This window comes from Papaver somniferum, chromosome 2 (assembly GCF_003573695.1).
Source record: "Papaver somniferum cultivar HN1 chromosome 2, ASM357369v1, whole genome shotgun sequence".
Classification (NCBI taxonomy): Eukaryota; Viridiplantae; Streptophyta; class Magnoliopsida; order Ranunculales; family Papaveraceae; genus Papaver; species Papaver somniferum.
In genome coordinates this window covers 142607432-142679520 of record NC_039359.1, presented here as the reverse complement: position 1 = coordinate 142679520, position 72089 = coordinate 142607432, and the positions used below count along the sequence as shown (strand labels likewise).

The following is a 72089-nucleotide window of genomic DNA, read 5'->3' as shown; positions in this document are numbered from 1 at the left end:
CGTTTACAAGATCAACCTTTGCGCCACAACTTCGATCATTGCTGTTTTAGGAAACACAGACCAATTTCCAAAACCAAATACAATTCTAAGTTAATAGATCGTAGTGGTAAATCAAAAACTATATAAACAGCATTGAGATTCACATTCATTGCAGACAACACACAAATTTTTGCTTTCTAAGCTCGGAAAACACAATAACTAAATTTCAACGGATGACAAAGTAAAGCGAATGCATGCCGGTGGTAAGGGTACGTCAGTTTAGTAAAACTTTTTGACAATCAGATATTCGATTTGTAGGAACTATATAACGATGCAAGAACATGTAAGAAGAACGAACCAGTACCATATGCACACCACGCACAGAATGGCTGTGAGTACATTCAGCCACTATGTACCTACACTATCTTTTTTTTCCTTTTCTAAATTGTCAACGACACAAATTACGTTATGAACATATACATGTAGAGACATTTACTGATAAAAAAAATTCGAGGTTTTCTCTAGGGAATCAACTTCCCAGTGCAGCTCATATCTCTCTCTAGCTCTGTCTCTCCACAACTCTTCTAATATCAATCCTTTTCATCTCTGGCGAATCAATGAACTGATCTCCGTGTATGAATACATTAATCGACAACAATAGTTATCACTTAATTAAATTATCAAAACCCTCATCACCAATTGCGTTTTTTACTCTGTGTGCTTTCAGATGGTGACGATGAATTAAACACGTACGGCTAATCTCAAAAAGACTTAAATTCCATAATCCAACATAATTTCCTAATGTGAAAACTACTACCACACCCATTTTCTAGATTTTGGCCAGTGTGAAACCCACGGGCGTGAAACTTCACGCGCGCACCCATTATCGTCGACTAAATTCTTCACAAACCCATATTTTCTAATATTCTATTTTTCTCTTATTTCTCTCATTTTCTACCGTTCTTCTTCTTGTCTCTCTGTGGACCTTAATTCAAGGGAATTGAGCTTGATTTTCTGTGAATAATCTCTAGGAAGTTTAGTAGCTTGATGAATCGAGGGTGAAGGTGATGGTGCTGAAGTCTATTGAGATCTTGAAGAAGAAGAAAAAGGTAAGCTAATTTAGGGTTTCGTAAATGATTGATATTTTGTGTAGAATCGATTCTAATCGATCAATTGTCGATGTGTTTGTTGTTTATTGAAGTAGAAATGGGTGTGAGAGGTTTAATTTTGTGGTGTGAATTTGAAATGGATTTGAGTCTGTTATGATGCTCGATGTGATGAATTGAAGACTTTTAAAAGCTCATATTATAGTGGAAGAACAAGGAATAATAGGTTGATGTTGCGGTTTGATTGATTGGTTTCGAGATATCAAAACAGGGATTTCTGAGCTCGAATTCTGGTGGATATGAAGTTGAGTTTGAAGAACTAGATGCTAAGAAGGATGGGTTTGCTGATTCCGAGAAGAACAAGAATTTGCTGCTACTAGTTGCTGTGATTGTAGAGAAGATGCAAGTTACAGGAAATGAGCTTTGGTGGTGAATGAATGGCATGTGGTGTTGATGCTTTTCAATGATGGAGACTCAGGTGATGTGTGCTATGTGGTATCAATTGAACTCAGTGGCGGTTTATCAAAAGTGATTGTAGTAGTGGTAAAAACTGGGTCTTTTCAGACTTGTGAAGAAAACAATTTTTATAGATTTAAATTAAACATGCAACTAAATAAAATAATTCAAAGTTTTGGAGAAAAATACCAAGACTAGGATTCCACCATTGACCAAATAAATAGTAAACTCTAATGCAATTCTATCTTTAAAAATAATTCTAATATTTGCCTCAAATATATTCTTGAAGTAATAGTTGTAATCAAAGAGTATAAAACATCAAAAGTATTTAAAACCCAGCATGCTTCATCAAATTAATTCACAACTATTCAATAAGAACTAATATTTCAATTCAATCCCATGCAAATAATCAAATAATAATATTGCAAATAAATAGTAAAATTAGAATTATACCAATTAATGTGGAACAATGGCTTCCTCCGTCGCCTTGGCTAATGAGTTTAGCTCCTCATCCCAAAAACATAATCATAAGATGTATCCATGGCTTAATAATGTGTTTTTATTGATGAAAATGGTGTAAAAAGAAGTTTGCAACGCTGTATAAATGTTACAGCGTCACTTTTACAAAGTGGAAAAGGCTGAAAATAAACGATACAAGCCTCTGTTGTTGTAAAACAATGACAGTTGGGTGTTGAAATTAAGACTGCTGAAGAACGACGGACTCTGCGAGTCTGTTCTTCGTGTTCTTCAGGTTCTTCAATGGCAGCAGCAGCAGCACCAATTCTCTGTAACTTCTTTGTTTCGGCTCTCCTGGACTCCAAACTCTCTCCTAAGGGTTTCTAACCCTTCTATGACTTGAACCAACTCTTATATAGTCTTTTAATCCCCAAAAATCTCTACTGAATACGACTTTTTCTTTTCTCTTTCTTCTCTGCGCTGTTGAGAGAATATCTCTCTCTGATCTCCCTGTACGCGTTTATGAGCTATTATATTGCCCCAAAACTCTCCCAAGACTTGAACATGACCAAGTAGAGTTTTCTTTAGCGTAAAACTCTCCCAGAATCTCCTCAAAAAATCTTTGAAACGTAAACAGAACCATACGTGTCCTATTTGGACTCTGATTTCTTCTCTCGGCTATTCCAGCCCAATGTGATCGATCAAAACACATGTACCAGCTCTGTTTAGTCCATTCACATCCATCCCAACTGATTTTGGGGGTTGAATCTCTTTAGAAACCGTCCATTAATCGAATCCAACTCTGCCAGTAAACATGCATGAAGTTTCCCTCCAAAACATTAATTTGAAAACGTGAAGAAATGTGATCTCCCCCTATCCAGTTCTGGTGTCCCTTTAGCATATGCCTGGAAATGGGCCACCCCTTAGGTTACCCCTTATCCAAAGTGAGAGTCCGTATAATAATTTTCTCCCACGAGCGCAAAAACCACTTTTTTTAGCCAATTTCGCCGTAAAAGCTTATTTCTCCAGAAATACCTACAGGGACATAAAAAACCATAATAAGTACAAAAAATGGGTACTAACACAATATACAATTGGGCTATATTAGACACATAAATGCGTCTATCAAATACCCCCAAACTTATTATTTGCTAGTCCCGAGCAAATCAAAACTACAAAATAAAATCCTAACTCACTGTCGCAGGCATCGTCGATTGCATTTAGCGTATGCAATAAGCCTTTAAACCCCTAGGTGGCCCTAGTGGCCGAGTTATAGTCTCGGGAGGGCTTACCAGAGATATACCCACAAAACCTGTACTCCAGACCTTAGCTATCTACGCAGAACCTTGGAAGGCACTAAAGAATCTCCTTGGTTGGCATACTTATTGACTACAGGAAGAAGTACCCTGATCCGAAATTCCAATTGCTGTACACGAGTTTGCACTCAAGCATACTAAAATTCATATAAAGTGACAGAGCTCTACTCAGATAGTTGCACTATGGACATCATATTCAGAGTCAAAACTAATCACATGGATAGATCAAGAAGATGGATATAGAAAAACATGTATGGTTTTGATGTTTACTAAGTGAACGGCGTTTCCCATATCTGTCTGAAGGCTTCCGCCAAAATGAACCTATCCTAATGGATTGAGATACTAGTCTGACTAATATCAACACACTGGCATATACAAGGGTACCAATGGTCGATAACCTAACTCTAGGTCAACACAACTGGCATATACAAGGGTACCAGTGGTCGACTTTATTGAATTTATTCCTTTTGGTCAAATGATCTGGTCTCAATTTTTATTTTTTATTTTTTTTAATACCATTTTTTTTCATCTTTTTTTCATCTCTTTTTCTTTTTCAACTTTTTTTTTTCTCAATCACTCTAATTCACCCTAGCATTGGTAACAACTTGAATCGTGGGCCCCACCTATCACTTAGAGAAACATAGTTTAAAAACAAAATAAAATAAAAATAGAAGTGAAAAGGACTCAACGAGATATGGTGAAACTATCATGTTATTTCTAACACCTGAGCTCTGTGCTTTTATGAATAGACTCTTTAGATGTTTCCATCTAATCAGATTGGTACCCTTGTATATGCTTCCTTCCTCAATAGGCATAAATTTCTAGGCTCTGGAGTTTATTTATTGCAACTAAAAGCTAACAAAAAGTTTCTTCCCCACCCCCAAACTTAAATCTAACATTGTCCTCAATGTTTCTCATGAAAGAACAGTACCAAGAATATAAGTAACATGAGGAAATAGTAAAGAGAGAGTTCGGAAAGATAGTACCTGAGTGAAGTGAAACCAAAAACTGAATACAAAAATTATACAACATACAAATCGCCTCGATGGTCAATCAAGGGTAAACAGCGTCCTCCAGAGGGACCTCCTCAACATCACCTGTAGGAAAAGGCTCTAAAAAGGGCTTCAATCGCTGACCGTTAACCTTTGAAGAACTACTACCATCCAGTGTCTCGATCTCAACAGCTCCATGAGGAAAAACAGTACGGACCACAAAAGGACCGGTCCACCGAGAGCGCAGTTTCCCGGGGAATAGGTTCAAACGAGTGTCATACAGAAGAACTTTTTGACCTGCAGAAAATGACTTCCGTAATATGTTTCTATCATGCACAAGTTTCATTTTGTTCTTATACTCCTTCGCACTATCGTAAGCATCTATACGAATCTCGTCCAACTCATTGAGCTGGAGTTTCCTATGGGCTCCTGCCTTGTCAAGTGAAAAATTTAGCTGCTTAACAGCCCAATAAGCTCTGTGTTCTAACTCAACAGGTAAGTGACATGCCTTGCCATAAACAAGCCGATAAGGCGACATTCCAATGGGTGTCTTAAACGCAGTACGGTAAGCCCATAAGGCATCAGTAAGCCTAGACGACCAGTCTTTCCGATTAGGATTAACTGTTTTCTCTAATATACGTTTTATCTCCCTATTGGAAACCTCTACCTGACCACTAGTCTGTGGATGATACGGGGTAACTACCTTATGTGTAATACCATATTTCTTCATCAGAAGTCTAAAAGTCCCATTACAAAAGTGCGACCCTCCATCACTAATTATAGCTCGCGGTGTACCAAAACGTGTAAGTATATTATTTTTCAAGAACTCAATCACAACCCTATGGTCATTGGTTTTACACGCAACCGCCTCAATCCACTTAGAGACATAGTCTACGGCGACAAGGATGTATAGGTTACCAAAAGAATTAGGAAACGGACCCATAAAGTCAATACCCCACACATCAAAGACCTCAACAATTAAAATAGGGTTCAAGGGCATCATGTTCCTACGGGAAATGGTTCCTAATTTCTGTCATCGTTCACAAGTAACGCAGTAACTGTGGGAGTCTTTAAACAACGAAGGCCAATAGAATCCACACTGCAATATCTTAGCAGCAGTTTTCTTAGCACTAAAGTGACCCCCACAAGCATGATCATGACAAAAGGAAATAATACTGGACTGGTCACTCTCAGGTATACATCTCCTAATAATCTGGTCTGGGCAATACTTAAACAAATAAGGATCATCCCAAAAGAAGTGCTTAACCTCAGCTAAAAATCTAGAACGATCTTGTTTACCCCAATGTTGGGGCATTCGACCAGTAACAAGATAGTTCACTATATTCGCATACCAAGGTAATTGGGTAACAAAGAACAATTGTTCATCAGTAAAGCTATCTCTTATAGGAAGGGAATCATCTGGGGAACTAACAACTATCCTAGACAAGTGATCTGCTACAACATTTTCGGCACCCTTTTTGTCTATAATGTCTGGAGAAAACTCTTGCAACAACAGAATCCACCTAATCAATCTAGGTTTAGTATCCTTCTTAGACAAAAGATATTTTAAAGCAGCATGATCAGTATATATGATGATCTTAGAACCTAAGAGATAGGATGTAAACTTGTCTAAGGCAAACACAATGGCTAATAGTTCCTTCTCGGTAATGGTATAGTTCAACTGGGCATCATTCAGAGTTTTGCTAGCATAGTAAATCACATGAAGTAACTTATTTTCTCGCTGACCTAGCACAACACCAATAGCATAATCTGAAGCATCACGCATGATCTCAAAGGGTAGGTTCCAGTTGGGTGCCTGGACTATGGGGGCGGTAGTGAGTAATGACTTAAGCTTCTCAAAGGGTAGGTTCCAGTTGGGTGTCTAGACCTCTTTGCAAAAACAAACTTAACATCTTTTGCAAGCAAATTGCAAAGAGGTCTAGACATCAAGCTAAAATCCTTAATGAAACGACGATAAAAACCAGCATGTCCTAAGAATGACCTAATATCTCTTACGGTTTTTGGGACCGGTAAAGTTTTAATAAGGTCAACTTTTGCTCTATCCACCTCTATACCCTTTGAAGATACAATATGCCCTAGAACAATTCCTGAATGAACCATAAAGTGACATTTCTCCCAATTAAGCACTAAACTCTTTTCCTTACACCTAGTCAAAACTAATGAAAAATGATGCAAGAACTCATCGAAAGACGAACCAAACACTGAAAAATCATCCATAAAGACCTCTAAGAACCGTTCTACCATGTCAGAAAATATGCTCATCATGCAACGCTGAAAAGTCGAAGGGGCATTACATAGCCCGAAAGGCATGCGTCTATACGCAAAGGTACCAAAGGGACATGTAAAAGTGGTTTTCTCTTGGTCTTCTGGGGCAATAACAATCTGATTATATCCAGAGTAGCCATCTAAAAAGCAGTAGTGACTATGTCCAGCTAATCTCTCTAGCATCTGGTCGATGAAGGGAAGGGGAAAGTGGTCCTTCCTAGTGACCTTGTTCAATTTCCTATAGTCAATACAAACACGCCAACCCGTGGTCATTCGGGTCGGGATTAACTCATTGTTATTATTCTGGACTACAGTAATACCAGATTTCTTGGGAACAACCTGAACGGGGCTGACCCACTTACTGTCTGAAATAGGGTAGATGATGCCTGCATCTAATAGCTTAAGAACCTCAGTTCGAACTACTTCTTTCATATTAGGGTTTAGTCGACGTTGCATCTCCCTAGAAGGTTTGGTGTCTTCCTCTAAATAGATCTGATGCATACAAACAGTGGGACTTATACCCTTAATGTCTGCTATAGTCCACCCTAAAGCTTCCTTGTTGTTTTGAAGGACGGTTACTAGCCTACTTTCCTGATCTATATCCAAGTCGGAAGAAACAATCACAGGTAAAGTCTCAGACGGGCCTAAAAACATATACTTCAGGGTATTTGACAATTGTTTTAGGTCCAACTTAGGAGGCTCTTCTAAAGAAGGAACTAGGGTAGACTTAGAAACTGGTAGTGGTTCGAACATAGGTTTCCATCCATTACTAGTATCTAACAAAGGGGTTGAATCTAACAAAGCATTCACCTCATTAATTACATTATCATCATCAAAATCAATCCCAAAGTGAGCTAAGCATTTTTCTAATGGATCTTCTAACAAAGTGTTTGGTAATGACTCATCGACTAATGTTCCTATCATGTTCACCTCTTCTATATTCGAGTCATCTAGTTCAGAGGGTAGCTTACTAATATTAAAAATGTTCAGCTCAATAGTCATATTACCAAAAGACAAATTCATAATACCATTTCGACAGTTAATGATCGCATTGGATGTAGCTAAAAACGGGCGACCTAAAATCACTGGTATTTGGTTCTCTGGGTCAGGGACAGGTTAGGTATCTAGGATAACAAAATCCACTGGATAAATAACCTTGTCAACCTCTATGAGAACATCCTCGATCACACCACGAGGAATTTTAACGGACCTATCAGCTAACTGAAGTGTCATCTGGGTAGGTTTCATCTCACCAAGTCCTAGCTTAAGGTACACATGATATGGAAGTAAATTCACACTGGCTCCTAAGTCAAGCAAAGCTTTCTCAACACGGTACTTACCTATTGTACAAGCAATGGTAGGGGACCCTGGGTCTTTATACTTAGGAGTAGTGGTATTCTGAATAATAGAACTCACATGACTAACTATGAAGGCTTTCTTCTGGACACTGAGCTTACGCTTTCGCGTACACAAGTCCTTAAGGAACTTGGAATAAGAGGGAATCGGCCTAATTGCATCTAATAATGGAAGGTTGATATTAACCTGCTTAAAAACCTCCAATATATCATTAAATTTGGACTCCCTCTTAGTTGGAACTAGCAGCTGGGGAAACGGGGCTCTGGGAACAAATCCGTGCTTAACAGGACCCTCATTGGTCTCTTTGGAGACTCTATTAGTCTCCTCATTTTCTGGCTCAGCAGGGTGAATTACAGCATGTTCATTATCAGGCATGGCGATCTTGTTGTCAACTTTCTTTCCACTCCTTAGGGTTGTGACAGCATTCACATGATTGTACGATTTCTCTCCTTTGGGGTTAGGATCAGTATGACTAGGGAACCTTCCTTCTTCTCTCTCATTGATAAACTTAGCTATTTGTCCGACTTGAAGCTCTAATTTAGCAAAAGACTGGGCACTATTCTTAAAATTCTGTTTGGTTTCCTCTTGAAAATTACCCTGGCTTTTTACTAACATTTCCTGGCTTTGTGATAGCATCTCCTGGCTCTTCCTTAATATACTAAGGGTTTCCTCTAAGCTAGCTATTCTATTCTCATATGGGTTCTGGGTCTGACCTGAAGAGTTCTTAGTATAACCAAAACCTGGGGAGGATGAGAATTACTAGACTGGCCTTGATTCTGGCCCTTAGACCAAGAGAAATTAGGATGGTTTCTCCAACCAGGGTTGTAGGTTTCTGAGTATGGGTCAAACTTCTGACAGTTCTCAAACCTAGAGTTTTTATAGACAGCATGGGCTTGTTCTTCACTAACTTGACCTTCCCAAAATGAATTATCGGGTTGAGAGGCTCTATTAGGTTCAACAAGGGACCTATTTTTAGACTGACCCATTTCTAAAGCTTCTAACCTTCTGGACAAAGCAGCAAACTTAGCATCTGACGCAAAACTCGTATCTACCATATTGGTGCTACTTCTATTGACCAAGAGTCTTTTAGGGGGTTCAACACAAGATTCCCACTGTTGGGATTTTTCAGCGATATCTCCTAAGAAGGTAAAAGCATCATCAGCATTTTAACTAGTGAACTCACCAGCGCACATAGACTCAACCATGGCTTTGGTCGAATAGTCTAAACCATCATAAATAATCTATACAAGTTCCATATTATCAAATCCATGGTGAGGACACTGAGATAGGAGATCATTTAATCGCTCTAAAAACCTATAAAGAGACTCTCCCTCTTGTTGCACACTAGCACTAATTTTCTTCCTAACAGCTGCAGTTTTATGCTTAGGGTAGAATTTCATATAGAAGGCAGCGATAAGTTCCTGCCATGTTTCTATGGATTCATACGGTAGGTTGTTAAGCCAGGTCTTGGCTTTATCTCTCAAGGAAAAGGGAAACATTTTAAGTTTCAAGACTTCGTCAGTAAGGTCTTTTATTCTAATTGTCCCACAGATTTCCTCAAAGTCCCTAATATGGAAATAAGGGTTCTCATCATCTTTTCCTAAGAATATAGGGATCATGTGAAGAATACTAGGTTTTATCTCAAAATTAACCATAGTGGCTGGCAATTTAATGCATGAAGCTCGATTGGTCCTAGTTGGGAACATGTAATCTTTCAAAGTTGCCATCGCTGGCACAACAGAAGTACTAGGGGTACTTTTATCACTCAGAGATAAATTCTCAAAACTGAAGTTTCCAAAAACAGGGCTCTCAAAAGAAGAGTCTTCGAGCTCCCTGCTTAAATCAGAAGAACTACTAGGTTTTTCGCTAATCAATCGACCTAGAGTATCTCTTTTCCAAGCCCTAACAAAATCGGGCATACACTAAAAAGAATTCAAAAAAAAAAAAAAAAAATCCTAACAGGAAGGTTCTAGCAATCACACAGCAGGCTGACTCGACTTTACCACAGCAAACCTAAAGATTTCTAGCAAACAACAAGCATGATGGCTCCACTTAGATTGTTTCTAGACCAGCTTCTAATCCTTCGAAAGGGAATTCGTTACAATTTAAGCAAACCCCTCTGGAATCAATCCGAGTTAAAGCAAGTTGAATCGAGGCGAGGGAAGCTCAGTGGAGCTTTGATACCCAAAACCTCACCGATCCAATGCGGCGCAGTCACGCATTCAACTCGCAGAAACCGTCAAGAACTTCGAGGTGTGCTTAAAAGAGTAACCAATATTTTTCGAATGATTGTACTGTTAAGCTCGATACCCTATAGGTCTCTTTCTAGTCCAAATTTTAGGCTTAGGTTCGCTTTAGGTTTCGTTTTCCTAAGGCGGGCAAGAAGGGAGAGGTGATGAAATCCGAACCCTTATCTTATATGGTCCAGTCCTTGCCCTTTACTAGGAATTTAAAAACAGTCCATATTCAAGTCCTCAGCATATATTCACCTTAAGGAGTCCAGTAACCCGCTTGCAGGAGATTCGCGGGTGTTTAGAATTTTACCTCCCGTACCAGACGGGCGAAGAACCGCTGAAGTCGACTCGGGCCACGACTCCTATGTCGTGTGCGAACCCGAGGGGCCGAGACGATATCGTAATCGTCGTCCTTCCCTGCACACAGTTTATATTCAAGGATACCCTTCCGTAGGGTTTAAAAATAAAAATAAAAATGTCCAAAAATTAATGTCCAAAGTCCGAAAAAAAAAAAATTACAAAAATAAAAATGTCTCTCTTTTTTTTTCTCTCTTTTACAAAATAAAGAAAATCTTCTTCTTTCGCTCCTTTAGCTTTGCTTTTCGCTCCCAAACTTTAAGTAAATAACCACAAGCTTTGGCAAAATTGTCTTTCGCTCCAATCTTCAAAAATCTGCAAGGAAACAAAAAAAACCCAAAAACGTAAAGAAGAACAAAAATAAAAAAAATAAAAAAAATCTAAAAAAAATGCTAACTAAACACAGGTCCGCGTCGGCGGCGCCAAAAATTTGGTGGTTTATCAAAAGTGATTGTAGTAGTGGTAAAAACTGTGTCTTTTCAGACTTGTGAAGAAAACAATTTTTATAGATTTAAATTAAACAGGCAACTAAATAAAATAATTCAAAGTTTTGGAGAAAAATACCAAGACTAGGATTCCACCATTGACCAAATAAATAGTAAACTCTAATGCAATTCTGTCTTTAAAAATAATTCTAATATTTGCCTCAAATATATTCTTGAAGTAATAGTTGTAATCAAAGAGTATAAAACATCAAAAGTATTTAAAACCCAGCATGCTTCATCAAATTAATTCACAACTATTCAATAAGAACTAATATTTCAATTCAATCCCATGCAAATAATCAAATAATAATATTGCAAATAAATAGTAAAATTAGAATTATACCAATTAATGTGGAACAATGGCTTCCTCCGTCGCCTTGGCTAATGAGTTTAGCTCCTCATCCCAAAAACATAATCATAAGATGTATCCATGGCTTAATAATGTGTTTTTATTGATGAAAATGGTGTAAAAAGAAGTTTGCAACGCTGTATAAATGTTACAGCGTCACTTTTACAAAGTGGAAAAGGCTGAAAATAAACGATACAAGCCTCTGTTGTTGTAAAACAACGACAGTTGGGTGTTGAAATTAAGACTGCTGAAGAACGACGGACTCTGCGAGTCTGTTCTTCGTGTTCTTCAGGTTCTTCAATGGCAGCAGCAGCAGCAGCACCAATTCTCTGTAACTTCTTTGTTTCGGCTCTCCTGGACTCCAAACTCTCTCCTAAGGGTTTCTAACCCTTCTATGACTTGAACCAACTCTTATATAGTCTTTTAATCCCCAAAAATCTCTACTGAATACGACTTTTTCTTTTCTCTTTCTTCTCTGCGCTGTTGAGAGAATATCTCTCTCTGATCTCCCTGTACGCGTTTATGAGCTATTATATTGCCCCAAAACTCTCCCAAGACTTGAACAGGACCAAGTAGAGTTTTCTTTAGCGTAAAACTCTCCCAGAATCTCCTCAAAAAATCTTTGAAACGTAAACAGAACCATACGTGTCCTATTTGGACTCTGATTTCTTCTCCCGGCTATTCCAGCCCAATGTGATCGATCAAAACACATGTACCAGCTCTGTTTAGTCCATTCACATCCAGCCCAACTGATTTTGGGGGTTGAATCTCTTTAGAAACCGTCCGTTAATCGAATCCAACTCTACCAGTAAACATGCATGAAGTTTCCCGCCAAAACATTAATTTGAAAACGTGAAGAAATGTGATCTCCCCCTATACAGTTCTGGTGTCCCTTTAGCAGATGCCTGGAAATGGGTCACCCCTTAGGTTACCCCTTATCTAAAGTGAGAGTCCGTATAGTAATTTTCTCCCACGAGCGCAAAAACCACCTTTTTTAGCCAATTTCACTGCAAAAGCTTATTTCTCCAGAAAAACCTACAGGGACATAAAAAACCATAATAAGTACAAAAAATGGGTACTAACACAATATACAATTGGGCTATATTAGACACATAAATGCGTCTATCACTCAGTTGCAGGGAAGTGACTGGTGGAGCAAATGGAGACAAGTCTGGAGTTCTGGTGGCGCTTTTGTTGCAGTGGTGCTGCTATTGGTGATGTTGGTGGTTCAAAACAAAGGCCAGAGTTGCTGTTGGAGTCAGAAAATCTCCAGCAAGCTCAGCTGCAGGATCTTCTTCAGTTTCGCGAAATCCTGGAAGGGCGGAGACTCCGGTACTCCCTGGATCGCGCTGGAAGAAGGGAAAGCTACTAGACAGAGGCACATTTGGACATGTTTATGTTGGATTCAATAGGTACACCCAGTTTCTTGTTAGTTTTCCGTTAATTTTCTTATACAATGTTCTGTTGTTATTAGTACTGATATTTCTGTGTGATTATCCCTGAATTTAGCCTTGCAAGCTAGTCTAGTACATAAATTTATATTAACATGCATCATTTTAGCCTGCCCCATGTACTATATTATTATTCTCAGTCAATGTATAGGGTTCCCTGTGCAAGCAATTTGTAATTTTGTTCTCTTTTTAAATAGTCAGCCTCAAGTGATCACGTGCTGTTGTTGGAACTTATGTAAACTCCCCTCTTATTTTATGTTGTTTCTATTACAGAGAAAGTGGTGAAATGTGTGCAATGAAGGAGGTTACACTTTTTGCTGATGATGCGAAGTCAAGAGAAAGTGCGAAGCAGCTGGAGCAAGTAAGACTTCCAATAGATTGTAGGAGCCTGGTTGTCTTCGTTGTGTTCTAAAAAGAAGAAAATGCAAAAGAAAAAATTAGAGAAATAAGAGTGGGTGACTGTTTATGGGTATTCCCTAACTTTTAACCTAATTAATTTGCTCTGCTGTATTCCATGTTTTGTCAATCTGCTGTGATCTTTGATTTTAGATGCCAATAATTTGTGGATAAACACATATATAAGTTACTCATGGGTTCTTTTCTTTATTCCGTGGTGATTCGTTGATTCCGTTTGCAATACGATACTTGCTGAACCTGTGTCATAGCATTTCAGTTTTCACTAATGCACTACAACCACTAAGTATTTGTTTATTACCATACGTATATGGATATTCCTAGTCATCCAAAATCCACTAAGGATCTATACATGTTTGTCTACCTTTTCCAGGCTTGCAATTTATCGCAATTCTTATCTGGTGTACTGGGTGTTATGAGTGCAAGGCTGGTGATAAGATACTGTGTGATACATGGAAGGCTAGGTTGTAATGGGTATTGTAGGTGCAAGGATGGTGTTAAGATACTGTGTGATACAGGGAAGGCTATGGTGGTGTTGGAATTGGTCAAGAAGATACAGAAGAATGCATAACCTGTTATGCATCTACAAAAGTTGTTGCATAACATGTTATGCAACAACTTTTTTGTTACTATTGAAATCAACAAAAACAAAGACTGCATAATTTGTCATGCACCTAAAATAATATCTGCATAACATGTTATGCATCGTGAAAATGGATGCATAAAGCATCATGCAACCACTTTTTTTGTAAGGACTGAAATAAAAAAAATTTGATGCATAACTTGATATGCATCCAAAAATATGTCTGCATAACGCATTATGCATCAACTTTTTTTGTAAGCACTGAAATTAACCAAAACAATGGATGCATAACTTGTTATGTAGCTGAGAATTTTTTTTGCATAATTCGTTATGCGTCTTTTTTTTTTTGTGATGTTATTTTTTTAGGCGTATATATCGTTTTAGTGGTTGCATAACTAAATTAGTAAATGCATGAACCAAAATATGGTTGCATAACGTTTTATGCATCTTTTTTGGTGACTGCATAATGGTTATGTACCAAATTTTTGAAAATTTTGCCTAAAATGATGATCACTTCCGATTTTTCGTGAAAAATAATAATTTGATATTGTTGTTTGTACTCATTGCGTAGCTCTCTTAAAAATATTTCCAACGATATAAAATTTGTAAAATTCCAAGGCGTGGATTTTTAGATATGTTATATCCAACTTGCGTTCCCAATTATACCCCTAATGCATAACCAGTCATGCGGATGCATAATCCATCATGCAAACATTTTTAATAATTTCATATAATTATGGGTGTCACGGTACCTAAAATTAATTATGGGCCTGACAATGAAAATATTTTTTTTTGGGCTTGCGTCTAAGTTTCCCTTTCCTAATTAAAAGAAGACTAACATTCACCCAACCAATAAAACACCAGGCCTCAGGAAAAAAAACAAAAAAGCGCCAGGCCTCTGCGAACTTATACGCTTAAACCCCTGAAATTTCACAGTTAATATTAATGTGAGGACTACATTTGACCCAACATTTGGGAGGAATATAAGGGGCCACGGTGGGGTTGTAGGCTCCGACTAATTTGACCTGACCAATAAAAGATTAGGACATGGGGCTGTAGGTTCCGGCTAACTTATAGACTCAATGCCCTAGATTTCAACCTAATCAGACTAATTTTAATGTGCGGACATTGTTTGACACTAGATTTGCTAATCTATGGCCTCGGCTTATTTGACCCGACCGGAAAAATAATGGGGATAAAGGTCCGATCAGTCTATAAGCTCAACCCCCACCAACCTATAGGCTCGAATTGGTCAAATATAATTAGATTTCCTATTGTAATTACATTTCCTATTGACAGTTTTAATTAATTTTAATGACTAAAATTTCGTAGGAAAATACTGATCAGCCAACCAAACAACAAAATAAATCGAAAAATATTGAGCCCCGACCGTAGGCCGGGGTGATACCTAATATATATATCTATCTTACAAAAGCAAATGGTTTTTGTCTAATCTGACGGCTAGACATGGGCCTTTTTCAGAGATCAATGGTTGCAATTGCTTTTAAAACGGAGAAGATAAATCGTGGCTCTGAACTAACCCCCTTTTTAAGCCCCCATCCGACGTCTGTCCGGAAATCTACATTTCCTTCGCCTTCTCCTACTGTTATTCCGTTACAGAAAAATAAAACCCATTAACACCACCATTCAATCCCTTTGAATCATACGTTATGAAAACACCATTATGTTTCTTTACCGATCCCTACAAATATTCGATTACATAAACCCCCCAAAAAAGTTATCCTGCGCAGATTCTCAATGCTTACCAATCCCCTTTTTCCTTTCATGTGAGTTTCTCTCATTTTGGTACTCATCCAGGGAAAATTTATGACTTTGATATTGTTGTTTCATATTTTGTTGTTTTATTTGATACTCTTCCAGGAGCATTGCCTGATTTTGTTGTTGCAGATTTTGGAGCACCACGGATTTATAGCTCAGGTAAATGTCAATCGAATTCCATTCCGTTTTAATTGAATTATTAAACTTTCCAACTATTTAGTCACATCAACTGTTTGTTATAATGCATATTCATTTTTGTATGATGGGAACCCATTTTAATGAAAAATGAATGGTCACGTACCAAGGTAATAATGCTAACCAGTCCCGTTTTTCCTATCATCAGCTAAACTTATGATGATAAAGGAATCCATTTTCATAAGATCTTCAAACTCATTCTTTTTTAGCATTTACTGAATTTAAATTCCGAACCTTTCCCTGCGGTTTAAATGTTAATGTTTTGGGGTTTTGTTTTAAATGATGTCTATTGCAGACTTTCAGATCATCTCTTTATGATGGGAATTATGTAGAGGCTTTTAGTCAGCCAAAGATCCTAATGAGAAAAACTGTGTTGTAGAAGGCTTCTTTGTTTTTAATCTAAGCAAGCTGAAAACCGGTTTAAATCAGTAATTTGGGTACAAGCCATATCACAACATTATTAGGATAAAGCTGGCCCAGATCAAGCTCAGGTATTATATTTCTTACCAATCCCCAAAATTACCTTTTGGTGTAATAATTCTGTGATACCTTAGGCAACCGAGCCATCTGAAAACGCAATAACACAGATCAAAACCAACTTTAGCATCAAACACATGATTTTTATTTTTAGTAATATGAACATGGATTCCCTAGGTGATTTGCTTTTATTAAAAACAACTTTGCTGCCAAATGTGTCTTTTCCCAATCCGATGGCTCTAAATGGGACTTCAACCGTGATCGACTCTTATTCCTCTCAAAGTGCAGAAGATAAATCTTCCTGGCAATGCACCCCCGTTTTAAGCCTTAATCTGACGTCCCTAAATCCCCCATTGAATGGTATTAACATCACCATTATTTCTCATTGGTATTTCCGTTTTTGTTTTGATCAGACATTCATAGTCATATCTATTAAAGTATGCTAAGCCCTTACGTTTTCTTTCAGTCTTATTTTTATTAATTTCCATCCAGATTGATTAGTGTGCATTTTCTTCTAGAATATTAAGAAAACCAGAAAAGAGAATAACATTTTCATAGTGATCAAATATGGTTTTTAACAACTCCAATTTGAGGATGTACAGATTATCATTAACAACAAGGAAAAATACTGCCACTGCAGTTGATGGATTAGCAAGTTAAATTACATGCTGAATTGATTGGTTATCGTTTTTACTTCGTGTTGATTTTTTTTTCTTTTGTGATTTTGAGTACTCTATTGGTTTCGTATAGGGTATCAGGAAGAGAATGTAACATTCTTTCTGCCTGTTGAATTCTTCAATATTTAAGAGGTTGTAATCAGTGTAATGTATTTTTATTTTATTTTTAGCAGGACCGCTCCAACTGTTTTCGACCCGTTGGTGAATCCAAAATCCTTCCCCATCACATGTTGAGTTACCAGGAAATCTGAAGAGGTTAGATGTTACTATCGTGGATATGGTTATCCTGGATGAAGGAGTATGTAAGGAATTGGGTCCTCGCTAAAATCTTTCATTGTCTGCACAATTTTAGATCTTTTGTATCTCTAAATGCTTGGCTATGCATACAAGACACAAAATTGCATGACATCACTCCCAAAATTCAAAAAACTAACCCAAATCGTGTAATGAAGTTGTCTATAGAACCTGTTAATATGTATGTAATATGTGTTACAATACTTTGTTACTGTAAGACAGATATTATAAGCCAAGCGAAGCAGGGTCGAAGATAAGCTGAAGACTGATATTCAAACTGTTGGGACAACCAGTTCTTGCTTCGGCATTATACCAAGCATGGAATAAAGGCGCTGCTAGCCCTACAAGTGCCACTAGCTCTAGCTTGGTAGTTATTTGCACAACAGGAGTTAAGATAGTGGAGAATGCTTCTGAGTTGTTCTGGAAATTAAGCAGGTACGTCCCTTCGATTCGATTCCTGGGTATTCATCCCCCAAGTTTCGGTTTCCAGCTCTACTTAAATTGGAGGTTCACAAATGAGGTCGTTGTTCTGTAGTTAGCACTGTGTGTGATTTACGCCTCAATAGAAGCCTTAATGAGTTAGGAATTTATAGCTCATAATACCTCTCTTTGCTTTTGGATAATGCAATATTTAAAAGTGAAAGGGATCACCTGATTTGGTTGTCTGGGGCAGGTGCGGCTTTCTTTGCCTATACATGTTATTTATTTATTGTTAGTGGAAAGTGTTCTTATTGAGGACTCTTCTCCTTTCCCCAAAAAGTAGTTCTACTCCTATGATGAAGATTAGTGTGCTTAAGTCTTACTACCATGTTTAGGAATGAAGATGCGAGTGTTCATTGTATGCGGTTAGCACAATGTGGGATTTACCCTTCTGAGAAGACTTTAATGTGTGTAGAATTTATGAATTGTGTGACCTTTATGTTTCTTTTTGAGAATACAATGAACGTTTTATGAAAGTTGCAATTCATTTTGTCTGGTAGACACATTGTTTCCATAAAATTAGATTATTAAACCAGGTTACTTTTCGGTATTGCAGGTCCTAAATCACGGCGCTAACAAAATGAATTAGCCTGACATGATGATACGAAGTTAAAATTTTCTGAATATAGTTTGATGTATCAAACAACACTTATTATACATCCAATTAACATTGTATGGAGTGCGAGAAACTAATTCGTTGGAGTAGCAAGTTATATGGTCATTTTGATTTACTGCTTAACCATTAGTTTTGGTGGTTTAGAATTGGTCGCACTTAGTTGTACATTTCCCTCTCTTCTTCTTTTTTAATTTGAAATTAAATGGTAGGGATTGCATTACACCGTCACCTTTCTTTGCAAAATTCCAGCTTTGTTTGTTGTGCAACGTCAGAAGATGTTATCTTACTCAAATTTTCTAGAATTGCCAAAAGAGCATCAAAAGTTCAATTCACTCCACATTAGCATCTAATTTAAGCATTAATTTTAACTTATTAAAGGCAGTCACAGAAGCAAATCCTACTCTAAGTTTCATGTGTAACATAGGCTAATGCAGATGCAGAGGACAAAATCTCATACGCAAAACTTATCTGGTTTTCAATATAAAGTGTGGAAAAAAAAACACATCGGCTAATGTATGAATTGGATGAGAATTCTACTCTGACTTTCAACCATCTGAACATAGCTGAGATAGTTTATCCCATATGATAGACACATTTTTGTGTCTAAGTTGTCCTCAATTTTCTATATTGTTAGCACTCAATTTTGTGCTAATTTTGGTATTTTATGTGTTTGTAGACATTTTTGGGAAATAAACATTTTTGGAAAACTCGGCTCGAAAAGTTGATTTTGGCACCCGGAGGGCGCATGTTATTCGGACTCTCACTTTTGGATAAGGACAACTCAATTACTAAGGGGCACCTTAGTTGGGCACCTGCTAATCGCACCCCGTCACTGGTTAAGGGGACTCCATCTTCTTCCTTGATTTGAAAAGAAAACTGGCGGGAAAATCTGGCAGCAACTAACCAGAATTAGGGTTGAGTTTTTAGTCGTGATTTAAAGAGACTCAATCACTGGAATTTACTGTGGTTATTCTATTCGGACAAACAGGGTTGGTAAGAGTGATAGAAACGATTAAAATTGGCTGGATATTCAGATAAATATAAACAGAGGAGTACGAGATATAATGGTTCAAATTTCCGTGATTATCTGTGGAAGATTTCTTGGTGATTCCGTGAGATTTTCTCGAGGATTTTAATTGGAGATATCATGTTATGCTGAAACAGGATCGGTAAGTCAGTTGGATTCAAGGAAAGAAGAATATTTTCACGGTTGGAGAAAAACAGGACACGAGGATATCTCGAGTCTTCCATGAGTCAGTTGAGATATGTTTGGAGGATTTTGTGTGCTGAGACGACTTATACTGGATAAACATATGTGCAGAATCTTGTTTGGAGTGTGCTGAGCTGTAGAAGACGCGTGAAGATCAAAGAAAAAAAAACTTATTCCCATGCAGCAGCAGAAAAGGAAAGAAGATCAGATAGAGTTATTACGCGTGATCTCTCAGCCCTGATGAGTATAAATAAAGTGTTGAGGTTCAGAGGAGGGGATGGAGAGTTTGGGGAGTTGAGGGGACCGATTGCGAAGTTGCAGTGAAGAACATAAGGAGTTGCAGAGAAGAAAACCAGAGAACAGCAGGCAAAGACAGTCGCATAAAGTGTTACCTTATCTTTCAAAGTGATTACCTTTATAACAACTTTTGCAACAATTATTTCGAATTCGCAACAGCACTGCTAGGGTTTCTTTGTAACAGTTGATTTTGTAACAGTTATCCCTGTTACAAACTCGCTGCATTATATTATTTCCAATAAAAACACCTTTTGAGCCATGTTTCTATCTTTTGGGTGTGTTTGCGACATTAGGAGTTAAACCACAACACTGGGACGACGGAGGAAGCCATTCTTCATGCGTGTGGTAATTCTATTTAATTCCTTTATGACTATTTGCACTATTATAATTGATTTATGATTTTTCTTGATTATTTGTGATTTCGTTAGATGTCGCATGCTTAGTCTTAGATACTTTTGATGCGTCATGCTTGTGATTTACATATAATTCATTACAGAATCTACCTTTGCAAAGATTTAGAGTCGATGTTTATTATTTTATGAGCTTTAATTGTCCGGAATCAATAGTTGAACCGCATGAATGTGAGAATTGGTGGAATCCCGAGTCCCAGTCATCTCTTCATCCCGTCACGATTTTTGTATATAATTTTCTTATTTTCTTTATTAAGTCTTAAAACAAATTCTCAACAAGTTTGAGTGAACGACAACCTTTACCACTATATAAAATTCGATCACCATACCATCGTCACAATGAACTACAAAGAATGACACCTTCTGGTAAGTAATGTTAACTAGGGATGACTTCGTGCATTTAGGCATGAATATCCAAATTTTATAAAAGTAAAAGTGATGATGTTTCTAGTATACGTGGTTAGTGATTTATCTTCTAATTCAAGTGTTGGATTAGAATACCAGTGCTAGAATTGCTTACAATGCCATTCTATTTAGCCTTTTTGTAGACTTTGGTCATACTCAATACGCACTACCAATACTCTAAAAATAAAATAAGCACTGATGATCTATCTAAACTAGCCACCATATGATCAACACCAAGTAAATATGTGAACGCTACCGGTGTACCAGAAACAAAAGTTATACTATATCTACTTTCAATAACATATCAAAACCCCAGGCCGTTGCGGCACGGGTCATATTCTAGTATATATACATATAAAGAAGGTATCTTTAGGTATACCTCTAAATATCTCCAAAGATAATCTAATTATTCTTGTGTCAAAGGAACAAATAACCCATTTTGGATGTAATGTAACATAAAGAAAAAAAAGGTCAGCGAAGTATAAATAGTACATAAATTACCACAAGTGTGGTTCAAAATTACGCTTCCAAAAATGCCATTTGGAACGCCAATTAATGGAATTTCGAATCGAGTTTTTTACCAGGTTAAACGCGAACTCGCATTAACTCATCATAATGCCATTTGAACGAGACTAAATTGAAGGGTACTGAATAGGGGAATGAACGGAATGTTCAAAGCATCATTTTTATATTTGATAACCTCTAATTAGTAAATGATTTTAAGGGTGGCGAAAATCTTATCGTATATTCATTATATTGTAGAAACGTATTTTCTTTATTCACTATTTGAAGATGTAAATATTCGTGAAAATAGAATGGGGCAGCTAATGCACTGGCTAGGTTAGCTAAGAAATCTCATATAACTAGTGTTTGGGTTAATAACCCCCAGTGTGAATCTATTCTTGGAAGTACAAATTCTTTAGTTATCCTGGTAGAATACTTCTCGTCAAATATGCGTTACATGAGATGGTTTTCTCCAAGGTTTTTTGCTTTATTCTTCCTAAAAGAGCTATTGAAGAGCTTAATTCCTCGTTCAAAATATTTTTGTAAAGAGGCCCTGATTTTTGTAAGAAGTATAGTCACGTGAGATGGACTAAATTTTTCTAGTTTTATGATGAAGGTAAACTCAGTGTCAAAAAATAAAAGCTAAAAATGTGACTGCTAATTTGAGGCATATTTGGAATCTAGTGTCTAGGAAGAGTACTATATAGACTGAGTGAGTAAAAGATAAGTTAAAGCAGCTTGGAGTGGCCTCAGGTAATGGTTTTAAAACAAATTATCTTGTTGATAAACGCCATCTTAAAGGAAGGTTGATTGGTTGGATGGAACTTGAAGCTATATCTGATACTGGAGCTAATTAGGAGTCTTTAGTTGTTGATTTCATTAATGACGAGTGAATTTTTCCCAATATGGTAGAAGATAATGCTACTATTTTCATTAGTCAAATCTTTATTCGAGTTTAATACCGAGGATAAAGAGTTGATTGTTCAGGTCCCAGTCTATTTCTATTAACCAGGAGAGCATACTCGTTGTCTAGAGTATTCGTTAAGATGGCAACTAAAATTCACAAGGAGGCCCATAATCATAATGTGAGATGGTTGATGAGCATATGGAAGGCGAACTGTCAATTCCCTTTTGTTGACATCATTTACTGCACCTAGATGATCCTTTATATATGTGATATTATGTTACGTTCTTGATAGGTTTTTGAAAGAAAAGTCTTGGGCGTGATGCCATTTTGAGAAATTATAATGGTGATGTCTCGGGTGCTTCATTTGAAGGTTGTTTCTCTTACTTTTGTGATGGACTGAGTTGCAAGAATGTTAAATTAGGCCTGAAGATGGTTGTCCGGATATTTGTTTTTATTTTAGGTTCCGTGGTTGTTTTTAGATTGCTCACTAATCCAGATGTTGATCCCTTCTGGATTATTATTCATTGGAAAGAAACATCCAGTGCATTAAAGACCTAGGGAGAGATTCAAGTTCTGGAAAATTTCTCATTGTTCTAGAGAAACATTCTGTCGATTTGTGGGAGCAGACTAGAAGTGAATATGTTCCACTGAGTTTAAGGGGATACTTGTTGCTGACAAGAATCAAGTGGTTTTCATTATTTTTTTATTTTATTTTTGTTGCTTGTTTGTTTTGCTGGTTTTGGGTGACCTTAACCCAGCTTGTCATGAATAATAAAATAAGAAGTAGATGAAGATATTCCCAATTGGAGGTAGTGGTCGATGAGCCGACAAGATGAAATAGGGTGATTAAGAGAACGCATGAATGTGTGTCAGAAATCCAATGGAAAGAGAGTTCAAAGAATGTATGTATGTATGTCATTCATTTATCTTATCTTAAACTGATATAAATAATTACACATGTATTAGTATTTGGTGATTTTGCGTGAATTACCATGCAAAAGAACTAAAATTGCGACAATTTAGGCTACATATTGTGACTGAGCGCTTAAAATGGTGAACTGATTCGCTGGACTGTTATTGGCAAGCTATCGACATTGATGTATGATAGGGTTACACTAATTTTCAAAAAAAAAGATTCGGTGGGATACGTGCACTGTTTGGAAGTATTTTCAATAGAAACGGTTTAGGTATCAAATAATGTATTATGTATAATAATTATATTAAAGTGGATACAAACTTATCATTATTCATCCAAACCTAAAAAATCACTGATATAAAAATTATAAAATAAGATTTTGTCCATGAATATTACTTAGGAAAGTTTAAAGTCGTCTAATTAATTGTGGATCACACACTTGTTTTTGATTGATCATTGGGCCTAGTTATCTATTTGATAAATACAGAAATATATGATGAGCTTCAAAATATGATAAGATTATGTACACAAATACGTGTAGAAAACTATATACATATGCCATTTGGAATGCCAACTAATGGAATTTCGAATCGAGTTTTTTTTACCAGATTAAGCGTGAACTCTAATTACCTCATCTTAATGTCATTTGTATGAAACCAACATTCAAGGATACTGAATAGGGAAATGGAATGAATGTTCAGAGCATTATTTTTATAATTAGTCATTGGGTAGGTTATGGTCATCATGTTGATACATTTTTAACCCTGATGACCAACAACTACAAAAAAAAAACAATTTTCCCATGTCCATTTTTACTTTTAGTTGTCATTTTTTTAAAACTATAACTTGACGACATCCGGTAATAGTTAATCGGCACGGTTTGAATAAATACCACATGGAGACATTTGATTGACTATTAAAAGTCATCATTTTGTTATTGTACGATCATGATGACTATGCTTGGTTGACATGTTCTTTTGTAGTCGAGCATGACGACAAGTCTAAATCCTGAATCTTTGAATTCATTTTATCATTTGCAGATTTTGTAGTGTACTGATGTACAACTATAACGGATTTGATGAGATAGATGAGCAACAAGCTGCTTTATCTCTGCAAGCAGAACCTAACTTTCAGATTGAAAGAAAAAACAATTTTTTCATTGATGAACTCAAGGGTTACACGATTGGGTATTTAACCACCCAATAGAGAAAAGAAGGACATCAACGGTCCTCATTACATCAAGAAGAAAATACAGAACTTTAGGAAAATTTGACTAACTCCTACTGACTCAGATAACTCGGTGAGTGACGGAACTAACTCGGTGAGTGCTCGGTCTACAGTCATAGGTATATGACATTGCCTCCCCCTTTAAAAATCCTTTTCCTCAAGGATAAAATCTGGGAATTGAGTAGGGATGTGCGTTGTGTCTTCCCATGTGGCGTCTGCTGGAGTAGAGTTCGACCAGTGAACAAGAATTTGAGGGACGTGCCGGTTACCTCGGAGTGTAACACGAGTGTTTAACACAACAACTGGTTCAATGACAAAGTGACCATTATTGTCCACCACTGGCAGGATAGGCATAGTGGGAGCTTGGAAGCCAATTTTCTTCTTTAGTTGTGACACATGAAAGACAGTGTGGATTCTGGACCCAACTGGCGACTTTAACTTGTAAGCCACTTAGCCAATTCGTTTCAGTACTTCAAATGGGCCAAAGTATTTTGCAGAGAGCTTGAGATTCTTCCTGATAGCCACTGAAGATTGTCTGTATAGCTGAAGTTTGAGAAATACCATATTTCCAACTGCAAACTCCCTATCCAAGCGTTTCTAGTCAGCGTTTGAGAAATACCATATTCATGTGCCTTAGTGAGATCTTCTTTCAGAAGCTGCAACATGACATCTCTCTCCTTCAAGTAAATTTCGACAGAAGCAACTGTAGTTGTGGCAATAATGGGAAATATGAGATGAGGAGGTTGATAACCATATCAGGCTTGAAACGGTGACATCTTTAGACTAGTGGGATAGTTGGCGTTGAACCACCATTCATCAAGAGCCAACCATTGAGTCCATTGTTTAGGATTAGAGCTAGTCAAGCATCTGAGATATTGTTCCACACAGGCATTAGTTCTTTCAGTTTGTCCATTTTCCTGTGGATGATAGGCAGTATAAAGCTTGAGTATAGCGCCTTAGGACTTGAATAGGCCTGCCCAAATTGATTCACAAAGATTTTGTCCCTGTCACTGACTATAGAGCTAGGTAGGCCATGAAGCTTGAAGATGTAATTGATAAATTCCTTGGCTATTGTCGCAGCTGTGAAAGGATGACTCAAGGGAATAAATGGATGTACTTAGCAAGCCTGTCAACAACCACCAAAATAACACTCTTCTTGTTGGACATTGGTAGCCTTCAATGAAATACATGGATATGTCCTTCCATGCTCTCTCTGGAATTGGCAAAGGTTGTAAAAGTCCACTAGGAAAAGAAGTATTTCCTTTGTTGCACTGACATATTTCACAAGTAGCTACAAACTGCATAATATCAAGCTTCACTTTTTGCAGAAGAAATGTGCTTTGGCTCTGTGATATGTACCTTACATGCCAGAGTGTCCCCCAATTGCAGATGAATGTAGAATGTAAGGATTGAAGGATAGACTGTCCAACTGTATTATCTGAACCAATGTAGAGTCTTCCCTTGAATCTCAAAATGCCTTGAGAATAAGAAAATTTAGAAGGACCTAGAGAGATAAGCAAGGCTGCAATTTATTGTTGAGCTATAAAGTCACCTTCATAACTAGAGTTGATATCATGTGTCCATTGAGGAGTGCTAAGGGACATAGCATTGCAGTCTGCAGAGTGAGATGATAATTTGGACAAGGCATCGGCAGCTGCATTGTCCTGTCCCTTCTTGTACTTGATAATATAATCAAAGCCCAATAACTTGACTAGCCACTTATGTTGTAGATTAGTGGATATTCTCTGGTCCATCAAATATTGAATGCTCTGGTGGTCAGTATTGATAATAAATTGACTGTGAGAAAGATAGTATTTCCATTTCTGAATAGCCATGGCAATGACCAAAAATTATTTTTCATAAGTAGATAGTGCCAATGCTTTAGGGCCTAAAGTTGTACTGTAAAATGAGAGTGGCCTGCCATCTTGCATGAGAACTGCTCCTACTCCTCTGTCATAGGCATCAATTTCCAAGATGAAATGTTTTGAGAAATCAGGTAATGCCAACACTAGATCCTGTGTCATTGTAGTTTTGAGATCAGTGAAAGCTTGATGTGCTGAAGGAGTCCAATGGAAAGCATCTTTCTTCAGCATATCAGTGAGAGGTTTAGAAATGGTTCCATAGTTATTTATGAATCTTCTATAATACCTTGTGAGGCCCAAAAATCCCCTTAACTGTTTCAAGTTGGTGGGTAGTGGCCAAATTTGCGTAGCTGAAATTTTTTCAGGGTCAGTAGCCACTCCATTAGCAGAAATTAGGTTTCCCAAATACTCCAACTGAGGTTGAGCAATACACATTTAGACATCTTGGCATAAAATGAATATTGTCTAAGAAGTGAAAAAATCTGATGTAAGTGAATAACATGGTCCTCTAAGGAAGGACTGTAGATTAAGATATCATCAAAAAGATACTAAAACAAATTTTCTCAGAATTGGCTTAAAGATGTAATTCATAAGGGCCTGGAAGGTGGAAAGGGCATTGGCAACGCCAAAACGCATCACTCTAAACTCATAATAACCGTGATGAGTTCTAAAAACTGTTTTGAATATATCAAGGTCGTAAACTCTGATTTGGTGGTATCCATATCTTAAATCAATTTTAGTAAAGATAACAGCCCCTTTCAGCTCATCCAGTAACTCATCAAACAAAGTAATAAGGAACTTATCCTTAATGGTCAATTCATTTAGCTTCCCATAATCAACACAAAACCTCCATGAGCCATCCTTTTTTATGACCAGTAGAATGGGAGAGGCAAAAGGGATATTACTATTTTGAATGAGACCTGCAGATAACATCTCTTGAACCATTTTTTCCACAATTGTTTTATGAATGTAAGGGCATTTATAAGGTCTCTGAGAAGTGGGTGTTGAATTTGGTTTAAGTGGAATTTTATAGTCTAAGTTTTTGTATGGTGCGAGGGTAGTAGGTTCTGCAAAAACATCAGAGAATGAATTCAAAATTATGGAAATTTGAGGAGGTATAGGAGCTGATGGTGGAGTGGAGATAGCAAAAAATTGACCAATCAAGGTAGGAGTGTTACTTTTGATAAACTTTCTCAATGAAGAACCAGAAATAATAATAAGGGAGGGTGTAAAAGAACTTCCCTGAAGTGTGATGTATTAGCCAAGATGCATGAAGGATATCTTCAGTTGAGTAAAGTTGATGGTGACATCTTCCAATCAATCAGCTCCCAACACCATATCATGGCCTCCTAAAGGTAGAACTCTCAAGTCAGAAGAAAATTTATATCCTTGCATTTCCCATTGAAGCTGTGAGTACTACCAGTGCCAGTAAGAACCATGATAGGTTGTTATTGTAAATGCCCCGCAATACGAATTGTATCATGAACAACATGGCATGTTAATGTATGGAGAGATATTTCAACGGTGGAATCACTAAAGGAAGGAGAAGTAATATTAGTGTCTTCAGTGGAAGCAGGTTCTTGTTCTTCTACCTCTTCGTCATAGATCAACATGAATAGTTGTTGAGTTATGCATTTGTGACCATGCCTATAAAATTCATCACAATTATAACATAATCCCCTATCTTTTCTTACCTGAATCTGGGCATGAGTAAGTCGTTTAATTTGAGGAATTGAGTTTTCAGGTGAAGTTTTAGCTGGAGTGGTAGGATGTGTCACAATGAGGGGATTGGATGGATTTTGTGGTCTATTGTAAGATGAATTAGTAGAGAACATTGGTTTAATAGATGAAGGTGGATGAGAAACAGATAATGGTGTGGGAGTAAAAGGTCGAGAGAATGATTTTATAGGTTCTGGATGATAGTACATTGAAGCCTGTTGCATCCTTGCCAAGAAAAAAGCCTCAGAAGTAGTCTCAGGTTTGAACATGCGTATATCATCTTCCAAACCACTAATAAATCTGAGGGTATAAAATTTCTCTGGTAACATAGGATTTTTAGCCACCATAAAACCTTTGTAGTGTTCCCACTTATCATAGTAATCCTCTACAGTTGTAGTTTGGCTAGTTTATTAAAACTACCCACATAATCATCATGTACAATATCTTCAAATCGAATACATAAATCACGAAAAAAAAATCATCTCATTGAATGGATTCTTCACCTTGTTGGTAGTTTAAGAACTATGAATCTACCTGAGAGTCGAAGTGTATTGCAGCCATATCAACACGGTCTTCATCAGGAAATTTGTGAAACGCAAAATAACGTTCACATTTAAGAGCCCAACTGCGAGGGTGTGTTCCATTAAATTTTGGAAAATCAACTTTGGGTGTGCGAGAAAACTTACTAGGCTCTTTGCTAGACATGCGGTTGATTAGAGCATGAAATCCCGTCATAGTCTTATCTGAATTGGAAGATTCGGCAGCAGATCCTGGGTCTGGAGGTCGATTGATGCCAAGGAATTAGATGATAGTAATGAGATCTAATTTCATAGTAGAGAAATCAGAATCTAAACAGGTAACACATTGAGTGAGATTACCAACAGATTCTAATTATTGATTTATTGAAATATCTAATTGAGTAACATTAGTGGCTAGCTGATTGAGATTAGAGTTGACCCCTGCAACTATAATATTTTCAGCCATGATAACAGGTCCAGGAATGAAGTCTGATACCAATTGTAGCGTACTATGTACAACTACAAGGGGTTTGATGAGATAGATGAGCAGCAAGTTACTTTCTCTCTGCAAGCAGAGCCTAACTTTCATATTGAAAGCAAAAAAAATTTCTTCATTGATGAACTCAGGGTTTACATGATTGGGTATTTAACCACCAAATAGAGAAAAGAATGACATCAACGTTCCTCGTTACATCAAGAAGAAAAAAAATAACTCTAGGAAAATCATACTAACTACTACTGACTCAGCTAACCTGGTGAGTGACGGAACTAACTCGGTGAGTGACTCGGTGTACAGTCATAGGTGTATGACAGATTTAAACCAACAAAACCCTTTTCAATTCCATTATGAGAAGTGTTTTACTAGAGAAAAAAATTTCGGTTACAAAATTTTCCAAAAATTTTTCTAACAAGATTCACTAGTTAAATCTAACAAAAACAATGATCAAAAAATCACTTAATAAATTTAATCAATATTATTAACTTAACTAATTCAATAGATTTGTGCTAAGTAATTAGAGGACATATTAGGTATTATTAAAGATATATAGATAAGGGAACTGAATTTTACTTTCAAATGACCATATTTTGTCTTACTCACTATATCCCAATTAGTTTGGGTATACCATAACACAACGAGTTTATCTATGCTCATTCTAAAATTTATTGACAAAATCCTTTAGTATTCACTAACTACGATTTTTTAATTATGCGTTTTAAAAATAAATATAATTGTTGTTTTTAATTAACAGATGTTCTCTTTTTTTTAAGGCATTGTGGATGCAGCTTCTAGTTTTAAGGATGCTCTTGGTTCTTTAAGTTTATGCTCCGATCTTCAAATGAATAGGAAGGAGGTTGTTTTATTTCATTCTGATTTTGATGGTGTGACTCTTAATAGTATCCTTCAAGCTCTAAACTGCATAATCGGAGAGCTTCCAGTTAGATTTTTTGGGGTGCCTCTTTTCTCTACGATACAATCTTATAAAGATTGCATTCTTATGATAAACATGATTGATGATTGACCTCGGTGTCTGCGAATCGGCGATTGACTCGGTAGAAATTTTTTTCGTTCTTCATCAATTCCAAGGTAGTAAATCTTTTCTCATGGTTCTTACAGTTTTATCGATGATTGGGTTATCATAATGATCAATTATCATTAAATTCTCTTTTAAATTTGAACTTTATTTCTTCTTCAAAAGCAAATAAGGTTTTCTCTCGATGGAGGTTCCAGTTATAGATCTGGTTACCCTTGTTGAAGAATGTCCATTAATTGATCTTATAGATAATAACTCAGAAGCTAGATATGATGTATGGAAATTTTCTTTAATTGGTAGATTGGATTTTTTGAGGTTTTAATTTGCTTATGCTGTTACGAGTTTGAAAAGTCAATGAAAATTATCTGGTTCTTGTAAACTGATTCCTCTGGGGAAGGGTTTTTTCACAATCAACTTAGAGAATATGATGGATAAAAATACAATCAAGTCTGGTACATGGGAAGTTGCAGGTCAAGTTTTGAGGGTTAGAAATTGGATGTCTAATTTTTAACCAGAAAACCAAAGAACATCATCATCAATGGTATGGGTTCATTATCCAGGTCTGAGTCTAGAATACTGGGATGGTAAAACTCTTTTCGCCATCAGCAGTGCACTAGGAACTCCAGTAAAGGTTGATGAAGTCACACTAAATTATGAAAATGGTCTCTATGCAAGAGTTTTGGTGCAGATTGATTTAGCAAAGAAAATTCCTCACAAGCTACGGATTAAAACCAAGTATGGAGGTTTTATGCAAAATGTTCTTCGTACACAGCTACCCAAATTTTGTCCTAATTGCAAGATTATTGGACATACTTAGCCATAATGCAGAGAAAAGTCTAATTCAACTCAAGATACAGCAAAAGAGCAACAGACAGGTAGTCAGAATGTGAATAAGAAGTCAGCTCAGAATATAGAAAATTTTGATATAGCTCCACCCCAAATTAAAGAAGCAGTTAATGGCTCAACAAATGTGAACAAAAATCCAAGTCAGAACAAGGAAAATTTTGATATAGTTTCACCTCAAAATAAAGAAACAGTTGAAGGCTTAATGAGTATTCTTTAAAGAAGTTCAGGAAGATTTGAAGTGTTACAAGATATGGATACTAAGAAACAAAGTACCAGTGAAGAATTGTTAAGTCCAACAAAAATCTTACAAGTTGTGGAAGATAATTCTTTGGAGACAAGTGTGGTGAAATATGTAAATGGAAAAAATGGAGAGGTATCTGAAGAAAGGGTTCCATCCACTTCTTGGTCCAGAGTTATTCAAAAACCAAGTATAGCTACAAAAAATGAAGCACAAAAAAATGCAGAACCAAAGGTAATCACTCAGCCTGCACCAGTGAAGCATAATCTCAGAAGAAATAAAGGAAAAGGAGGCACAAGCCTCTATCCTAAACAATGAAAGTACTCTAATGGAATTTAAGGGGCCTTAAAATACCTAGGGCTCAAGAAAAACTGTGGTCTTTAGTAAATCAATTCAAGCCTTCTTTAGTTTGGGTTGTATAACCAAAAATTTATTGTACCTCATCATTTTGCAAGAAGTTAAATCTGCCAGGTATGCAAAGTATGGCAATCCATAATTCAATTTCAAATAAAAAGGGGAACATCTGACTTTTTTGGAATAAGACACTTACAACTCCAACTGTAGTGTCTATGTCTAGTCAAATATTCACTGTGAGTGTAGGGGATTCTTTAATATCAAGAGTTCATGCTCATGTGGGAATAGTACAGAGAAAGGTTTTTATGGTCAGAAATGGAAACAATAAGTCAATTGAAGAAGCCTTGGTTAATTCTGGGGTACTTCAATGCCATAACTTGTGTGGAAGAAAAAGTTGGAGGTAAAGCTCCAAATAGAAGATCAATGTTAGACTTTAATAACTGTATTGATGTGTGTGAACTACTGCAAGCTCCAAAATCAGGTCAGTAACACTCATGGTCTAACTGTCAACATGGTAATAAAAGGATTCTCTGCATCTTAGATAGAGCAATGTTTAATCATCTCTGGTTACAAAATTATGAAGATTGGGGAGTTTAAGTGGGAGTAAGAATTGCTTCAGATCATGCACCATTAATTGGAGGTAATCTGAGTATTCCTAAACCAAAAAATGCTCCATTTAAATTCCAAAAGATGTGGATATCTCATCCTAACTTTATGGAAACAGTGCAAAAAAGTTGGTCAGAAGAAGTAGTAGGTGATCCTGCTTTTGTATTTCAAACAAAATTGAAGCAATTGAAAATTATTCTTAAGGAATGGAACTGGCAAGTTTTTGAGAATGTTAATGTTCAAATGAAAGAAGCTGAAACTAAAGTTCAAGAAACTATGGAGATACCAGATGCAGATCCTTTTAATGAGGAAAAATTAACTAAATTGGTGGAAGCTCAAAATGTTCTTAACACTAAGGAAGTTCAATTTAATACAATGATGAAACAGAAAGCAAGGGTTAATTGGATAAAACATGGAGCTGCTAATACAAGCTTTTTACATACTTCTGTCAAGATAAGGCAAGCTCAAAATTATATAAGTGAATTAGAAGATGAAAATGGGAATGTCTGTACTGATCAGAAGAGGATAACAGAACTTCTTGTGCATCATTATGAAGAAAAATTCAAATGTAAAGAAGTGAAAGCAGTAGATTCATTATTGGATGTTATTCCAAAACAAATTACTAAAGATGACCAAAATATGTTGATTCTATTCCTAGTGCTGAAGAAATTAAAAATACTGTATTTAGCATGGATCCTGAGAGCTCTCCTGGACCAGATGGATTCTCAGGTTGCTTTAATAGAGCATGCTGGCAAATTATACATGAAGATGTGGTTCAAGCAATCCAATATTGTTGGAGGAGAAGGTTTATCCCCAAGGGGCTAAATTCAAGTTTCTTGGTTCTGTTACCAAAGGTGCAGGGTGCTAAAACCCCAAATCAATTTAGGCCAATAGGCCTAAGCAATTTGAGTTTCAAAATCATTACCAAAATTATGACTGTGAGGATGAGTAATTTGATGGAAAAGCTAGTAGCCCCTCAACAAGCAGCTTACATAAAAAGAAGATGTATCCAAGAACAAGTACTTCTAGCCTCTGAAATGGTCAATGAAATGAAGAAAAAAAGAAGAGGAGGTAATGTTGGACTCAAACTTGATATTTCTCAAGCATATGACTCAGTGAGTTGGGAATTTCTTTTTCAAGTACTTCAAAAATTTGGTTTCTCCACAAGCTGGTGTGATTGGTTACATACTATTTTTAAATCAACAAGAATATCACTTTTAATCAATGGAGGTCCATGTGGTTTTTTTCCAGTTAGTTGGGGTCTCAGGCAAGGAGATCCCCTATCTCCAATTCTGTTTGTGCTAATGGAGGAGGTCCTAAGTAATAAGATAACTCAATTTGTGAATGAAGGAAAAATCAATCCAATTGTTATAAGAAAAGGAATTGGTCCAACACATCTGTTTTTTACAGATGATGTTTTTATGTTTTGTAATGGAGGAAAAAAATGTCTTCAAAATTTCCAGCAATTACTAGAAACATATCAACAATGCTCTGGGCAAATCACTAATAAGAGCAAGAGTAAACTGTTCATTGATGGTACAACTTGCTTAAGGAAGAAAATGATACAAGATATAATGCAGATGGAGATAAGTGAATTTCCTGATAAGTACTTGGGTGTCATTTTAGCAGCAGGCAGAGTTAAAACCTCAACAGTGTGGCCAATGGTGGAGATGTTACAGGGTAAACTTGCTGCTTGGAAAGGTAAAATGATGTCTTTTCAAGAAAGGTTGGTGCTAATTAAGTCAGTCCTTTGCAGCATTCCCATGTACAATATGGCAGTGTACAAATGGCCTTCTACAGTTATCAAAATCTGTGAAAAGATTATAAGGAATTTCCTTTGATCAGGTGATGGTGAGGTTAGAAAGTCTAAAACTTTAGCATGGAAAAACGTTTGTACTCCTTTGGAAGAAGGTGGACTTGCAATCCCGAGACTTGAAGTCACAAACAGAGCATTGCTGATGAAGATGATGTGGAAAATCATGCACTCAAATGAAGAATGAGAAACTTTCTTTAAAGCTAAGTATCTGGATAAGGATGTCCAATGGAGTAATAAACGGCAATTATCTACTGTGTGGCCAGGTCTTAAATGGGCATGGGAAGTGTTAAAAGAAGATACAAGGTGGAATGTTGGAACTGATGAAAAAATATCAGTCTGATATGATGTTTGGATAGGTGAAACTCCACTGGTGAATAATATGAGTAATTCTCAACTTTTTCTAAACAACAAGAAGATGAAGCTAGATGATATTATATATGAAGGTGCATGGGCTATACCAAGTGAAATACAAGCAGTGATAATGAACCAATCATTACCAGAAATCATTGGAGATGAGGATGAATTGATATGGAATGGTGATATTAAAGGAGCATTTATAATGTCAGCAGCAACAAACAAGCTCAGACACAAAGAATCCAGAAAGCATTGGTCAAGGTATGTGTGGAATAACTTTTTACATCCTAGTATTACAAGCAATATTTGGAATCTAGTGCAAGGAATTTATATTGATGATGCAGTTATGGTGAGTAATGGGTATGAATTAGCATCTAGATGTTGTGTATGTGAAAAGGAACAATATAGCATGAACCACCTGCTCTGGAATTGTGATGTCAGTGTTGAAATATGGGAATGAATTTCAGCCATCTTTCAAGTTAAGTCCCCCAAATCATTTGATGATATTTGGAAATATACAAAGAATAAAAGTCCCCTGATACAGGAAATATGGATCACAGCTTCTTGTGTTGCTCTAAAAGAAATATGGTTTCAAAAAAACAAGAAATATTTTGAAGAAGTAAAGCCAAATGTGCAGAATATACAAAGAAGAGTAATGAAATTAGTGAAAGAGGGTGGTCTGAGAATGAAAGGGCATAAATGGAACCAAATTTATGATGAACAGATAATAAAGTTCTTCAGTCTGGGGCACAGAAGCACAAAATATCAGTGTATCAGAACTTGTTTCTGGACTCCTCCAACAAATGGCTATATTCTGTTTTGTTGTGATGGATCATCATTTGGTAATCCAGGTGCAGCAGACTTTGGAGTGGTAGTCAGAGATGAATATTGCCAAGTAATAGGTACTTTAAGTGGTGGTTTGGGTATGGCAACAAATTATATAGCCGAAAACTATGTTTTATTATGTGCAACAGAATTAGCTTTTGAATGGGGTTTAACAAAGATTATCATCAGGTCATATTCCAAAACTGTGTTGCAGGAGTTTGAAGCAGATAAGGTACCATGGTTTCTCAGGGCAAGATGGAGGAAAGCAAGATCAAAAATTGCTTCTATAAAATTTGAACATTGCTACAGGGAAGTTAATTTCTCTGCAGATATAGTGGCTAAGAGATGAGCTAATTTGAAGGCAGGTGAAAGACAATTCCATACAAGCAGGACTAATTTCTTACCTAGAATTGAAATGCCTAATTGTGAGTACTACAGGTTTTGCTAGGATAGTTTGAGTATTTCCTTTATAATTAAATTTTGTGGCTTTTTTCTTTAGCTCTTAATTTGGGTTGTATTTTGGATCTTTAATTGGTATTAATAAAATAATTGATTTAGCAAAAAAAAAAAACATGAATAATTCTAGAAACTATTCTTGGAAGTACAAATTCTTTAGTTATCCTGATAGAATACATCTCGTCGAATATGCATCACATGAGATGGTTTTCTCCTAGGTTTCTTGCTTTATTCTTCCTAAAAGAGATATTGAAGATCTTAACTCCTCGTTCAAAATAATTTTGTGAAGTGGCCCTGATTTGTGTAAAAAGTATAGTCACGTGAACTGGACTAAAATTTTCTAGTTTTATGATGAAGGTAGACTCAGTGTCAAAGAATAAAAGCTAAAAATGTGACTACTAATTTGAGGCATATTTGGGATCTAGTGTCTGGGAAGAATACTATATGGACTGAGTGAGTAAAAGATAAGTTAAAGCAGGTTGGAGTGGTCTCAGGTAATGGTTATAAAACAAATTATCTTGTAAATAAACGTCATCTTAAAGGAAGGTTGATTGGTTGGATGGAACTTGAAGTTATATCTGATACTGGAGCTAATTAAGAGTCTTTAAATGTTGATTTCATTAATGACGATTGAATTTTTCCCAATATAGCCGAAGATAATGCTACTATTTTCATTAGTCAAATCTTTATTGTCGTGTTTAATACCAAGGATAAAGAGTTAATTGTTCAGGTCCCGGTCTATTTCTGTTAACCAGGTGAGCATACTCGTTTTCTAGAATATTCGTTAAGATGGCAGCTAAAATTCACAAGGAGGCCCATAATCATAATGTCAGATGGTTGATGGGCATATGGAAGGAGAACTGTCAATTCCCTTTTGTTGACATCATTTACTGCACCTAGATGATCCTTTATATAGGTGAGATTATGCTACATTCTTAATCGGTTTTTGAAAGAAAAGTCTTGGGCGTGATGCCATTTTGAGAAATTATAGTGGTGATGTCTCGGGTGCTTCATTTCAAGGTTGTTCACTTACTTTTGTGATGGACTGAGTTGCAAGAATGTTAAATTAGGCCTGAAGATGGTTGTCCGGATATTTGTTTTTATTTTATATTTTGTGGTTGTTTTTAGCTTGCTCACTAATCCAGGTGTTGATCCCTTTTGGATTATTATGCATTGGAAAGAAACATATACAGTGCATAAAAGACCGAAGGAGAGATTCAAGTTCTGGAAAGTTTCTCATTGTTCTAGAGAAACATCATGTTGATTTGTGGGAGAAGACTAGAAGTGAATATGTTCCATTGAGTTTAAGGGGATACTTGTTGCTGACAAGAATCAAGTGGTTTTCATTATTTTATTTTATTTATTTTTGTTGCTTGTTTGTTTTGCTGGTTTTGGGTGCCCTTAACCCAGCTTATCATGAATAATAAAATAAGAAGTAGATGAAGATATTCCCAATTGGAGGTAGTGGTCGATGAACCGACAAGATGAAATATGGTGATTAAGAGAACGCATGAATGTCTTTCATAAATCCAATGGCAAGAGAGTTAAAAGAATGTATGGATGTCATTCATTTATCTTATCTTAAACTAATATAAATAATTACACATGTATTAGTATTTGGTGATTTTGCGTGAATTACCATGTAAAAGAACTAAAATTGCGACAATTTAGGCAACATGTTGTGACTGAGCGCTTAAAAGGGTGAACTGATTCGCTTGATTGTTATTGGTAAGCTATCGACATGGATACATGATAAGGTTACGCTAATTTTCAGAAAATAGATTCGGTGGGATATGTGCATTGTTTGGAAGTATTTTCAATAGAAATGATTTAGGTATCAAATAATGTATTATGTATAATAATTCTATTAAAGTTGATACAAACTTATCATTGTTCTTTTTTTTTTTGATGGAAAGAGAATATATATTATCTAGCAAAAATAATACATGAGATTTACAATATCATTTTTATCGAAAACATTAGAATTTATGCTAGTTGATTGAACTTTTAGCTGCATATTATCCGACATATGTTGAATTTTTTTAATCCTTGCCTCCTTCGCAATATAGTCGGCTGCTGAGTTATTCTTCCTCTTAATATATTTCACTTTCGCTTGAGGAAGATCGCTCAATATTTTCCTAATTTCTTGCAAGGTATTTTCCGCTGGCCATAAACCGTCTATGCTTACCTTATTTAAGTTGTCCGCCAAAGATTTACAGTTCGTGACTATGAAGACACTGGATAATATGTTTTCCTTTAACCACATAACCTCCTTTAATAAAGATTTTGCTTCTGCATGGAACGCTGATGTCGCCCATCCCGAGCCCGCCGATAGGTGCATGAAGGCTTTCTCGTCAACTGAATATAGAATGAAAGCATATCCCATTGATAAGTCCTCTTCCTTAAAATAGGCATCAATAAAGATTATCCAATCCGAATTTAGGTTGGACCAAGAGCAGTTGGTGGACGTTTTCTGTTGAGCATTTACTTTACTTTGAGTGGTAATTACCGGGGAAGAATGAAGGAAATTATTGATTAGCGTTATTAGATTGATCGGGTCTGGGTTTATTTTCTCAAAATTACCGAGCATCTATATTTACAAAGGAACCAGAGAACGGTAGAATTTTTTACTTGAAATAGCCAAGGGCTTAGCAATAGCCTGACACAACAATATAGGCATGAAATTAATATCTTCTAAATTTAATGTTGTCATTTTGAATCAAAGATAGGAGATACAGATATCATGATAACATGTGTTTATGGAGCAGTTGAAGCTGATGATAAAATCGAACAATGAACCTATATCTCAGACATCGCGCAACAAATAAAAAAACCTTGGGTTCTGATAGGGGACTTGAATGTTATTTTGGACCCAGACGAAAAACAAGGTGGAAATAAAGCAGGCTCCAGCAGTAAATCTTTCATCGTCAATACTATCAATTCCTTGGGACTCCAAGACGCGGGATATGATGGATCGCCGTTCATGTGGTCAAAAAATCGAAAGGGAGAAGCAAACATCAACGAAAGAATTGACAGAGCGCTTACATCCTTCTTGTGGTATCAGAAATTCCCGGACACTAAGGTAACTCATCTCCCGAGGGTAAGCTCTGATCATACGCCGATTTTATTAGATTCAAATCCTGAGAAAACTAGGCTTCAGAAACCATTTAGATGTCTTAGATCATGGTTAACTCATTCCACCTTACCCACTGTCGTTGAAGCCTCTTGGAAATTACATTCCGAAAACTCCCAAGAAATTTTTTTTTCTGGGCTCCTTAAATTGTTATCCTCCGATTTAGCCCATTGGAATTCTAATACCTTTGGGAACATTCACAAACATATTAAGTCCCTAAATAATAAAATCGACAGTGTTCATAGATCCGGAAACATATCGAAAGAGATGGAAAAGTTAAAAAACCTCCAAGCAGAGATAGGAAAATGGTACAAAATAAGAAACGATTATTATCACCGACTCTCTAGGGATAAGTTTTTCAAGGAATATGATCAGAACACGAAAAATTTCCATGCCACCGCCTCAAATAGAAAAAGGATTAATACGATAAATTCTCTTAGAGAACCTTCTGGGCTTTGGCTTTCAGATAGAGATCAAATCAACTTGCTGCTGGTCAATCATTTTCAATAAATAGGCTCGTCCCATAATAGCAATTTCGACTTTGATCTATCTACTATCATAAATCCTTGCATATCCTTTGAAGAGAATAATTCCCTGACTCTTATACCCTCTAAAGAAGAAATCTGGCACACCCTATCTAACATGAATCAATGAGGAGCCCCTGGGCCAGATGGCTTCCAGCCGGGTTTCTTTAAAGCCAACTGGGATATCCTGGGTAAAGATATCATTTGCTCTGTCCAAGAATGCTTTCGTTCGGGCATCCTTGACAAAAATTTTAATCACTCTTTCATAACCCTCATCCCAAAAATTTCTACCCCTCAAACGCCAGGAGATTTCAAACCTATATCATATCCAAAATTTTAGCAAATAGGCTAAAACCCATTCTAGGCAAATTAGTCTCCCCCAGTCAATCGACCTTTCTCCCTGGCCGACAAAATCGCTGATAATATCATAATTGCTCATGAACTCATCCACTCGATGAAACTTCCAAGAAGAAAAAGGTGGTTTTTGGCGTTGAAACTAGATCTATCTAAAGCTTTTGATAGGGTTGAATGGACTTTTATTGAAAAAAGTCCTCCTAGTTTTTGGGTTCTCGGAAGACTGGACAAAACTCATTCTGCAATGCATAGCCACAACCTCCTTTTCCATTCTTCTAAATGGTTCTCCGGGTCCTACTTTCAATACTTTTAGAGGTTTAAGACAAGAGGATCCTTTATCTCCATACCTTTTCTTGATATGCTTGGAAACTTATCATTATTCATCCAAACCTAAAAAATCACGTGATGTAAAAATTATAAAATAAGATTTTGTCCATGAATATTACTTAGGGAAATTTAAAATCGTCTAATTAATTACGGATCACACACTTGTTTTTGATTGATCATTGGGCCTAGTTATCTATTCGATAAATACATAAATATATGATGAGCTTCAAAATATGATAAGATTGCGTACATAAATATGCCATTTGGAATGCCAACTAATGGAATTTCGAATCGAAATTTTTTACTAAATTAAGTGTGAACTCGAATTAACTCATCTTAATGCCATTTGTACGAAACCAACATTGAAGGGTACCGAATAGGGAAATGAAATGAATGTTCATAGCATTATTTTTATATTTGATAACCTCTAATTAGTAAATGCTTTTAAGGGTGGTGACAATCTTATCGTATATTCACGACTGTAGATACGAATTTTCTTTATTCACTACTTGAACATGTAAATATATGGGCAGCTTATGCACCGGCTAGGTTAGCTGGGAAATCTCGATAACTGGTGTTTGGGTTAATAACCCCCGGTGTGTATTCCATACAAGTTGTTCTCTGTTCAGTGACCCTGGAACTCTTTCTGATGTTTCTATAAATGGTCTTTATCTTTAGAAACGAGACGAAAAAAAAACGACAATAGTTCTTCTTTGATCTTTACCTTCAAAAAGATTAGATGAGAGAAACATTTTGGGTCTTTACCTTCAAAAAAAATAAAAAAAAAATGAAAAATGAGACAAACATTTTGGGATTAAAAGTAAATAGATTTTCATCAAATTAGAACCGGTAAAAGTATAACTCAGTAAAAAAAAAAGCAAATATTTGCACGGACACACTACCGAGTTTAGATTAAAGAGAAGAAAAAAATTTGAAAACGCTACACTATATTGTTTTCATCGCCTTCCTGAATTCTCATCTTCCTTAATTCATCCACATGGATAATCAACATTCTTTGATTGGTAAGTTCAATGTTAATCTCTCTCAAGGTTTGAAAAACGGCCGTTTTTTCGGAAAAAACGTCGGAAAAAACGTCCGTTATAACGCTCACGCCCATATACCGTGCCCGTGAGGTTCACCAACACGCTTACCTAAATAACACCCATAAATAGGAAAAAATGGCGTTATTTAGACCCGTTATAACCGTTTTCACACCTATGATTACCGTTTTTCTAAAATTAATATTTCAGTTTTTTTCTTCTAAATAACATTTTAACACACGTTTTTTACACCGTATTTTCCGTTTTCATACCGGTTAAACCCGTTTTTAAGGAAAAAAATTTGAGTTGGAGAAATTCTTATACAATTTTTAATTTCAAACTTACAACTAAAATTTCATAAATAATCATTAAACACTTCAAATTTTATAAACTTACAATAAGTAACCTAGTGACAGTAGTGCTTGAAATTTTAAACTTAGACAAACCAACTTGTACCGGCATTTTTTTCCGACTTATTCAAGTATTTTCTGTTTTCTCGACGATTCTCAGTTGATTCCTCCTCCTCTTCCTCCGCCTCATATTGGTTCGCGTAATGCATTTGGCTGTCGTAGTTAACAGTATCGTCATCTTCATAACCATAGTCTTCTTCCTCATTATCATTACGATTATCTACTTCACTATTGATATTAATATTGGAATTATACTCTTCATTAATTCCTCGGGTATCTTCTTCTGGACGATCTTCAGTGTAATGAGAATTGTATATGGGATTTTCATTTTCATGACCTTGTGTATTGTCTCCAAATGTTAGGTTACCAAAGTCATAAACAAAGTTACTCACTGGCAACCTTTGATATGAGATTTCAACTTCTGGATCATGCCATTCGTATGGTGGAGGGAGAGGCTCTGGATTATTAGATGCTTCCTCTTCCAATTCATTTAACCAATGTTCTTCCTGAGGTAAAACTGGTGTTTCATCATCCCCTGCTATCCAATCAAGCATATTTTCATCTGTCAGCAGGCTATGAACATCGTGGACATCGATGTTATGTCGCTTTGCTTTACCTTGAACTCTTTGCTGCTCCAATCTTAAATTGTACTGAACATATACCAAATCATTTATTCTTGACGAAACTAAACGGTTGCGTAGTTTGGTGTGAATTCTTTCAAACACACTCCAATTCCTCTCGGATCCAGACGATGTGTTTGTCTGTCTTAGTATCTTTACCGAGATCCTCTGGAGTGATGGAAACTGAGCACCGTATGACAACCACCAGCTTACAGGATCACCTTGCAGAGCAGCCAATCTTGCTGATGGTGATGCAAATTGGCCTTGCATCATTTGCATTCTTCCCGCCTAAAAATATCAAAAACTGTGAATAGAAATTCATATAATTACGAAATTAATTGTTAATCAAAATTCACACCTCTAGCATGCATGTCGCTTGTTCTTGAGGGCTACTAATCATTTTTGATATAACTTCACTGAGACAAATTTGGGGCTGAGAAATTTCATTGTTGATGAGATTGGCTGCTGGGTTGTAGATATAATATGGATTCAGAAAATGCGCTGCAGCATGAAGAGGAGAACTCAACTGATCTTTCCATTATCGGTTAATCACACCTACAATAGAATTATTTCGAGTTTTACCCAAACCCCTTTCTATAGTTTCCACACATGTAGCAAGTGCATGAAACAAATAACCCATGGTAGGTTTATCTGAATCCAAGAAACGGATCATTTTCAATAAAGGACCAACCATCATGCATGCATTTTGGAATGTGTGCCAAAATATCTCATTCAAAATAATTTTTTTCACATCTTTAGCCGTACGAGTTTTTCCTTCTGGCGAGTTCACAAATTCTTGGTCTACAAAAAGACTCTCGATTGCATTACGTTGATCAATGATACTTTTGATTGCGATAAAATTTGTCGCAAACCTTGTTAAGCCAGGGCGCAATAGATTGCGTCCCCCAGAATGTTTTCTGAATCTAGCAAGAACCCAACCATGATTATAAATAAATTTACTGATTTTTCTAGCTTCTGAAATCACACCTTTAACAAAGGGGAACTTTTCAGTATCTTCCAACATTAAATCCAACACATGAGCTTCACAAGGTACCCAAAAAAATGTACCATACTCTATGGCCAATCTCATACCTATTAAAACAAAATGAGAAATGAATTAATAATATATAAAAATAAACAATTGTAATTAAATTAAGTTGTAATAGTTACCTGCGGATTTGAATTGGGATCCTTGATCAGTTACTATTTGAACAATATTTGTCGGACCAATATCTTCTATAACCGGTCTGAACAAACTCATCAAATACTCTGCTGTCAACCGATTATGCTCCATGTCAACGCTTTTCAAAAATGATGTCCCATGGCCACTGTAAACTAAGAAGTTTACAATCGTATGGTTATTTTTGTTTTTCCAACCATCTGACATGAGTGTACACCCATACTCTCTCCAATAATTTCGTTGGACCGACACTACGTCCTTCTGAATCCTTTGTTTTTCCTGCCTTAATAATGGGTTCGACAACTTATAGGAAGACGGAGCTCTGTATGATTTTCCGAAATTTGCAACTGCATTGAATGCCTCGTGGTACTGAGTTGAGTTAGCCACATTGAAGGGAATATCATTAGCATAGAAAAAACGTCCAATAGAAGAATCAACTTTTTCCCGGCATGTTTTACTTCTCCCAAAATTCGCCATGCTAGGTTGAGAATCCCTATTAGTATTATATTGTCCTCCCATATCTACAGACATCCTAGGTGCTTGGTGTGGTGTACGCATTGAAGAACTAGGTATGTCCATAGAGGCCTGTGGACGTTGTGATGTACCTTCTCTGGCATTAGTATTCTTACTTTTTCGTCCAAAAAGGTTCTTCAACTTCGATAACCCGCCCATTTTCTTTTGTGTTACCGGCGCTTGTTCTTCTTCATCTATATCATGCACAGGGTTCCACGGTTCATTTTCATACATATCTTGAATTTCTGTATCTTCATATTCAGTTTCTGGGTACTCGTTGCCGTTTTGCTTTGTTTCTGTATTGCACCCATACTTTTGCTAAATTTTTAATCTCAGGTGGCACATGGATGCAGGGAGTAATTGTACCTCTTTGTTGTGCCAAATGCATTTTGAAACGCGAAATTCCCGCAGACACTTCTTTTTCACAAAAATTACACTTCAACTTTTTACCATCACTCATTACAGTACAATATGCATGAAAAACATCTCGTTTTGCAGATGTTGATCCTTCCATTATATTCTGTAAGTAGGAAATTTCACATAGCAATAAGTGACATATATAAATACAAGTTAAGTGGACATATTCCATCAATATAAAAATGGTTAGAGTAGCATTATAATTAGAAATCACAAGTTGCATTAGTCATTTACTCAACTTGAATATTAAAAGTTGAAATTAAGGATCATGTAGCCTCTCATTTTTTCATGATTGAGAACAGGAATACAAACATACCATACATCAATTCATCATGCCATTTTTTTTATAAAGAAACAATGATTTTTTACGTGCCAACTGATTCAAGTTGATGGGCTATTTAATTATGAATATTAACATTTATTAAAACATTTCTTAAATAAATGATAATAAAATGAACAAAAAATCTATATTTCTTAAAACATTTCTTAGATAAAAATGAAACATTTATTAAGTAAATATACGTTAATAGAATGAAACATTTCTTCACTTAACATTTCTTAAATATTTCTCAAACATCATGAAAGAAAAAAACATCGATATTTCTCAAACATCTATATTCACTACTCTAACATCATGAAAGAAAAAAACGATAATAAATAAATTAATAACGTATTAATAAATTATATCTCTAATTGAATGAAAAATCTACAAAAAATAATTAATATTACCTCTTAAACTTGTATTTGAGAAATTCAAAATGTAAAGCATTCCTTTGAGCAAGAAGCAGAGAACCAGAGGTATTGATTTCATTTCAATTCTCTTCTTGTCCTTTTAAAGCATTCCTTTGGGCAAGAAGACATAATAGCTAGCAAATCGAAATATTATTGAAACATTTGGAATCTCGTTGCATGCGTATATAAGCACAGGCTAGCTATGTCTTTGATCATGAAACCAACTACTCTTTTTACTTTTTTTTTTGTTTTATTTCTTTAACTTTTGAGTCTGAACTCTAAAGTACAGACCACATGTAGCATATACCGTACACACCTCCAAATGCAAAAGAAAAATATAAATCGACTCCCTGACTTCCCTCTCCCACTCTCTTTTTCTCTAGCTAGTCTCTGACTCTCTTCCTGTTGCATTCCTTGTTGGTTAGTCTTGTAGCAAGTAGCTAAGAGCCTAGGAGTATTATTTGACAACAAAGTTTTGACTGCTTTTGAATCCGAATATGCATTATTGAAATATTGGGGAATGCATTGAACTAATCGAGTGACAACTTGAACATATCAAGTGGATAGTGATAGTATGCGTGTATAAATATTTGATAGACGCATTTATGTGTCTAGTATATATTAATTGTATACATTGTTAGTACTCGAATTTGTAATTATTTGGTTATTTTATTTATTTGTAGGTGTTTTTGGAAAAATAAGGCTTTGCGGCGAAATTGGCTAAAAATGTGGCATTTGGACCTCCGTTGATAGTGTACCGGAAGCGCCCCAGAAGTGTACCGTAAGTACCCCATAAATACCCCGGAGGAACCCCAAAGAAGTGCGGAAAACATCCCGGAAGAATTGCGAAAGGCACCACTAAGTTGGATAAGGGGCACCCCATTTCAGGGCATGTGCTAAAGGGACTCTAGAACTGGATAAGGGGAGGTCATCTTCATAGTTTCAAACTAAAAAAATGGCGGGAAAATGCATGCAAGAACGGGCAGATTTTGTGTTCGATCTTGGAGCTGTTTTAGAGCGATTCAATGGGTGTATTTGGTATGTATGGACTCTACAAGACATAAGGGGCCTGTTTAAATCGTCTAGACCAAGCCAATTGGGCTGGATAAGTCGGAAAAATCACACGAAGTCCAAACAGGGACACGTACTTTCTGTTGAAGTTTCAAAGATTTTTTGAGAGAGTTTTGGGCGAGTATCACGCTGGATAGACTCTCTATAGTATTATTAAAGTCCTGGGAGAGTCTTGGGGAAAGTTTATAGCTAACAAACGCGTACAAAGCAACAGAAAAGAGATTATTCTCTCAACTGCTCGAGAAGAAAAAAAGAGAAATACTCTCGGATTTGCACGAGAATTTTGGTTCTGTTGGCTATATAAAGCATTGCTTCGAGTCTTAGAGGGGTTAGAAAAAGTTTAGAGACAAATAGGAGAGAGTTCAGAGCCGAAACGAGGAAGATACCATTGATTGTTGCTGCTGCTGCTGCTGTTCAAGGAGGAAGAAGAAGAGGAAGAACAGACCTGCCAAGGCAGTCGTTCTTCATCAGTCTTAAAACCAGAACACGTTGTGTCGCTGTTTACAGCACACGGCTTGTATCGTTCTTTCCAGCAGCTTACACCCTGTGTCTCTATTTACAACACTTTAGTTCTATCGTTTCTTCTCAGCACTTACACCATTTGTAACAGTGACGCTGTAACACTTCTACAGCATTGCTAATTCCTATTTCATCATATAATCATCAATAAAAACACCTATTTTAGCCATGAATTTATCTTGTGAGTGTGTTTTTGGGATGAGGAGCTAAACCCATTAGCCGAGACGACGGAGGAAGCCATTGGCACAAAATTTATTGGTATAATTCTAATATTTACATTTATTTGCAATATTATTATTTGATTATTTGCACGAATTAAAATTGAATTAATAGTTTTTATTGAGTAACTGTGAATTGACTTGATGAAGCATGCTGGGTTTTAGTAACTTTTGATGTTTTATACTTTTTTAATTACAATTATTACTTCAAAAACTTATTTGAGGCAAATATTAGAATTGATTTTAAAGATAAAATTGCATAAGAACTATTTAGAGTTTACTATTAAAATGGTCATTGGTGTTTTTCTCTATAACTTTGAACAATTTTTTTTATTTGCCTGTTTAAATTTAAATCTAAAAACTGTTTTCTTCACAAGTCTGATACGAATCCGTTTTACCACTTCAACTACAATCACTATTTGAAATCCATCAAACTTTTGGCGCCGCCGACGCGGATTTGTGTTTAGGTAGCATTTTTTTAGATTTTTTTTTTATTTATTTATTATTTTTGTTCTTGTTTACGTTTTTGGATTTTTTTGTTTCCTTGCAGATTTTTGAAGTTGGAGCGAAAGTCAATTTTTCCAAAGCTTGTGGTGATTTACTTAAAGTTTGGGAGTGAAAAGCAAAGCTAAAGGAGCGAAAGAAGAAGATTTTCTTTATTTTGTAAAAGAGAGAAAGAAAAAAAAAGAGAGATTTTTTTTATTAGTTTTTTTTAGGCTTTCATTTTTTTGTTTTTGCACTTTATATTTGGACTGTGAACTTTGGACATTTGGACTCTTTATTTTTATTTATTTTTAAACCCTACTGAAGGGTAGTTAAATATCACTGTTTGCAGGGAAGGACGACGATTACAATATCGTCTCGGCCCCTCGGGTTCGCACACGGCATAGGAGTCGTGGCCCGAGTCGACTTCAGCGGTTCTTCGCCCGTCTGGTACGGGAGGTAAAATTCTAAACACCCGCGAATCTCCTACAAGCGGGTTACTGGACTCCTTAAGGTGAATATATGTTGAGGACTTGAATATGGACTGTTTTTAAATTACTAGTAAAGGGCAAGGACTGGACCATATAAGATAAGGGTTCGGATTTCATCACCGCTCCCTTCTTGCCCGCCTTAGGAAAACGAAACCTAAAGCGAACCTAAGCCTAAAATCTGATTAGAAAGAGACCTATAGGGTATCGAGCTTAAAAGGACAATCATTCGAAAAATATTGGTTACTCTTTTAAGCACACCTCAAAGTTCTTGACGGTTTATGTGAGTTGAATGCGTGACTGCGCCGCATTGGATCGGTGAGGTTTTGGGTATCAAAGCTCCATTGAGCTTCCCTCGCCTCGATTCAACTTACATTGGCTCGGATTGATTCCAGAGGGGTGTGCTCAAATTGTAACGAATTCCCTTTCGAAGGATTAGAAGCTGGTCTAGAAACAATCTAAGTGGAGCCATCATGCTTGTTGTTTGCTAGAAATCTTTAGGTTTGCTGTGGTAAAGTCGAGTCAGCCTGCTGTGTGATTGCTAGAACCTTCTTGTTAGGATTTTTTTTATTTATTTTTGATTTCTTTTTAGTGTATGCCCGATTTTGTTAGGGCTTGGAAAAGAGATACTCTAGGTCGATTGGTTAGCGAAAAACCTAGTAGTTCTTCTGATTTAAGCAGGGAGCTCGAAGATTCTTCTTTTGAGAGCCCTGTTTTTGGAAACTTCTGTTTTGAGAATCTGTCTCTTTGTGAGGATAGTACCCCTAGTACTTCTGTTGTGCCAGCGATGGCAACTTTGAAAGATTACATGTTCCCAACTAGGACCAACCGAGCTTCATGCATTAAATTGCCAGCCACTACGGCTAATTTTGAGATAAAACCTAGTATTCTTCAGATGATCCCTATATTCTTAGGAAAAGATGATGAGAACCCTTATTTTCATATTAGGGACTTTGAGGAAATCTGTGGGACAATTAGGATAAAGGACCTTACCGATGAAGTCTTGAAACTTAAGATGTTTCCCTTTTCTTTGAGAGACAAAGCCAAGACATGGCTTAACAACCTACCGTCTGAATCCATAGAAACATGGCAGGAACTTATCGCTGCCTTCTATATGAAATTCTACCCTAAGCATAAAACTGCAGCTGTTAGGCAGAAAATTAGTGCTAGTGTGCAACAAGAGGGAGAGTCTCTTTATAGGTTTTTAGAGCGATTCAATGATCTCCTATCTCAGTGTCCTCACCATGGATTTGATAATATGAAACTTGTACATATTATTTATGATGGTTTAGACTATTCGACCAAAGCCATGGTTGAATCTATGTGCGCTGGTGAGTTCACTAGTAAAAATGCTGATGATGTTTTTACCTTCTTAGGAGCTATCGCTGAAAAATCCCAACAGTGGGAATCTTGTGTTGAACCCCCTAAAAGACTCTTGGTCAATAGAAGTAGCACCAATATGGTAGATACGAGTTTTGGTTCAGATGCTAAGTTTGCTGCTTTATCTAGAAGGTTAGAAGCTTTGGAAATGGGTCAGTCTAAAAATAGGTCCCTTGTTGAACCTAATAGAGCCTCTCAAGTCTCTAGTTGTGTAATAGAGCCCGATAATTCATTTTGGGAAGGTCAGGTTAGTGAAGAGCAAGCCCATGCTGTCTATAACAATGCTAGGTTTGAGAACCGTCAGAAGTTTGACCCATACTCAGAAACCTACAACCCTGGTTGGAGAAACCATCCTAATTTCTCTTGGTCTAAGGGCCAGAGTCAAGGCCAGTCTAGAAATTCTCAGCCTCCCCCAGGTTTTGGTTTTAAGAACTCTTCAGGTCAAACCCAGTTTCAAAACACTTCCGAGAAAAAGATCTCTACCTTAGAGGATACTCTCACTATGTTAGAAAATAACCATGAAATGCTAACAAAGAACCACATGAGCTTTCAACAAGAAACTAGGCAAGAATTGAAGAATAATTCCCAGAGTCTTGCCAAATTAGAACTTCAAGTAGGACAAATAGCTAAGTTCATAAGTGAGAGAGAAGATGGAAGGTTCCCTAGTCGTACTGATCCCAACCCAAAAGGAGAGAAATCATACAATCATGTGAATGCTGTCACAACCCTTAGGAGTGGAAAGAAAGTTGACAACAAGGTTGCCATGCCTGATAGTGAACATGCTGTAGTTCACCCTGCTGAGCCAGAAAATGAGGAGATTGATAAAGTCTCCAAGGAGACCAATGAGGGTCCTGTTGAGCCCGGCTTTGTTCCCAGAGCCCCATTCCCACAGATGCTAGTTCCGACTAAGAGGGAGTCCAACTTTAATGATATATTGGAGGTTTTTAAGCAGGTTAATATCAACCTTCCATTATTAGATGAAATTAGGCAGATTCCCTCTTATGCCAAGTTCCTTAAGGACTTGTGTACGCGAAAGCGTAAGCTCAGTGTCCAGAAGAAAGCCTTCATAGCTAGTCATGTGAGTTCTATTATTCAGAATACCACTACTCCTAAGTATAAAGACCTAGGGTCCCCTACCATTGCTTGTACAATAGGTAAGTACCGTGTTGAGAAAGCTTTGCTTGACTTAGGAGCCAGTGTGAATTTACTTCCATATCATGTGTACCTTAAGCTAGGACTTGGTGAGATGAAACCTACCCAGATGACACTTCAGTTAGCTGATATGTCCGTTAAAATTCCTCGTGGTGTAATCGAGGATGTTCTCATAGAGGTTGACAAGTTTATTTATCCAGTGGATTTTGTTATCCTAGATACCCAACCTGTCCCTGACCCATAGAACCAAATACCAGTGATTTTAGGTCGCCCATTTTTAGCTACATCCAATGCGATCACTAACTGTCGAAATGGTATTATGAATTTGTCTTTTGGTAATATGACTATTGAGCTGAATATTTTTAATATTAGCAAGCTACCCTCTGAACTAGATGACTCGAATATAGAAGAGGTGAACATGATAGGAACATTAGTCGAGGAGTTATTACCAAACACTTTGTTAGAAGATCCATTAAAAAAATGCCTAGCTCACTTTGGGATTGATTTTGATGATGATAATGTAATTAATGTAATTAATGAGGTGAATGCTTTGTTAGATTCAACCCCTTTGTTAGATACTAGTAATGGATGGAAACCTAAGTTCGAACCACTACCAGTTTCTAAGTCTACCCTAATTCCTTCTTTAGAAGAGCCTCCTAAGTTGGACCTAAAACCATTGCCAGATACCCTGAAGTATGTGTTTTTAGGCCCATCTGAGACTTTACCTGTGATTGTTTCTTCCGACTTGGATAGAGATCAAGAAAGTAGGCTAGTAACCGTCATTCAAAACAACAAGGAAGCTTTAGGGTGGACCATAGCAGACATTAAGGGTATAAGTCCTACTGTTTGTATGCATCGGATCTATTTAGAGGAAGACACCAAACCTTCTAGGGAGATGCAACGTCGACTAAACCCCAATATGAAAGAAGTAGTTCGAACTGAGGTTCTTAAGCTATTAGATGCAGGCATTATCTAACCTATTTCAGACAGTAAGTGGGTCAGCCCCGTTCAGGTTGTTCCCAAGAAATCTGGTATTACTGTAGTCCAGAATGATAACAATGAGTTAATCCCGACCCGAGTGACCACGGGTTGGCGTGTTTGTATTGACTATAGGAAATTGAACAAGGTCACTAGGAAGGACCACTTTCCCCTTCCCTTCATCGACCAGATGCTAGAGAGATTAGCTGGACATAGTCACTACTGCTTTTTAGATGGCTACTCTGGATATAATCAGATCGTTATTGCCCCGGAAGATCAGGAGAAAACCACTTTTACCTGTCCCTTTGGTACCTTTGCGTATAGACGCATGCCTTTCGGGCTATGTAATGCCCCTGCGACTTTTCAGCGTTGCATGATGAGCATATTTTCTGACATGGTAGAACGGTTATCTAGAGGTCTTTATGGATGATTTTTCAGTGTTTGGTTCGTCTTTCGATGAGTGCTTGCATCATTTGTCATTAGTTTTGACTAGGTGTAAGGAAAAGAATTTAGTGCTTAATTGGGAGAAATGTCACTTTATGGTTCGTTCAGGAATTGTTCTAGGGCATATTGTATCTTCAAAGGGTATAGAGGTGGATAGAGCAAAAGTTGACCTTATTAAAACTTTACCGGTCCCAAAAACCGTAAGAGATATTAGGTCATTCTTAGGACATGCTGGTTTTTATCGTCGTTTCATTAAGTATTTTAGCTTCATGTCTAGACCTCTTTGCAATTTGCTTGCAAAAGATGTTAAGTTTGTTTTTGATGATGCTTGTTTAGAGGCTTTTGAGAAGCTTAAGTCATTACTCACTACCGCCCCCATAGTCCAGGCACCCAACTGGAACCTACCCTTTGAGATCATGTGTGATGCTTCAGATTATGCTATTGGTGTTGTGCTAGGTCAGCGAGAAAATAAGTTACTTCATGTGATTTACTATGCTAGCAAAACTCTGAATGATGCCCAGTTGAACTATACCACTACCGAGAAGGAACTATTAGCCATTGTGTTTGCCTTAGACAAGTTTAGACCCTATCTCTTAGGTTCTAAGATCATCATATATACTGATCATGCTGCTTTAAAATATCTTTTGTCTAAGAAGGATACTAAACCTAGATTGATTAGGTGGATTCTGTTGTTGCAAGAGTTTTCTCCAGACATTAGAGACAAAAGGGGTGCCGAAAATGTTGTAGCAGATCACTTGTCTAGGCTAGTTGTTAGTTCCCCAGATGATTCCCTTCCTATAAGGGATAGCTTTCCTGATGAACAATTTTTCTTTGTTACCTAATTACCTTGGTATGCGAATATAGTGAACTATCTTGTTACTGGTCGAATGCCCCAACACTGGGGTAAACAAGATCGTTCTAGATTTTTAGCTGAGGTTAAGCACTATTTTTGGGATGATCCTTATTTGTTTAAGTATTGCCCAGACCAGATTATTAGGAGATGTATACCTGAGAGTGACCAGTCCAGTATTATTTCCTTTTGTCATGATCATGCTTGTGGGGGTCTATTTAGTGCTAAGAAAACTGCTGCTAAGATATTGCAGTGTGGATTCTATTGGCCTTCGTTGTTTAAAGACTCCCACAGTTAATGCGTTACTTGTGAACGATGCCAGAAATTAGGAACCATTTCCCGTAGGAACATGATGCCCTTGAACCCTATTTTAATTGTTGAGGTCTTTGATGTGTGGGGTATTGACTTTATGGGTATGTTTCCTAATTCTTTTGGTAACCTATACATCCTTGTCGCCGTAGATTATGTCTCTAAGTGGATTGAGGCGGTTGCGTATAAAACCAATGACCATGGGGTTGTGATTGAGTTCTTGAAAAATAATATACTTACACGTTTTGGTACACCGCGAGCTATAATTAGTGATGGAGGGTCGCACTTTTGTAATGGGACTTTTAGACTTCTGATGAAGAAATATGGTATTACACATAAGGTAGCTACCCCGTATCATCCACAGACTAGTGGTCAGGTAGAGGTTTCCAATAGGGAGATAAAACGTATATTAGAGAAAACAGTTAATCCTAATCGGAAAGACTGGTCGTCTAGGCTTACTGATGCCTTATGGGCTTACCGTACTGCGTTTAAGACACCCATTGGAATGTCGCCTTATCGGCTTGTTTATGGCAAGGCATGTCACTTACCTATTGAGTTAGAACACAGAGCTTATTGGGATGTTAAGCAGCTAAATTTTTCACTTGACAAGGCAGGAGCCCATAGGAAACTCCAGCTCAATGAGTTGGACGAGATTCGTATAGATGCTTACGATAGTGCGAAGGAGTATAAGAACAAAATGAAAATTGTGCATGATAGAAACATATTACGGAAGTCATTTTCTCCAGGTCAAAAATTTCTTCTGTATGACACTCGTTTGCATCTATTCCCCGGGAAACTGCGCTCTCGGTGGACCGGTCCTTTTGTGGTCCGTACTGTTTTTCCTCATGGAGCTGTTGAGATCGAGACACTGGATGGTAGTAGTTCTTCGAAGGTTAACGGTCAGTGATTGAAGCCCTTTTTAGAGCCTTTTCCTACAGGTGATGTTGAGGAGGTCCCTCTGGAGGACCCTGTTTACCCTTGATTGACCATCGAGGAGATTTGTATGTTGTATAATTTGTGTATTCAGTTTTTGGTTTCACTTCACTCAGGTACTATCTTTCCGAACTCTCTCTTTACTATTTCCTCATGTTACTTATATTTTTGGTACTGTTCTTTCATGCGAAACATTGAGGACAATGTTAGATTTAAGTTTGGGGGTGGGGAAGAAACTGTTTGTTAGCATTTTAGTCGCATTTTTGAAACTTCTAGCGTCACATAGTACCCGGTTAGCTAAGTTTACATATTGTTTCTCACCAAAAAGATAGAAATTGGAATGCTAGAGATAACAACCTATTGAGACATTAGAGAAAAAGACATTGAGATCCTTGAAATTCAGGAGAGAACTTGTTCCTTTTAGAGGGTTACCGTGGTGGACCTAACCATACATGATGGAAAGGCAAGTAGGTCAGAAGGAAATGCCAGAAAGACAAAGCAACCTCACAATGTAGTCTTAGTTACTAGATTACAACTCTCTCTCAGTAGAAACTTATCATCATCAACAAGCGGAGCGACATCAAAATCTATGAAGAAAGTGAAGACGTTTTAAGGTTTAGAAGCAACAATAGAAAAGAATAATTCAAAAATCAAAGTTGAAGACTTAGTTATAAGAAGTTACAAGAGCAAATGACATAAGTTGTTAGAATCCATGATACCAAGACATCACAAGTTGCGAAGAGCCAAGTTTTGAAAGTCCTTCTCTCATGGCCATGTAAATTTTTGTCTTGTAATTTTTTCTATTTAAAAAAAAAATGAAAAAAAAAAATTGAAAAAAAAAAGAAAAAAAAGAAGAAAAAAAATAAATAAAAAAAATATGAAACATCATTACGTTCTTTTTGTTCAATAAGGCCATAGGGAAAAAGAAATTTATAAGTTAAGCAAGAAATCGAAGAGAAGAGTTAATTGTCAAGGTTCTATGAGGTTCGATAGTTTATCATCAACAGTTAAAGACCGACGAAGGCGTTGTTTCTACTGGGCACTGTGAGAGAGTCGAAGAAAGATGCATTTTGGTTGCTTTGTTAGTCTGCTTTCAATCTGGCACAAGATCTTTCTAGCACTGGTTTAACTCATCACACGTAATTAGTCCAGCTGTATAGCAGATGTCCCTCTCATTTTTATCTCTCTCCTAATCTTATCCAGCTGTAAAGCAGCGGACGCATCTTACAATGTTTATCTAGCTGTATAGAGGATATCTCTTTATCTAGCAGTCATGCAGATGTGTCTCCCCTTTTCTTTAGTCAGCTTTAGAGCTGACACCTTTAATTTCTCTGGCATTCTACTTACTTGGAGATAGGTTGAGAATATGTATGTCCTCATAGCTCTTTGGATACTTGTGACCAATTAGGAGTACAGGTTTTGTGGGTATATCTCTGGTAAGCCCTCCCGAGACTATAACTCGGCCACTAGGGCCACCTAGGGGTTTAAAGGCTTATTGCATACGCTAAATGCAATCGACGATGCCTGCGACAGTGAGTTAGGATTTTATTTTGTAGTTTTGATTTGCTCGGGACTAGCAAATAATAAGTTTGGGGGTATTTGATAGACGCATTTATGTGTCTAGTATATATTAATTGTATACATTGTTAGTGCTCGAATTTGTACTTATTTGGTTATTTTATTTATTTGTAGGTGTTTTTGGAAAAATAAGGCTTTGCGGCGAAATTGGCTAAAAATGTGGCATTTGGACCTCCGTTGATAGTGTACCGGAAGCGCCCCAGAAGTGTACCGGAAGTACCCCATAAATACCCCGGAAGAACCCCAAAGAAGTGCAGAAAACATCCCAGAAGAATTGCGAAAGGCACCACTAAGTTGGATAAGGGGCACCCCATTTCAGGGCATGTGCTAAAGGGACTCTCGAACTGGATAAGGGGAGGTCATCTTCATAGTTTCAAACTAAAAAAATGGCGGGAAAATGCATGCAAGAACTGGAAGATTTTGTGTTCCATCTTGGAGTTGTTTTAGAGCGATTCAATGGGTGTATTTGGTATGTATGGACTCTACAAGACATAAGGGGCCTGTTTAAATCGTCTAGACCAAGCCAATTGGGCTGGATAAGTCGGAAAAATCACACGAAGTCCAAACAGGGACACGTACTTTCTGTTGAAGTTTCAAAGATTTTTTGAGAGAGTTTTGGGCGAGTATCACGCTGGATAGACTCTCTATAGTATTATTAAAGTCCTGGGAGAGTCTTGGGGAAAGTTTATAGCTAACAAACGCGTACAAAGCAGCAGAAAAGAGATTATTCTCTCAACTGCTCGAGAAGAAAAAAAAGAGAAATACTCTCGGATTTGCACGAGAATTTTGGTTCTGTTGGCTATATAAAGCATTGCTTCGAGTCTTAGAGGGGTTAGAAAAAGTTTAGAGACAAATAGGAGAGAGTTCAGAGCCGAAACGAGGAAGATACCATTGATTGTTGCTGCTGCTGCTGCTGTTCAAGGAGGAAGAAGAAGAGGAAGAACAGACCTGCCAAGGCAGTCGTTCTTCATCAGTCTTAAAACCAGAACACGTTGTGTCGCTGTTTACAGCACACGGCTTGTATCGTTCTTTCCAGCAGCTTACACCCTGTGTCGCTATTTACAGCACTTTAGTTCTATCGTTTCTTCTCAGCACTTACACCATTTGTAACAGTGACGCTGTAACACTTCTACAGCGTTGCTAATTCCTATTTCATCATATAATCATCAATAAAAACACCTATTTTAGCCATGAATTTATCTTGTGAGTGTGTTTTTGGGATGAGGAGCTAAACCCATTATCCGAGACGACGGAGGAAGCCATTGGCACAAAATTTATTGGTATAATTCTAATTTTTACATTTATTTGCAATATTATTATTTGATTATTTGCACGAATTAAAATTGAATTAATAGTTTTTATTGAGTAACTGTGAATTGACTTGATGAAGCATGATGGGTTTTAGTAACTTTTGATGTTTTATACTTTTTAATTACAATTATTACTTCAAAAACTTATTTGAGTCAAATATTAAAATTGATTTTAAAGATAAAATTGCATAAGAACTATTTAGAGTTTACTATTAAAATGGTCATTGGTGGAATCCTAGTCTTGGTGTTTTTCTCTATAACTTTGAACAATTTTTTTTATTTTCCTGTTTAAATTTAAATCTAAAACTGTTTTCTTCACAAATCTGATACGAATCCGTTTTACCACTTCAACTACAATCACTATTTGAAATCCATCAATATTGTCGGTAGACGATAACTACAATGCATTGTTATAAGTCATAGACTTAGGGTTGTGAATTTTACTAGATATCCATAAATTTTTATGCTAAAAACCCATAAACAAATAAATAAAAAATCAAATAAATAAATTAAACCAAAAAATGAAAAAACGTAGTAACAACGTTATTTAGACCCGTTGTAACCGTTTTCACAGCTGTAATTACCGTAACATAGGAAATTCAGATCACAAATTATTTATTTTTCTTATTTAACTGTTATCACACCCGTTATTTCAAAAAAAACGTCAAAAAAACGCGTTTTATTCCTATATAACGCGTTTTTGACCCAAAACGTGCTCACACCAGTCAAAACACGTTATAATGGTCACGCCTAATACATGTGACCTGGACCGTGACCCGTTTTTCGAACCTTGATCTCTCTCACTTTTCTATTTCTCTTTCTCTTTCTCTCTCTACTCTACTTTATTTAACCGAATTAAATCTAGGGTTTATTTAATGGGTTTTTTTAATTGAAAATTGAGAAGATCAAGAAAGTTTACAGAGGTCCTAATGGAAAGCAACGAATAAAAAATGTTTCTTTTGCCCAGAGCGAATCACACATTTCAATAGTCTGAAGAAACATCTCAGACGAGCTCATCCAAACAAGGTAACAAAATTCCCATAAATTAATTATTATTTCATGAATATTTAAAGATCTTTAAACGTCAATTCACGAGAAGTGATGAAAAAACTGATTATATTTTCAAGGAATTCAATCCTCCTCCTAGGGAAGAACAACAGGAGCAGGGTGGTGACTCAGAGCAGCACAACCAGTAAGCCCAGCAGCAGATAAGGTACCTTTTCTTTCTTTAGCTGCCTAATATTTCCTCGATATATTTTTAGCCTGGAAAAGCTATACCTCTTTGTCTAACAATAATTGGATAAGTTAATTGTACGGAAATAGAAACTGCAATCCCCTAGAGCAGAAATAACATATAGTGAAATAAAATGTGAATGACTGGAAACCAGACATGAGAAGGGAGATCCAAATTCAAAAAGAAATAATATGAAAGAGATTTGATGATACCGTACTAAGGAGATTGTGACAGTGCCGATGATAATCCATTATACCAAACCCAAACAAGCTAATCAAACTATTTCAGAGCCTGAACCAAAGCCCTTTCCTGAACAGCAGACCACGCTTGTTCATTCACTCCCGAAGAGACCCCATTTGAATCTATTTCACTCTCAGGACCTTGCTGGCCTCCATTACTAACACTTGACGACTTTTCAGGACTAGCACTTTTGTGACCATTAGCTTCTGGACCATTAGTAGGAATCTCGTCTACAGATCGCCTTTCTCTTCTCTATGAATGAATCGAAGGCTTTTGCTGAATCGGGTTTCTGTAGAAGTACCTTCTTTGTTGCCTTAAGAATCTCGTCTACAGATCGCCCTGTACCAATGTACTCAGAGATAACCTCCCATCTTCTAGAAATTCCTTTACGGAACTTTTGAATTCCTTTCCGTAAGAGTTCAACCTCTTCTTTGCTCCAAGGTTTATCTTTCTTTTCATAGCTTTGTAATGGATTCTCCACCTTGACTTGCAAGCTTGAACCATTTGGAAGCTGGTTCTTCATCTCCACTTTCTTAATATCTGTCTCGTGATAACCATTTGGTTGCTGGTTCTTCACCTCTACTTTATTAATATCAATGCACTCCTCATCAGTCCTTCCAAGGGCATCTTTAAGAAGACGTGCACCGGCCACACGCTTCTGATTTTTGTTCAAGCTCACTGCAAAGACTCTTTATCTGATCAATATTAGATGACATGCATAGACTCTCAACATCATCTTCAGTGACCTAATAAGAACATTCGGAAACCGCTAACGCTGAAACAGTACGTAAATGTGCACGCTCTTTGCGCAAGAGCTTCTTTTCTTTCTCTTTTATTATCTTCTTCTGATTCGGAGCAGCCAGAGCAGCTTGCCTATCTTCTTCCTCTTTCCGGAGTCTCTCTTCTTCAGCTGCCCTAGCTGCTTCTTCCTCCTGCAACTTCTTCGCCAAGTACTTGGCTTCCTTCTTTTTCTGTTTCTCTGCTTTTTCTTCTTCCTTTCTCCGCGCAATTCTTGGATCCTTCTTGTAGGCATTGTCCACGAGAGACCGTACACGTGCATTTTCTTCCTTCCTTGCTTTCTCTCTAAGTTCTGAGTTTTGTCTCTCCATCCATCTCTTATCATCACGAGTCTTGGCTTCCTCGAGATCATACTCATCTGAATGGGGGAACTCCCCCCAGCTCTTAAAGGTGTACCAGAAACTGTCCACTTCTTTCAGGGGACTGTTCTCTTCACCCAAGGATGGGACTGGTTGGGTAACTGACCGCCGGCCATTACGCATAAAAGCTGGACCACATACCATAAAGAAGTTCTGCGGAGAACAGTCAGCTGGGACTTCATCATCAAATTCATCGGTGGAGTCATAAACCCTTCTCTTCACTGGATCCATCAAGACTTCATAAGCTACCTGGATGGCCTTGGAATGGTTTTCTACATCATCTTTCTTTGCTTCCTTTGCAGCTTCGGTTGAAGCTTGCTTGTCAGGATGATGCTTCAATGCAGTCTCTCTCTGTAACTCTTTTTTATCTGGTCTGCAGCAGCTAGAAATCGTAGATGCCCCAAACCCAACAAAGCATAGTGGTCTTGCTGATCCTTTCCGCTGCCAGATTTCTTTTTCCCTTTGCTCCTATATTACTCTGAAGATGCGAAATAAGACTCGCTTTGATCACTGGACACATTCTGATCATCTGCCTGTACTTCTTTTTCCTCCTCGCCAAAACCACAGAGCAGAAGCGCTGCTGAATGGAATGAATGCCCTGCTGGTTCACGATTTAAGGCTTTTGCAGGAAAAGCATTCGGTGAAACATATATTGGTTGTCCATCCATGAGTTCATTTGAGTAACAAATAAGATGAAGCTTCGGTTGGGTCACCATTGTATTTGCAGTAGAGTCCACTAACCCAACAAAACCCCGCCAACTTCACAATGCCTTCTCAAAACTCAAACCCAGAACAGGAAAGTTCTAGTCCAATCTTTTAGATAAGGTACTTGACATTGGTATCTCTTTTAGTATCCCTTTCTATTTGTTTGTCTGGATACCGTTGGACAACCATCGATGACCATCTTCGTTGCGCTCTTGATCTGTATATTCTTTAAACACACCATCAACAGTTAGCACTTGTCAAGCAAATACCCATAGATATACATATACATTTGCATGAGGAAGTATATCATTTTCCATACCTGAACATAAACCGATGAAATATGACTAGTAATGGCACGAAAGAGCAAGAACTTATTCTGCTACTCCGAGCGACCTTAAGCCTCGTTCTGCAAATTTATCAATCTACAAATGCTCCCCATGTCCTCCTCCCAAGTCATCCTGGTTTACACTGCACACTTCTTCTTTCTCTCCTAGCCTGAAGCACGACACACCTTAAGGAATTAATTCGACGACCATCCATGATCATACTCTTTAAATTTTATGTTAATATATATCAATTTTGAATACCAATGTATCGTGTTTCTTTTAACGCGCAGATTGCCAGGTGAAGAATAAGTATGTCTGACACAGCAAGTCCAGAAGTTCAAGAAGCGGAGTTTTATCGTCAAATGTCATATACGTTCACATAAATGATGAACTTGTGGTATTATATTTTTAGACTAATATGCTTGCTGCTGGTTGTATGCAAACAATGTGTCAGTGGTGCTCTTTTTTTCATAACATAATACACCGTTTTCAGATATATGTATTTTTTGTCTTTGACGACACATACATCGGGATTACAGCTCTTCTGTAAGCTTCTTAAGCCATATGACTGAGCTCTGTGAATCCACTAGCACCTTGGAAGTAGAATGCAATTTGTTAATAAGATTTATTACCTGTGAAGAAGGAAACTTAGGATTCAGGATACAAAGCTAAGAAAGCTAGTGCTTTGATCTGATGATCACCAAAAACCTTCTCTGTAAATCTGAATTCATAGAAGATCTACGATTTCACAGATTCACAGAAAAGGTTTTCTAGGTTTCGAAGTTACTTACCACAATACAGATGGGGATAGTAATGGATGGTGATAGAATATCATAAATTTGCAGAAACACACACAAAAAAAAAAAAAAAAGTTTATAAAGTAAGCACAACCATAAGAGTTGAGCTTCTTTTTGACAGATTAATCGTGACTCAATCGACGTTGCCAATTATTAAGAGGCAGACAATACCGTGTAGTTTTTCATCCTCCAGAAGATAGCTTCACTAGTCAATCACGGCACTAATATTAACACTAAGACCAGGCTTTCTTTGCCAACAACCCGTAAACAAAGTTTGACTTGCATGTGTAAAGCATATAGCTAATATTCGTTCTGAGCCAGGATCAAACTCTCAGTTAGTGCAATGTCTGAAGCACTGCGTGCTGCATCAGTCAAATGCAAAACAACACTACCAATGTCGGCCTTCTTAAGAGCGGGTGCATTGTCAACTACATAACCAGTCACTCCACATATGTGCCCTTACGATCTCGTATTTATGTTCCGAAGCAACAGAGCAGAAGTGTCCAATCAGATTATACGCCAAAAAGGAACAGGACTACAAACCAAATTATATAGCTATTATTAAAACAGTACCAGCGAAGAAAACCAGCAAAACCATATGGTTTCTCTATAAGTTCATCAACTGGTAAACCTAGCGGTTCATCCTTGCCCATTCCCAGACGGTGGCCAATTTCTTTCCAAATGGCCAGTTGATCACCTAATAATAATTGACTATTTCATAGGTGAGTACTTCAAAGGAATCATGACAAAGGATAGCAACAGTAAAAATTGGGTAAAACAGAAACCTATCTGAAATCATTTTGATCCTGAGCCCTCCTAATTGTTTCAGCATTGTCGTGTTTACGTCAACAAAAAGTAGCAACAGACCAATAAACTACCATAGAGCCGAGATGCTCGCTATCCTTTCCAGACTTCCTAAATGAAATTTTTTTTGGCAATGCATGTTAGATTTAAGAAAAGGGCAGGATGAGAGGAGTGGCCTTGTAATTTATGTTACCTGGTATGCTACTCCGAGTGGCCTTAAGCCAGGTTCTGCAAATTTATAAATCACTGCATGGACTCTATGCTAATCTGATCATCACAAATATTGGCAGATTAAAACTACGAAGCCGCAAAGAATGTGCAAACAACAAAAGCACAAAAAGTTAAAGGAGTCATACCTGCTACGGGGCACCTCTGCTGGCTCGTTGCATGTTACCTTCATTGTCAATAAAAGTCGGGGTTGTTCGGTTGTCACTCGCGCTAAATGGAGAAAGTGAACCTCTTGAATGCCATCCCACGTCTTTCGATGAATTAAATCAAATTAGACACAATAATAAATAAATACTAAAAGAGTCACCGTTTATCCACAACTTACAAAGAAACACTGCATAGTCCAACATTAACAGACATATCTCTTTCAAATGTCACTGTTTATTCATAATTTTATAAATAGACATTTTCTTTCTCATTACATACAAATATTTCCCATTGAAGGCATCTCTTCCGTATCCACTATTCAAGTAACATCCCCCAAATCATTCAATATCCCAAAATACAAACCTCGTGTGCAGTCGCCGCCACTGCCAGTCTAATCTAATTCTAACCACCAGTGAACTTTCCCGGAAAGTGCTTCATGTCCCCCACAATTGTCCACAGAGCTATCCCCCACTATGTGTCACATAATTATTGGCTCAATCTCTTTTAATGGATCCCCGGCTATCTCCCGTCAAGCATTTTGGCAAAATCCAAAGGCTTAAATCATGACGCCTAGTGGGGGATGAGCAGCACAGTCGAACTTTCCCATACTGTAATTCTGCTTTATTTCCTCATGACTTCTGCGGTAGTCTTATTTCATTCACAATTAACTTCACATATCAGGTTCACATAATGAGCTTCACACCGAGTTCAAAGCACATTTGTAATCCGATTGATTCATGACAAACCTACAAAAAAAAACATGAACTGGAAGTTACTAAATAAGAACTATTCATCTTCGTAAATTTCATAAACTGTCGTACTGCACTGAATGAAATCTGTAACCTGTATAATATTTCCTCACTAACTTCTTTGATTACGTTCATCAACATGTCACGAATAAGTTCAGCTGTCTTGGGAACAATCAATTAAGTTCAAAAGCTCTTTAGGATGATTCCTATCATTCTCTTAACTCTCCATCTGTCCACCATTTGGAGTTGGAATTCCTACTTGATCATCCTCGAGTAGTTGAGGTGCTGAAGCCAAATTGACTCCTACAATCGGAAAGAGAAATATCTTCAACACAAAAGATATTACGAAGAAATCAGGCGGCGGTAATAAGAAAAGAAAGAAAGACCGGGGAATTAATTGAATTACAAACACAGAATAGAAAAATATGAAACTGAGACAAAGGGGGGAAAATGAGGGAATTGCGCTCTATTAGCAAAATATGAGATCAAAACCAGGCCGTCTTTTCTACACAGAAGATGATAAATAAACATAAACAGAAGCGAATTAATCAACAGAAAATCAGTGAGTTAACTTGATGATTTCTCAACATAAGAGAATTAATAAACATAGTATCGATAAGAGGATGAATCAACAAAAAAATCAATACTGTCTCAATTATGTTGTTGATTTCTCAGCATAAGATGATAAAATCTTCACTGCAACTATTGATTTCTCAGCAGAGGATGAATAAACATAATAAAAAATCAGGCCTTTTTTATTACAGAACTGATCTCTTAAAATTAGAGGATGAATTAATATGAATCAATCAATTATTGATTTCTCAAGAAATAATGATGAATCAACAGAAAAAACAATCAATTATTTTGTTGATTTCCCAAAAGAAGATGATAAATCAACATAAAAAAACAGGCCTTTCATTACAGAATTGATTTAACAACACCTAAAGATCAAAACTTGAGTGCATTTCTGTTGATCTATGAATAGAAGAATCAAAACAACATCTTAACAAGATTTATTTATTGTCTGTACAGAATCAAACCTTAGGATTCAGGTTACAAAGTTAAGAATGCTTGACTATTAATCTTGCAGAAGTTTAATTTGATGAACACCCAAAATCCTTCTCTGCCAATCTCAATTCATAGATAATCAAACCTTATGATTCACATTGAAGCTTTTCTGGGTTTCAAAGGCATCTCTCTCTCTCTCTCTCTTCCTTGAGAAGGATGTGGTAAAGTTGAGATAAACAAAGAAAGAAACTTGTTAAACCTTCTCTCTTCCTTGTCTCTCTATTCTGTTCAGTTTGCATCTAACTAGTTTACTTTTGGTCCAAACTCAAAACTACATCCAGACCGTCCGGGTCAGACATTAACCTATTCCTACTTTTAAGTCTTAAACTGTAACAGGCCCCCACCAGACTACATGGAGCCCAGAACACCTACACCTTCTTCTATTCTGAATCCAAGAGTTCGAGAGAAGAATTCCAAACACAATTCTTCGTTTCCTGATTCAAAACCAGAAATCTATGATGAAAAATATAGAAGTTAGAGTCTGTCTGTAAATACAAATACTTTCATTCACTATCAACAGATTTCTTTGGGTTACTCCGTTCTCCAATTATTCAGTATTAACTTATACCTAAACTTATAACACCGTTTTTCCATGGACAAGCAATTAGCATCCGGATCAGGACCAGCACCAGCTGAGAGGAATGAAAGACAACGCCCACCGATTCCAAAGGCAGCACCTTGGCTTGTTTTCCCACACGGAGAAGGTAGAAAATTTCAGAGTTTTTATAATCCATGTGAGCCTGATAATAGAAATTGCATTAAGTCTATACCAGAGATGCAAGGAAGAGCATACTATCATAAAACTTGTCATCAAGGATGGCTTATTGTTATTGGTAATGTTGAAGATAATGCTGAGTATTCTGTGGCTAACTCCAATTTAGATGATTGTTTCTTGTGGAACCCTTTATCCTCAGAAACTATTCGATTACCTAGCCTCGATCGTCAGTCTTTTCCTACTACCAAACCGGAACAATTTTATATGTTTGACTTAGTGTTATCCTCACCGCCTCTTCCTCCAACTACTTGTAATCCTGATGGTTATGATTGCTGCACAGTATTCTTTATTTTTAGGCGTATGCGTGATAATGGTGAAGTTAGTAGAGACACGCACATTCTAGTTTTTTGTCGTCCCGGGGACAAGCAATGGAGAATAAAGGAATTGGACTGCCGTTTTAACCCGGATGGTGATTTCTCAGAGTTTATTGTTTCCCTGCTTTGCTTTCAAGGTAAGTTGTATGCATTCTGTTGTGATGAAAATTGGGTTAATGAAATTGATATACAAAAATTATGGCATCATGTTGTCGTTGACAAACAAACCCAATTTCTTACAAAATTCAAGGTTGAGGTACCCGATTTCCCACTAATAGGTGGAGGTGAGGAGGATAGTTATTACATGGAAGATTGGCTTGAATCTGGTAATGAAATTCTCAAAATTTATTTAAATTGCAGTCCAAGAGGTTTTAGAAAGGTTGCTTCCACACATATCTTCAAGTTGGATTTCTCATCTAGGACTTGGGTTTTGTTGAAGTCTTTGGGTGATCATGTTCTATTTTTGTGCACAAACATGGACACGGAAGACTTAACCTCTAGAAGGTGTTATTCAACTTGCAGTGCTTATTGCTCAGCAGCTGATATGGGTCTTCAAAGGGGTTGCTTGTTCTATACATTACCCGAAGACCAAACCTTGTACATATTTGAAGTAGAAGACAACGCTACCACAGTTTTCTTCCCGTGTTTGACGCTTCCAGTTCCCTGGTTTCTGCCCACTTGGATAATGATGCCCATAACAGTGAACAGGTAAATACAGCATCAATGCTGCCGGGAGAAGGAAAAGAATGACAGATCTTCTCCTAAGCCAAGATACAACTGAAACCAGCATAGAGGAGGAGAACATGGTCTGGGTAACTAACAGCATCGGAGAATCAGAAGCATTAAAACAATGGGACTTTCTTAATGATCATGACAGTACAGAGGAGATAGCGAGACATCTCCACCCAGTGGATTACATTCATTTTCGTATTGCCTCTAAACGAAATTCTATTTTTCTCCGCTCGTTGAGCCGAATATTGGCTTCTACAAGGACCACAGCAACTACATATTTATCTCCGTGGTTGATATCTATCTTTGAAGATAATGAAAAGATTATCTGCAATATCGTAGACCCGATGCATAATAATGACAAGTACCTCTTGAAACTATCTGATCAATTGGTTGCAGGTGCTACAATCCGTTTTTCAAAAGATGGATGGCTCCTATTGTCTAACGGGAAAAAAACTGTATTCTGCTATAATCCCTTCACAAGAGGAATGATCTTTCTTCCAGATGTACCTGATAATTATGCTCTTGGTGGAATGTCATTCTCGTCGGTACCTACTTCTCGCGATTGTGTGGTGATTGCCATCTCCAACTGGTGGGAACTGACAGGTAACAATGAGATATCTTTCTTGGTCACTAAACTGGGAAAGAGTGCAACTGGTTGGACTATTTATAGATTCAATTATGAAGAATACTCCCTTGAGTATAACTTTATGCCGTGTGTTAACAACCCTGTTTTCTATAATGGAGCTTTCTACTGCTTAGATTACAATGGAATGTTAGGAGTTTTTAATATGAAAGGTGATTTCAGTTGGAAAGTACTTTCAAAGTCCTTGAAACAATTCGGTGGCTTTTATCCAAGTTATTTGGTGGAGTGTGATGATAAGCTTTTACTAGTGAATTTAGGACACTGTGGAAAGTCGGTAGATATTTATAGGTTGGATGATTCTGAAATGGTCTGGGTAAAACTGAACAGTTTGGGAAAGCATGCATTGTTCATCAGCAATACATCCAGTTTTTCAGCAGTCGCTCCACGTAGTTGTATGGAGAACAATATCTACTTTCCGAGATTATACGGCGGAAGGATTTTATATTATTCTCTGGATACACGTAGGTATCACTGTGTTGGGAGTGATCAACATACTTCACAAGATTTCCATAACACTAAGGAAAGATCAAATAGCACATGGATTGAACCTTACTGGTCTCAGGCAAGTATTAGCCAAAATTCTGGCGATATCTAGCTTACTAGTAGAAGCCATTACTAGTTGCTTTTCGTTAACTTTATACTCCCTCTGTCTCTAGAAGATAGGCAGGTATGTGTTAGAGAAGGAGGTAGTATTTACTAGTAAAGACGCATAGTAATTTAACTTTGTATGCATCATTTATTGTTCTTTACACTAATAGTATTTGCTCTTCTTTAAATTAAAAATTATACAGAGGCAGAAAATGCACAAAAAAAAAAAAGAAAAAAAATGAAGCTGATCAGCCCATGTTATGGGACGCTTGTGGACAGGAAGAGACGCAAAAGGTGGATCCTCTGTCATGAATCATCTAAAGAATGCCACGGTGGCATTGCCACCTTAGAACTATTTCCAATGGTCGTTATTAATGAAAGCTAGTTGCAATTTAACATTGAATGTAAGCTTGTACATAGGCCTAATCGATGTCGGTGTGACCCCATGAGATGTCATCTCTCCAGAAAAATGCACCATCGCGCCTAATCCTGAGTCATACATACTTTGACATTGACATCTGAAGATGAAAACATCAGAAACAAAAAAAATTACAAAAATAAAGTAAAATGACAATAGAAGATTTTGCTTCTCAAATTAGCCACTCTAATAGCAACTGCAGTGGACGACTAAACCCAAATTTGGTGTCGAGTGGGCTGGCATAGTGGGACGGACCATCGATCAAAATTTGATCAAAGAGTAAAACTCGGACCAAATTTGGTCGGCGATTAAGACCAAATCCAAATATAGTCGGGCGTTTATATAATGTCCGCCTACCCGACGGGCGTTGGTATAATGTCCGCCTGTAGCCGCGCGTTCGTAAAGTTAACGCCTGATGCAGGGCGTTGGTATAATGTCCGCCTGGATGGGGCGTTGGTATAATGTCCGCATGGATGGGGCGTTGGTATAATGTCCGCCGGACACCCAGGCGTTGATATAGTCATATACTGTTGTTCACAAAGTTTTGAAAACTTTGCTTGGGGCGTTGTCTTTATCAACGCCCCATTTTTTCTTTTTTTTGAACCCGGACGAACGTATAATCTCCATCCCACACACCAGGCGTTGCTATAGTTCACGCCCCATACAGGCGTTATCTTTATCAACGCCCCATACCAGGCGTTATCTTTATCAACGCCCCATGCCAGGCGTAATCTTTATCTACGCTGGACGATGAAGTGGACTTTATATCAACGCGCGACCAAATTTACTCGTCACCCGCTACGCCACAGGACGGACTAAACCCAAATTTGATCTTTTTTTTTAGTCTTTGGTCTTTAGTTATGCTCGCACCACTGGACGCTCTAAATCATACAAAAACCAAGAGCCCTGCAGCCAAGTCTCGTTAGGATTTATGTCACAAAACAAAGATATCCATAATAAGATAGCTTCTCCTTCAGATGTACAACAGTGCATCTCCTCCTCATCACTTCTTGCAATAACAAATAACCTCTCTTCATTAGTCCTTTACTATGAATGGCTACAAGGAGCAACATTGTCATTACACCTTGATGTAACACCGAAACTCGATCTTTACCATTGATAAAATGCATCAACTCAATAGCAATTTTCTTGTAATTACTAAAAAAAAACATCCTCTTGAACCCATGGATAAATTTCACTAAATGGCTGTCAATAGAAATATGCCTGCTGTCTTTTGGTTACAGTTTTTGCTGTAGTGGTAATGAATCCATTGGCATTGATAAAGACGCACGTGCGATGCACTTGCCGACTCGCCATTCAGGTACAAAACTTATAATCCATAGGAGTAATAAACTAACTAATACTCCATAGGAGTAATAAACTTAAAAAGTCTAGACGCAAGCGCAACGTCAAAGTCCACCCTGAAAATCAACATTCATAACAGCAGAGTAAGAACCTCCTGGTGTAAGGCTGTCAATTTTCTATGGTCTTAGAATTGGTTTTATAAACAACAGTGCAAAGCAGACGACGTTCTATAGCTCGTTCCTTGGTATTGATACAAATTAGATGATTGTTGTGAAAGCAACCAATAGCTTCTATAGTCATGCATGTCACTGGAACGTGTTATGCCAGATTCAAAAGCTAATCAAATGGAACAATTCCACGTGTTTAGATACTCGCATCTGTCTAGTTAAGACGCAAGTATCACTAGTAGTTAATTCAGGATTCTTTGCAGATATATTGTGGCTCAAATTAGGATTATTCTCCTTTGCATGTAATTGTATATATTATTTAGAATAGTTAGTCAAATAGTATATAGCATTAGTTCTATATTTTGTTGCCTGTTATAGGCTGTACAATGATCTTATTTATACAGAATGAAATGAATAGAGAAGGCATTCATCCATTTAGCATTTAGATTGTCATGGCATCAGAGCCAGCAATCAGTTTGTGATTTTTTTCTTTGGGCTGTCTTTTCGTCTCGTCTTGGTTTTGGGTTGATTTTCAACAATTTTGGTTTTATTTTTTTTAGAGATGTCTATCGAACATTTTTCTGGCAAATCCTCGGAGACATTTGCAATCAGGCTTACAGGTAAGAACTATGTTGCCTGGGAGTTTCAGTTCAGAATGTTCTTGAAAGGGAAGACACTTTGGAATCATATCGACGGCAGTTCTTCAAAGCCTACAGACGTTGTGGAACTTGCGCAATGGGAAACCAAAGATGCTCGCATCATTTCTTGGATTTTAGCAACTATTGAGCCACGTATGGTCAATAATCTGCGTTCTTTTCATACAGCAAAACAAATGTGGGATTACCTGAGACCTATTTATCACCAAGAAAATATTGCGCGGCGCTTTCAACTTGAACTTGAAATCAGTCAATTCAGTCAAGGTAATCTTTCCATTGAGCAATATTATTCTGATTTTATTAACCTCTGGAGCGAGTATTCTGGTATTATTTATTCTAAGGTCTCTTAAGAGACGTTGGAAGGTCTTCAGGCAGTGCATGAGGAAACCAAGCGGGATCAATTCTTGATGAAATTGAGACCAGAGTTTGAGACTGCGCGAGCTGGATTGTTGAACAGAAGTCCGGTTCCCTCATTAGATATATGTGTTGGTGAATTATTGCGTGAGGAACAAAGGATGGCTACACAAGCTGCTATAAGTGGGCAGACAGAAACGGCTGATTTGGTCAATCTGGCCTATGCTGCTCAAGGGAGGAATCATGGGAAAGGGAAATCACAATGCTATAGTTGCAAAGAGTTTGGGCATATTGCACGCAATTGCAATAAGAAATTCTGCAACTATTGCAAACAACAAGGCCAAATTATCAAAGAGTGTCCTACACGTCCAGAAAATAGAAAATCCCAAGCATTTCAAGCTGTTGCTTCATCCTCTACTGTTAGTCAGTCAACAATTACTCCAGAAATGATACAACAAATGATTCTTTCAGCTTTCTCTGCGCTTGGACTTCAAGGTAATAGTAAGTCAATTACCTTTCCTTGGATTGTTGATTCTGGAGCGTCCAATCATATGACTGGCTCATCTGATTTATTACACAATGCACGGGAGTATACTGGTACACAAAATATTGAAATTGCTAATGGCAGTAAACTTCCAATTACAGCTGTTGGAGATATTACACCCTCTTTTCGTCATGTATTTATTTCCCCTGGATTATCTACTAGCCTTATTTCAGTTGGTCAAATGGTGGATAATAACTGTGATGTGCACTTTTCTCGTAATGGTTGTGTTGTACAGGATCAGGTGTCGGGGAAGGTGATCGCGAAGGGGCCTAAAGTGGGCAGAATTTTTCCGCTGCAATTTTCGATTCCTAGAACTTTGTCTTTAGCTTTTATTTTAGTTGAGAATAAGGCTTCCATTTGGCATAAACGCTTGGGTCATCCGAATAATGAGATTTTATCAACATTAATGAATCGTGGTTTTCTTGGTAACACAGATAAAAGTTTCAATTTTGATTGTTCTACCTGTAAGTTGGGGAAGAGTAAAGTTTTACCTTTTCCTACATCTGGTAGTCATGCTACTACATGTTTTGAGATTATACATTCTGATGTTTGGGGTATTACTCATGTTATCTCACATGCTCAATATAAATATTTTGTTACGTTTATTGATGACTACAGCCGTTTTACATGGATTTATTTCCTGCGCACCAAGGCTAAAGTATTCACTGTGTTTCAAGCTTTTCTAGCCTATATTGAAACACAGTTCTCTACATGTATTAAGATTTTGCGATCTGATAATGGAGGTGAATACATGTCACATGAATTTCAGGGATTCTTGCAACAGAAAGGTATTATATCTCAGAGATCTTGTCCTAATACACCTCAACAAAACGGGGTGGCTGAACGTAAGAACCGTCACTTGTTGGATATGGTTCGAACATTGCTTTTGGAGTCCTATGTTCCAGCAAAGTTTTGGGTGGAAGCTTTATCTACGGCTGTATATTTAATCAATCGCTTACCCTCTCAACAATTGAGGTTTGACTCTCCTTATTATCGCCTCTTCAGCACATATCCTCAGTACGACAGGTTGCACACTTTTGGGTGTGTTTGTTTCGTTCATCTGCCTTCTCATGAGCGTCACAAACTTATGGCTCAATCAGTAAAATGTGTTTTTATGGGGTATAGTACTACTCAGAAAGGATATCTGTGCTATGATAGTGTTGCTAATCGCATGCGTATTTCTAGAAACGTGATTTTCTTTGAAAATGAGTATTTCTTTCAGCAGCATGTCTCTCATCTTGATAATGTTTGTATTCCTACTTTTGAGCATATCAATGATCTGTCACCACTCATTGAGCGTTTTAAACGCAACCATGTTTATCAGCGAAGACGGCCCCTTTCTTCACAAATCCTTCCCGACCCTGATCTGGTGATTGCTCCAGTGGCTCTCCGCAGGTCACATCGTACCACTCAGCCCCCCACTCGGTATGGTTTCTCTGCCACTTTAGCTAACACTGAAATTCCCACATGTGATTCTAAAGCAGCTAAACTTGCATGTTGGACGAAAGCCAGGCAAGAAGAGCTTCTAGCTCTTCAGGAGAATCATACTTGGGATATTGTCCCATGTCCTGCGGGTGTAAAACCCATTGGATGTAAATGGGTATATCCCATTAAGCTATGCTCTGATGGGTCTCTTGACAGATATAAAGCAAGGTTGGTGGCACTTGGTAATCGGCAACAGCATGGAGTTGACTACGAAGAAACATTTGCACATGTCGCAAAAATGACTACTGTAAGACTTATTCTTGCTATTGCAGCCTCTCAAGGTTGGCCATTGAGTCAAATGGACGTTAAGAATGCTTTCTTACATGGGGATCTTAAGGAAGAAATCTATA

General features: G+C 37.2%; 3 protein-coding genes, 2 long non-coding RNA genes and 1 pseudogene across 6 annotated transcripts; 4 read left to right on the top strand and 2 right to left on the bottom strand.

Annotated features, from left to right (window-relative positions):
- Positions 1-15403: 15403 nt before the first annotated feature.
- On the top strand, positions 15404-18558 carry LOC113354049. The gene is made up of 5 exons (XR_003361650.1): positions 15404-15607; positions 15702-15758; positions 16090-16285; positions 17119-17677; positions 18279-18558. It is a non-coding gene; the product is annotated as an uncharacterized LOC113354049 (long non-coding RNA).
- Positions 18559-26064: 7506 nt separating this feature from the next.
- LOC113352115 (uncharacterized mitochondrial protein AtMg00860-like) lies at positions 26065-26511 on the bottom strand. The gene has a single exon (XM_026595983.1). The coding sequence runs from the start codon at positions 26509-26511 to the stop codon at positions 26065-26067; it is 447 nt and encodes a 148-aa protein (XP_026451768.1).
- Positions 26512-32821: 6310 nt separating this feature from the next.
- Positions 32822-35233, top strand: LOC113352114. The gene is made up of 4 exons (XM_026595982.1): positions 32822-33590; positions 34062-34320; positions 34404-34408; positions 34527-35233. The coding sequence occupies exons 1-4, from the start codon at positions 32822-32824 to the stop codon at positions 35231-35233; spliced, it is 1740 nt and encodes a 579-aa protein (XP_026451767.1).
- Positions 35234-40664: 5431 nt separating this feature from the next.
- Positions 40665-60463, top strand: LOC113349323. Of its 2 annotated transcripts, XR_003360085.1 has the most exons (4): positions 40665-40700; positions 57271-57329; positions 57431-57516; positions 60256-60463. It is a non-coding gene; the product is annotated as an uncharacterized LOC113349323 (long non-coding RNA). The 2 variants fall into 2 exon arrangements; XR_003360084.1 differs by lacking the exon at positions 40665-40700 and having other exon boundaries at positions 57194-57329.
- Positions 57624-60134, bottom strand: LOC113349322 (annotated as a pseudogene).
- Positions 60464-65593: 5130 nt separating the features above from the next.
- Positions 65594-66817, top strand: LOC113352113 (F-box/kelch-repeat protein At1g57790-like). Its single transcript, XM_026595981.1, has one exon. The coding sequence runs from the start codon at positions 65594-65596 to the stop codon at positions 66815-66817; it is 1224 nt and encodes a 407-aa protein (XP_026451766.1).
- Positions 66818-72089: the final 5272 nt, after the last annotated feature.

What these genes read in the sequence shown, in the direction of transcription:
- LOC113352115 (XM_026595983.1), bottom strand. Translation starts at nt 26,511, where the DNA reads ATGTGTATTGCTCAACCTCAGTTGGAGTATTTGGGAAACCTAATTTCT.
- LOC113352114 (XM_026595982.1), top strand. Translation starts at nt 32,822, where the DNA reads ATGACTGTGAGGATGAGTAATTTGATGGAAAAGCTAGTAGCCCCTCAA. An exon ending in TAAACTTGCTGCTTGGAAAG is followed by an intron (nt 33,591 to 34,061) that starts GTAAAATGATGT and finishes ATGTTTGGATAG; the next exon opens with GTGAAACTCCACTGGTGAAT.
- LOC113352113 (XM_026595981.1), top strand. Translation starts at nt 65,594, where the DNA reads ATGACAGATCTTCTCCTAAGCCAAGATACAACTGAAACCAGCATAGAG.